Source organism: Salmo salar, chromosome 11 (assembly GCF_965601325.2).
Source record: "Salmo salar chromosome 11, fSalSal1, whole genome shotgun sequence".
In the NCBI taxonomy this organism is placed as follows: Eukaryota; Metazoa; Chordata; class Actinopteri; order Salmoniformes; family Salmonidae; genus Salmo; species Salmo salar.
In genome coordinates this window covers 77,697,830-77,769,918 of record NC_138301.1, presented here as the reverse complement: position 1 = coordinate 77,769,918, position 72,089 = coordinate 77,697,830, and the positions used below count along the sequence as shown (strand labels likewise).

Genomic DNA, 72,089 nt, shown 5'->3' with positions numbered 1-72,089 from the left:
AGAGGGGTTGGTGGGTGGTGGGACACAATTCAGATAGCCCGGTTAGCCAATGTGCGGGAGCACTGGTTGGTTGGGCCAATTGAGGTAGAATGTACATGAATGTATAGTTAAAGTGACTATGCATATATGATAAACAGAGAGTAGCAGCAGTGTAAAAGAGGGGTGGGGGGGGGGGGCACGCAGTGCAAATCGTCCGGGTAGCCATTTGATTACCTGTTCAGGAGTCTTATGGCTTGGGGGTAAAAACTGTTGAGAAGCCTTTTTGTCCTAAACTTGGCACTCCGGTACCGCTTGCCATGACTGGGGTGGCTGGGGTCTTTGACAATTTTTAGGGCCTTCCTCTGACACCGCCTGGTGTAGAGGTCCTGGATGGCAGGCAGCTTAGTCCCAGTGATGTACAGGGCCGTACGCACTACCCTCTGTAGTGCCTTGCGGTTGGAGGCCGAGCAATTGCCGTACCAGGCAGTGATGCAACCAGTCAGGATGCTCTCAATGTTGAAGCTGTAGAACCTTTTGAGGATCTCAGGACCCATGCCAAATCTTCTTAGTTTCCTGAGGAGGAATAGGCTTTGTCGTGCCCTCTTCACGACTGTCTTGGTGTGTTTGGACCATTCTAGTTTGGTGATGTGGACACCAAGGAATTTGAAGCTCTCAAACTGCTCCACTACAGCCCCGTCGATGAGAATGGGGGCGTGCTCGGTCCTCCTTTTCCTGTAGTCCTCAATCATCTCCTTTGTCTTGTTACGTTGAGGGATAGGTTGTTATTCTGGCACCACGCGGCCAGGTCCCTGACCTCCTCCCTATAGGCTGCCTCGTCATTGTCGGTGATCAGGCCTACCACTGTTGTGCCGTTTGCAAACTTAATGATGGTGTTGGAGTCGTGCCTGGCCATGCAGTTGTGGGTGAACAGGGAGTACAGGAGGGGACTGAGCATGCACCCCTGGGGGGCTCCAGTGTTGAGGATCAGCGTGGCATATGTGTTGCTACCTACCCTCACCACCTGGGGGCGGCCCATCAGGAAGTCCAGGATCCAGTTGCAGAGGGACTTCCAGTCACAACTTGCAGACTTGTTTACGTGCTGCTGTGCGTTTTGTTGCCAATCTTACTTTGCTACCTGACTACTTCACGGTTTTTACTTTTTCATTACTGTATAATTTTAGTTTTTCCCTCACTCAACTTTTTTCCTTCAACTTTTTCACCCCGGAGGTTTTATCTGGACATGGTTCGTCAGGACTTCAAACAGCCGAAGCTAAGTAACATTTACATGATGCCTTCTAATTGCAGTCGTTATACTTATAATATACAGGAGAACGATCGCCTTACGGCGAGGATAGCTGTGCTGCAAGCCCAGCTTCAGACGCAATCGTTAGGCAAGGGTAATTTAAGTGTAGGAAAGGATGAAACAGCGTCTGTGCCACCAGTAAGTACAGATAGTAACGTTAGTATAAACCCCCTTGCACGGTCCCCACAGCCGGACAACTTTCTCATGGCTTCTGGAGGGAAACGCTGTAGGAATGCTCAACCGGTGTCGCTTATTCAGCCGACAGAAACTTTCAACCGGTTCTCCCCATTAAGCGAGTCGGAGTCGGAGGCCGAGACTTCTCTGGACTCTGCTCCTCCCGTTGTGGGGTCTGAGACGCCGAAGCCTCCCACCATTAGCTCTGACAAATTGAAAACCCTAGTCATTGGCGACTCCATTACCCGCAGTATTAGACTAAAAACGAATCATCCAGCGATCATACACTGTTTACCAGGGGGCAGGGCTACCGACGTTAAGGCTAATCTAAAGAAGATGCTGGCTAAAGCTAAAACTGGCGAGTGTAGAGAGTATAGAGATATTGTTATCCACGTCGGCACCAACGATGTTAGGATGAAACAGTCAGAGGTTACCAAGCGCAACATAGCTTCAGCGTGTAAATCAGCTAGAAAGATGTGTCGGCATCGATTAATTGTCTCTGGCCCCCTCCCAGTTAGGGGGAGTGATGAGCCTCACAACTCAATCGCTGGTTGAAAACTGTTTTCTGCCCCTCCCAAAAGATAGAATTTGTAGATAATTGGCCCTCTTTCTGGGACTCACCCACAAACAGGACCAAGCCTGGCCTGTTGAGGAGTGACGGACTCCATCCTAGCTGGAGGGGTGCTCTCATCTTATCTACGAACATAGACATGGCTCTAACTCCTCTAGCCCCACAATGAAATAGGGTGCAGGCCAGGCAGCAGGCTGTTAGCCAGCCTGCCAGCTTAGTGGAGTCTGCCACTAGCAGTCAGTGTAGTCAGCACAGCTATCCCCATTGAGACCGTGTCTGTGCCTCGACCTAGGTTGGGCAAAATTAAAGATGGCGGTGTTCGCTTTAGCAATCTCACTAGTATAAAGACCTCCTCCATCCCTGCCATTATTGAAAGAGATTGTGATACCTCACATCTCAACATAGGACTACTTAATGTTAGATCCCTCACTTCAAAGGCAGTTATAGTCAATGAACTAATCACTGATCATAATCTTGACGTGATTGGCCTGACTGAAACATGGCTTAAGCCTGATGAATATACTGTGTTAAATGAGGCCTCACCCCCTGTTTACATTAGTGACCATATCCCCCCGCGCATCCCGCAAAGGCGGAGGTGATGCTAACATTTATGATTGCAAATTTAAATTTACCAACAAAAAAAAACAACTACGACGTTTTCGTCTTTTGAGCTTCTAGTCATGAAATCTATGCAGCCTACTCAATCACTTTTTATAGCTACTGTCTACAGGCCTCCTGGGCCATATGCAGCGTTCCTCACTGAGTTCCCTGAATTCCTATCGGACCTTGTAGTCATCACAGATAATATTCTACTTTTTGGTGACTTTAATATTCACATGGAAAAGTCCACAGACCCACTCCAAAAGGCTTTCGGAGCCATCATCGACTCAGTCGGTTTTGTCCAACATGTCTCTGGACCTACTCACTGCCACAGTCATACTCTGGACCTAGTTTTGTCCCATGGAATAAATGTTGTGGATCTTAATGTTTTTCCTCATAATCCTGGACTATCGGACCACCATTTTATTACGTTCGCAATCGCAACAAATAATCTGCTCAGACCCCAACCAAGAAATATTAAAAGTCGTGCTATAAATTCTCAGACAACCCAAAGATTCCTTGATGCCCTTCCAGACTCCCTCTGCCTACCCAAGGACGTCAGAGGACAAAAATCAGTTAACCACCTAACCGAGGAACTCAATTTAACCTTGCACAATACCCTAGATGCAGTTGCACTCCTAAAAACATTTGTCATAAGAAACTAGCTCCCTGGTATACAGAAAATACACGAGCTCTGAAGCAAGCTTCCAGAAAATTGGAACGGAAAGGGCGCCACACCAAACTGGAAGTCTTCCGACTAGCTTGGAAAGACAGTACGGTGCAGTATCGAAGAGCCCTCACTGCTGCTCGATCATCCTATTTTTCCAACTTAATTGAGGAAAATAAGAACATTCCAAAATTTATTTTTGATACTGACGCAAAGTTAACTAAAAAGCAGCATTCCCCATGAGAGGATGGCTCTCACTTCAGCAGTAATGAATTCATGAACTTCTTTGAGGAAAAGATCATGATCATTAGAAAGCAAATTACAGACTCCTCTTTAAATCTGCGTATTCCTCCAAAGCTCCGTTGCCCTGAGTCTGCACAACCCTGCCAGGATCTAGGATCAAGGGAGACACTGAAGTGTTTTAGTACTATATCTCTTGACACAATAATGAAAATAATCATGGCCTCTAAACCTTCAAGCTGCATACTGGACCCTATTCCAACTAAACTACTGAATGAGTTGCTTTCTGTGCTTGGCCCTCCTATGTTGAACATAATAAACGGCTCTCTATCCACCGGATGTGTACCAAACTCACTAAAAGTGGCAGTAATAAAGCCTCTCTTGAAAAAGCCAAATCTTGACGCAGAAATTATAAAAAACTATCGGCCTATATCGAATCTTCCATTCCTCTCAAAAAAAATTGAAAAAGTTGTTGCGCAGGAACTCACTGCCTTCCTGAAGACAAACAATATATACGAAACGCTTCAGTCTGGTTTTAGACCCCATCATAGCACTGAGACTGCACTTGTGAAGGTGGTAAATGACCTTTTAATGACATCAGACCGAGGCTCTGCGTCTGTCCTCGTGCTCCTAGATCTTAGTGCTGCTTTTGATACCATCGATCACCACATTCTTTTGGAGAGATTGGAAACCCAAATTGGTCTACATGGACAAGTTCTGGCCTGGTTTAGGTCTTATCTGTCGGAAAGATATCAGTTTGTCTCTGTGAATGGTTTGTCCTCTGACAAATCAACTGTACATTTCGGTGTTCCTCAAGGTTCCGTTTTAGGACCACTATTGTTTTCATTATATATTTTACCTCTTGGGGATGTCATTCGAAAACATAATGTTAAATTTCACTGCTATGCGGATGACACACAGCTGTACATTTCAATGAAACATGGTGAAGCCCCAAAATTGCCCTCGCTAGAAGCCTGTGTATCAGACATAAGGAAGTGGATGGCTCCAAACTTTCTACTCTTAAACTCGGACAAAACAGAGATGCTTGTTCTAGGTCCCAAGAAACAAAGAGATCTTCTGTTGAATCTGACAATTAATCTGGATGGTTGTACAGCCGTCTCAAATAAAACTGTGAAGGACCTCGGCGTTACTCTGATCTCTCTTTTGAAGAACATATCAAGACTGTTTCAAGGACAGCTTTTTTCGATCTACGTAACATTGCAAAAATCAGAAACCTTCTGTCCAAAAATGACGCAGAAAATTAATCCATGCCTTTGTTACTTCTAGGTTGGACTACTGCAATGCTCTACTTTCTGGCTACCCGGATAAAGCACTAAATAAACTTTAGTTAGTGCTAAATACGGCTGCTAGAATCCTGACTAGAACCAAAAAATTTGATCATATTACTCCAGTGCTAGCCTCCCTACACTGGCTTCCTGTTAAGGCAAGGGCTGATTTCAAGGTTTTACTGCTAACCTACAAAGCATTACATGGGCTTGCTCCTACCTATCTTTCCGATTTGGTCCTGCCGTACATACCTACACGTACGCTACGGTCACAAGACGCGGGCCTCCTTATTGTTCCTAGATTTTGTAAGCAAACAGCTGGAGGCAGGGCTTTCTCCTATAGAGCTCCATTTTTATGGAATAGTCTGCCTACCCATGTGAGAGACGCAGACTCAGTCTCAACCTTTAAGTCTTTACTGAAGACATATCTCTTCAGTAGGTCCTATGATTAAGTGTAGTCTGGCCCAGGGGTGTGAAGGTGAACGGAAAGGCTGGAGCAACAAACCGCCCTTGCTGTCTCTGCCTGGCCGGTTTCCCCTCTTTCCACTGGGATTCTCTGCCTCTACCCCTATTACGGGGGCTGAGTCACTGGCTTGCTGGTGTTCTTCCATGCCGTCCCTGGGAGGGGTGCGTGACTTGAGTGGGTCGACTCACTGACGTGGTCTTCCTGTATGGGTTGGCGCCCCCCCTTGGGCTGTGCCGTGGCGGAGATCTTTGTGGGCTATACTCGGCCTTGTCCCGGGATGGTAGGTTGGTGGTTGGAGATATCCCTCCAGTGGTGTGGAGGCTGTGCTTTGGCAAAGTGGGTGGGGTTATATCCTACCTGTTTGGTCCTGTCCGGGGGTTTCATCGGATGGGGCCACAGTGTCTCCTGACCCCTCCTGTCTCAGCCTCCAGTATTTATGCTGCAGTAGTTTATGTGTCGGGGGGCTAGGGTCAGTCTGTCACATCTGGAGTATTTCTCTTGTCTTTTCCGGTGTCCTGTGTGAATTTAAATATGCTCTCTCTAATTCTCTCTTTCCTTCTTTCTCTCTCTCGGAGGACCTGGGCCCTAGGACCATGCCTCAGGACTACCTGGCTTGATGACTCCTTGCTGTCCCATGTTCACCAGGCCGTGCTGCTGCTCCAGTTCCAACTGTTCTGCCTGCAGCTATGGAACCCTGACCTGTTCACCGGACGCGTGCTACCTGTCCCAGACCTGCTGTCCCACCACCTGCTGGAACCCTGACCTATTCACCGGACGTGCTACCTGTCCCAGACCTGCTGTTTTCAACTCTCTAGAGACAGCAGGAGTGGTAGAGATACTCTCAAAGATCGGCTATGAAAAAGTCAACTAACACTTACTCTTGTGTTACTGACTTGTTGCACCCTCGACAACTACTATGATTATTATTATTTGACCATGCTGGTCATTTATGAACATTTGAACATCTAGGCCATGTGCTGTTATAAATCTCCACCCGGCACAGCCAGAAGAGGACTGGCCACCCCTCACAGCCTGGTTCCTCTCTAGGTTTCTTCCTAGGTTTTGGCCTTTCTAGGGAGTTTTTCCTAGCCACCGTGCTTCTACACCTGCATTGCTTGCTGTTTGGGGTTTTAGGCTGGGTTTCTGTACAGCACTTTGAGATATCAGCTGATGTAAGAAGGGCTATATAAATACATTTGATTTGATTTTTATGATCTGATATGCAAAACGACGCCTGATTCAAAAAGTATAATTTTTTCATTTAAATTATTATTCAAAATTTTTGCAACCGGGCTCCCTGAGTGGCTCAGCAGTCTGAGTCGAGGCGACACTGCAGACCCAGGTTCGATCCCGGGTTTTATTACAACCAGCTGTGATCGGCAGTCCAATAGGGGGAGCACAATTTTTCCAGCGATGGCAGTGGTGGAAAAGTTCCCAATTGTCATACTTGAGTAAAAGTAAAGATACAGTTGAAGTCGGAGGTTTACATACACTTATGTTGGAGTCATTAAAACTTGTTTTTCAACCACTCCACAAATTTCTTGTTAACAAACTATAGTTGTGGGAAGTCGGTTAGGACATCTGCTTTGTGCATGACACAAGTAATTTTTCCAACAATTGTTTACAGACAGATTATTTCACTTATAATTCACTGTATCACAATTCCAGTGGGTCAGAAGTTTACATACACTAAGTTGACTGTGCCTTTAAACAACTTGGAAAATTCCAGAAAATGATGTCATGGCTTTAGAAGCTTCTGATAGACTAATTGACATCATTTGAGTCCATTGGAGGTGTACCTGTGGATATATTTCAATGCCTACCTTCAAACTCAGTGCCTCTTTGCTTGACATCATGGGAAAATAAAAAGAAATCAGCCAAGACCTCAGAAAAGAAATTGTTGACCTCCACAAGTCTGGGTCATCCTTTGGAGCAATTTCCAAACACCTGAAGGTACAATGTTCATCTGTACAAACAGTACGAAAGTATAAACACCATGGGACCACGCAGCCGTCATACCGCTCAGGAAGGAGACGCGTTCTGCCTCCTAGAGATGAACATACTTTGGTGTGAAAAGTGCAAATCAATCCCAGAACAACAGCAAAGGACCGTGTGAAGATGCTGGAGGAAACGGGTACAAAAGTATCAATATACACAGTAAAACAAATCCTATATCGACATAACCTGAAAGGCTGCTCAGCAAGGAAGAAGCCAATGCTCCAAAACTGCCATAAAAAAGCCAGACTACGGTTTGCCACTGTACATGGGGACAAAGACCGTACTTTTTGGAGAAATGTCCTCTGGTCTGATGAAACAAAATAGAATTGTTTGGCCATAATGACCATCGTTATGTTTGGAGGAAAAAGGGGAGGCTTGCAAGCCGAAGAACACCATCCCAACCTTGAAGCACGGCAGCATCATGTTGTTGGGGTGCTTTGCTGCAGGAGGGACTGGTGCACTTCACAAAATAGATGGCATCATGAGGAAAGAAAATGATGTGGATATATTGAAGTATATTGAAGCAGCATCTCAAGACATCAGTCAGGAAGTTAAAGCCTTGTCGAAAATGAGTCTTCCAAATGGACAATGACCCCAAGCATGCTTCCAAAGTTGTGGCTAAATGGCTTAAGGACAACAAAAACAAGGTATTGGTGTGGCCATCACAAAGCCCTGACCTCAATCCTATAGAAAATGTCTGGGCAGAACTGAAAAAGTGTGTGCGAGCAAGGAGGCCTACAAACCTGATTCAGTTACACCAGCTCTGTCAGGAGGAATTGGCCAACAATCACCCAATTTATTGTGGTAAGCTTGTGGAAGGCTACCCGAGATGTTTGACCCAAGTTAAACAATTTATTGGCAATGCTACCAAATACTAATTGAGTGTATGTAAACTTCAGACCTACTGGGAATGTGATGAAATAAATAAAAACTGAAATAAATCATTCTCTCGACTATTATTCTGACATTTCACATTCTTAATAAAGTGGTGATCCTAACTGACCTAAGACTAGGATTAAATGTCAGGAATTGTTAAAAACTGAGTTTAAATGTATTTGGCTAAGGTGTATGTAATCTTCCGACTTCAACTGTAGCTTAATAGAAAATGACTCAAGTAAAAGTGAAAGTCACCCAGTAAAATTCTACTTGAGTAAAAGTCTAAAAGTATTTGGTTTTAAATATACTTAAGTATCTAAAGTAAATGTAATTGCTAAAATATACTTAAGAGTCAAAAGTAAAAATAATATGAAAAAATCCTTATATTAATCAAACCAGAAAGCACAATGTTCTTGTTTTTTTAATTATGGATAGCCAGTGGCACACTCCAACACTCAGATAATTTACAGTGGCAGTAGGTCATCCCTACTGCCAGATCAAAGGCAGTAGGGATGACCAGGGATGCTCTCTTGATTAATGTGTGAATTGAACCATTTTTTGTTCTGCTAAGCATCCAAAATGTAACAAGTACTTTTGGGTGTCAGGGAAAATATATGGAGTAAAATGTACATTATTTTCTTGAAGAATGCACTGGAAAGTTGTCTAAAATATAAATAGTAAAGTAAAGTACAAATACCCCAAAAATTAGTACTTTAAAGTATTTTTATTAAGTAGTTTACACCACTGGCCGGGGGGGCTTTACTTGACTCATAGCGCTCTAGGGACTCCTTGTGGTGGGCCGGGCACCTGAAGGCTGACCTCGTCGTCAGGTGAACTGTGTTTCCTCCACATATTGGTGCCACTGGCTTTTAGGTTAAGCGGCGGGTGTTAAGAAGCGCACTTTGGCGGGTCATGTTTCGGAGGACGCATGACTCGACCTTTGCCTCCCGAGCCTGCTGGAGAGTTGCAGTGATGGGACAAGATCAAAATTGGGGAAAAAAGGGGGTATGAAATGTATAAATCTTGCCACCAATAGAATGTTATATATATGGCTGATACAATCTTCCTAGCTCTGCAGATTTTGCTGTGAGGAGGCAGAATCATTAGATCATTTATTTTGGTACTGTCCATATGTAGCTCGTTTTTGGTCACATGTCCAGGAACGGCTGAAGAATTGCAACATATACCTAGAACTAATGCTGAAGATAGCAATACTGGGTGATTTGAAAAGCCATAGTCAATCTATCAAAAATGTAATAATACTTTTAGCTAAATATTTATCTTTCATTTACAATCTGTAGAAACTATGAGAATAGAAAGGTTCAGTACTTTTGTCAAGCATCACAGCACAGTTTAAAAATATATGGCAAATAGAAATCCAATATGGATGGTGTTAAGAGATAGGTGGGAGTGGTTGAATGGAGCTAAAGGGTGGGACCAATAACAACAAGATAACAAATGTATCTGTATCTGTAAAATGTATGTCAGAACTTATATCAGTGAAACAGTACAGTATATCAATGAAACAGCACAGTTAAAAATATATGGCAAATAGAAATCAAACTGGATGGACATCAGAAATAGATGGGAGAGGTTAAATAGATTGTGTCCATAAAATGTATATAGTATGTATCAGCTGGAAGTAGGAAGCCTAAGTGTTGTTGTTCATTAGTTTACTCCAATTAGGGGGAGGGGTGGTAGGGTTTGCGGGAAATAATAACGATATTTTTGATGATAATAAAATATATATATATATATATATATATATATATATATATATTATTTAAGTGTGTAGAATGGCAGGAAATTAGCTTTAAATCTGCAAAAATGTCTCTCTGCCCCATGGCACAATATATACAATTGCAGAGAACTTGCTTTAAAACTGCAACATTTTCTCTACGCCCCATAGCAAAATGAGTAGAATTGCAGGGAATAAACCTCAAGACAGGGGCTACTAAAAGGTTTTACAGTGAGGTGCCCCCCCCCCCACTAGCGGTTCTGGGGGGGGGGGGGGGGGGCAGGTGGGGCCAGCGCCCCTGTGGCAACCATTTTGGACCCCCTTGTGGCCTCACTAAATGTGGAGTATGAAATAATTTTTACATAACACATTTTTGCTATCGTTCTTTTTTTACATCCGTTATTAGACAGTGGCAACGATGATGATTATGAACATGGTCTTTTGCCTGCTAATGCAAGTGAAGAAAACGATATGACAACAATAACGTCTAAATGTAACTGGCCCCTCTAACAGTACAACTGGCCCCAGCTTGGCCCCCCCAGTTGAAATGGTCTAGAACCGCCACTGGCCCTCCCCCCCAAAACAAATCTTGCTCCAGGCCCCCAAAAGGCTAGAACTGGCCCTGTGTTTGTCAGTCTGTGTGTGTGTGTGTGTTTTAAGCATTTCGTGCATGTATGTGCAGTGCACTTGTCTTTCTAGTTTGTGTGTCTGTGTTTCAGATGGCTTGATTTAACCAATCATAGAAAATACAAAACTCAAATATACATCTATTTAAACCACAAAGACAGGTGAAGTTTTCCAGTGCCTAGCAAAGAACGGCACTTTTTGGTAGATTCAAATTAAAGTATCTGTCAGTGGTAAAGGGTGTCACGCGCCAATGGTGGACTTTCGGGAACAGCACTCTTGTCTTTTGACATGTGTCTTTACACGTCACGTCAGTCGACTACTGACAACAACGACAGACATGTTTTTTTCAGGTGTGTCTTTCATGCATGACATCCGTCGTGCAACAAATGTAATCTTCAACATTTTTATAGATACATAATATTAGGCCTACTCCAATATAACAACGTAACGTTTTTATGCACAAAAGTAAAATGGTAATTAAATACCCTATCAGGACATTGCAATTATATTATATTTGAATATATAACAACAAGTTGTTAAAACTGTTTGGAGGTAACATTAAGCTAAATAATGTCCATCGCTTTCATAATGAAATATTATTCAATGCTTTTAAATTGATTCATAGAATTCCTGCTTCATATTCATTCTTGATTTTTAACCACAACTCAAGACATAAATGCGCAGAAATAACATACCGCGTGTGAATTCAAACTCTTGCAAGTGATGCAACATGGAATATTATTGTGATATAATATGCCTCCATAAAAAGTCCCTCAAATTAAGTCAGAAAAGTAGGCTAAAAGACCTCACATGAATGCATTGTGCGAATTGTGATTTTTGTTACCCAGACACTTGTAGGCAGTCCAGTGGCAGGAGGGATTTGAAGGTAAAATATCAGGGGCGGAGCTTTCGGTGCTTGGTAGAACGATGCCTTCTGAACTTAAAGGCAAAGTAATAAACTTAACATAAATCGCCAGTTGATGCTTCAGAGAGCCGCTCGCCTACGTTATTTCTGGTAATTTTGGACAGAAAACTCTTCACGGGGTGCACAGGATTTGCTGAGAAGATGCTTATTTTCCCACGACTTGCCTCGTATCTGATATCTATGTGACTGATTTTTGATAGATCAGACAAAAATCACGTTATTGACCAAAATAGCACAGTTCTTTGGTTGTTTTTGGCAAGATGTGTAGCCTTTAGCCGATGCGTTGCAGCCTATGACGATGATGTGTTGTAACGGTATGGTAAAGTTCTATCCTCTATATTAATCAACTCATGTTTTATGGAAAGTGCCGTCTAGATAAATACATATATAATGCGCAATGTATATCCTCTTGTGATGTCTGAATCGAAAAAGATTTCAACAAGCTCTTTTGGTCTATAAATATATCATGCTTTGTGCTAGTTGATAGATAATGCTTTGATAAGGTTATGCCCTGTACCATCCCAGCTGTGACTAATGCTGGGTTTGTAATTATGTTGGAGGAAGGAATTTACCGGTTGTGAAGTTGTAAATACCATTTGGATGCATTCACATGCTTTGAACTCTGTTGAGAAACGCTGATAAGCTGTATAAACTATAAATATAGCTATCATGTGTGTAAACAAATGATTGTGTTCAAAAACCAAATTAATAGATTACTTTTTATAAATAAAATGTTGTTGCAATTAACTGCCGAAAATGCTGTTATGGAGAGCATTAGTAGGGGATGTCAGATGTCAGCATGTGGGAGCTCAAATCAAATGTTATTGGTCACATACACATGGTTAGCAGATGTTAATGAAAGTGTAGCGAAATTCTTGTGCTTCTAGTTCTGACCGTGCAGTAATATCTAACAAGTAATCTAACAAATTCACAACAACTACCTTATACACACAAATGTAAAGGGATGAATTAGTATATGTACATATAAATATATGGATGAGCGATGGCCGTGCGGCATCGGCAAGATGCAGTAGATGGTATAGAATACAGTATATACCTATCAGATGAGTATTGTAGGATATGTAAACATTATTAAAGTGGCGTTATTTAAAGTGACTAGTGATATCTTTATTAAGTCCATTTATTAAAGTGGCCAGAGATTTGAGTCTGAGTGTTGGCAGCAACCTTTCTATGTTAGTGATGGCTGTTTAATAGTCTGATGGCCTTGAGATAGAAGCTGTTTTTCAGTCTCACGGTCCCAGCTTTGATGCACCGGTACTGACCTCGCCTTCTGGATGATCGCAGGGGAACAGGCAGTGGCTCGGGTGGTTGTTGTCCTTGATGATCTTTTTGGCCTTCCTGTGACAATGGGTGCTGTAGGTGTCCTGGAGGGCAGGTAGTTTGCACCCGGTGATGCATTGTGCAGACCACACTACCCTCTGGAGAGCCTTACGGTTGAGGGTGGTGCAGTTGCCATACCAGGCGGTGATACAGCCCGAAAGGATGCTCTCGATTATGCATCTGTAAAAGTTTGAGTGTTTTAGGTGACAAGCCAAATTTCTTTAGCCTCCTGAGGTTGAAGAGGCGTTGTTACGCCTTCTTCGCCACGCTGTCTGTGTGGGTGGACCATTTCAGTTTGTCCGTGATATGTACGCCGAGGAACTTAAAACAGAATTCAAATAGAATTCTCTTGGAAGATAATGCAGTCGGCATTTGATTGTAAGGAATTCTAGGTCAGGTGAACAAAAGGACTTGAGTTCCTGCTCAGGATGATAGATGAATTAGTTTCCCACTAGCAATTACCAGTTGGAGGGCCGTTCAAGTGGATTTTTCCCAGTCTTTTGTGGTAAATTTACACTTGGTTACGAACACAGCGATATTCCCTATATATTACCTGTTGTGCTTTTTATATTCTACTGCCTATGATTAAGTAAATACAGACAACATGATCAAAAAACAATAATAACTTTATTTTCCTTTGTTATTAATTATAGGGAATATTGTTTGTATTGGGCACTAGATACTTTGTATTAGGCTTAATAGGTTGAAATGGGTTTATGCCTCCATTTATTTTAGCCCAGGCTAACTTCATATAACATTAGCAACCAATTAAAGGAATGAAACCCACATTAATATTTGTGTGGAACAGTGGTGCACACATAGAGATCCTATTAAATTACTAGAGGGGCAATGTCATAAACCCTTAAAGTTCCAGAATGGGGTAGAAATGGCAGCCATATTGGTCAGGGAGAAATCCAAACCTGTCTAACAGGTCGTTATCAATAAAACGTCACAATAAGGTGCAGAATGTTTGATTTGCCTGCTGGGGGCCAAGGAGACCCCCATCACTGCTAAAACCATTGACAACTGCATGCCGTTTTCAAGGGATTGTTAAATAAATGTTATAACTAGTTGGTTGTAATATCATCACATCTTGAAGAGCATAGTCAGAACTACAGATTTCAGATTATTCCATTCAAAACAATTGCGCACATTTAGCTCTATAAATCAGTTATACAGCAAGTATTATTTTCATGATCAAATGATTATGTAATTTCAGATAGGGTAGCCTCATAGTATCTCTCAATATTGGCCACCATTAATTGGATATTTGAGTGATATAAAATAAAAGTTAACTATACCTGACAAGTATTAGTGCTTTAGGTTAAATTACACGCTCTGCCTGTCAAGCAGTAGAAGAGCGCATTTGCCGATGTACTGTTAGCTGATAATGTTTACTTTGCAAGGCAAGCGACCGGTAAAAGCTTTGTAGCTACAGTTGGCTAAACATAGTGGTAACTAGACTTAATGTACTTTTTTCTCAAACCAACATAGGCCTACCTAGGGAAGTTAGCCAACATTATCCTCTTTTCAACCTTGTTTTGAAGTGTTTAGTCACGATTTGCTGCTGACATGAAATACTACATTGATTGATGGACCACGTCAAATTGGCTAGCTAATAACAGATCACCTCAATATGGCTAGTTAACCAGAGAACTTTCATGGGATAACTAGATCAGGGGTAGGCAACCCTGTTCCTGGAGTGCTGCAGGTTGTGGAGGATTTTGTTCCAACTAGGCGCTAGACCTGACCAACTGAGCCAATTGATCAATTCAGTGATTGCCTACATTCAAAACACCTGGTTACTTCGAAAACATGAAGAGCCTGCGGCACTGCAGGACCAGGGTTGCCTACCCCTGAACTGGATGGCTATATCCAAATATTGTTTGATTTCCTTGCCATCTGTAGTGGTGATGACAGTAGTCTTTATGGCAACTTTACCAGGATGAGGACTTGCCGATGTCAAGCTCGTTCCAAATGCCTCATCTCGGATGAAGCAAGCTAAATACATGTTGTTTGCCAAATGGATAGGAGAAACACTCTAAATATCTGAAATTACATGATCAATTAATGTTTACTGATAATGAAAAGCATGCAGTTTCTTGCTGTACAACTCTGATGATAGAACACAATGTGAAATAATTGGAAATGTGTAGTTCTGACTATGCTCTTCAAAAGGTGATGATAATAAAACCAAATAGTTATAACATTTATTTAACAATTCCTTGAAAAAGGCACGTAGTTGGTCAATGGTTTTAGCAGGGGGTTCCTTGGCCCCCAAATGCCAAATCGAACGCTATGCACCGTATTGTGACATTTTATTGACAATGACCTATTGGAATGAATGGCAGTAGAGGCATAATCCTGATTTTATTTATGCAGGAAAATGAAAGTATGGCTTGTGATATATCAGAAATTGAGTAATAGAATATTGTCAACCTAAAATATTGTCATACAATTTTAAATACAGCTTCTAAAATATACAGTACCAGTCAAAAGTTTGGACACACCTACTCATTCAAGGATTTTTCTTTATTTGTACTGTTTTCTACATTGTATAATAAAATGATGAAATTCCACATATGGAATCATGTAGTAACCAAAAAAGTGCAAAACAAATCAAAATATATTTTAGATTTTAGATTCTTCAAAGTAGCCACCAGCTTCACCTGGAATCCTTTCCCAACAGTCTTGAAGGAGTTCCCACTTATGCTGAGCACTTGTTGGCTGCTTTTCCTTCACTCTGCGATCCAACTCATCCAAACCATCTCAATTGGGTTGAGGTCGGGTGATTGTGAAGGCCAGGTAATCTGATGCAGCACTCCATCACTCACATTCTTGGTCAAATAGCCTGGAAGTGTGTTGGGTCATTGTCCTGTTGAAAACAAATTATAGTCCCACTAAGCGCAAACCAGATGCGATGGCTTATCACTGCAGAATGCTGTGGTAGCCATGCTGGTTAAGTGTTCCCTGAATTCTAAATAAATCACTGGCAGTGAAACTAGCAAACCACCCCCACACCATCACAGCTCCTCCTCCATGCTTCACAGAGGGAACCACACATGCAGAGATAATCCGTTCACCTATTCTGCGTCTCACAAAGACACGGTGGTTGGAACCAAAAATCTCAAATTTGGATGCGTCAGAACAAAGGACAGATTTCCACCGGTCTAATGTCCATTGCTTGTGTTTCTTGGCCTAAGCAAGTCTCTCCTTCTTATTGGTGTCCTTTAGTAGTGGTTTCTTTGCAGCAATTTGACCATGAAGGCCTGATTCATGCAGTCTCCTCTGAACAGTTGATGTTGAGATGTGTCTGTTACTTCTGAGGTGCAGTTCTGAGGTGCAGTTAATTGCCGATTTCTGAGGCTGGTAACTCTAATGAACTTATCCTCGGCAGTAGAGGTAACTCTGGGTCTTAATTTCCTGTGGCGGTCCTCATGGGAGCCAGTTTCATCATGGCGCTTGATGGTTTTTGCGACTGCACTTGAAGAAACTTTCAAAGTTCTTGTAATTTTCCAGATTGACTGATCTTCTTGTCTTGAAGTAATGATGGACTGTCTTTTCTCTGATTATTTGAGCTTGTTCTTGCCATAATATTTACTTGGTATTTTACTAAATAGGTTTATCTTCTGTATACCACCCCTACCTTGGCACAACACAACTGATTGTCTTAAACACATTAAGAAGGAAAGAGATTCCACAAATTAACTTTTAACAAGGCACACCTGTTAATTGAAATGCATTCCAGGTGACTACTTAATGAAGCTGGTTGAGAGAATACCAAGAGTGTGCAAAGCTGTTATCAAGTCAAAGGGTGGCAACTTTGAAGTGTCTCAAATATAAAATATAATTTGCCTACTGCAGATGTGGCCAGGGCAATAAATTGCAATGTCTGTACTGTGAGACGCCTAAGACAGCACTACAGGGAGACAGGACGGACAGCTGATCGTCCTCACAGTGGCAGACCAGTGCTCAGACTGTCCACAATAGTCTGAGAGAGGCTGGCCTGAGGGTTTGTAGGCCTGTTGTAAGGCAGGTCCTAACCAGACATCACCGGCAACAACATCGCCTATGGGCACAAACCCACCATCGCTGGACCAGACAGGACTGGCAAAAAGTGCTCTTCACTGACGAGTCGCGGTTTTGTCTCACCAGGGGTGATGGTCGGATTTTAATTTATCGTCAAAGGAATAAGCGTTACACCGAGGCCCGTACTCTGGAGCGGGATCGATTTGGAGGTGGATGGTCCTTCATGGTCTGGGGCGGTATGTCACAACATCATCAGACTGAGCTTGTTGTCATTGCAGGCAATCTCAATGCTGTGCGTTACAGGGAACACATCCTCGTTCCTCATGTGGTACCCTTCCTGCAGGCTCATCCTGACATGACCCTCCAGCATGACAATGCCACCAGCTACACTGCTCGTTCTGTGCATGATTTCGAGACAGGAATGTCAGTGTTCTGCCATGGCCAGCGAAGAGCCCGGATCTGGGCACATCTGGGACATGTTTGATCTGAGGGTGAGGGCCATTCCCCCCAGAAATGTACGGGAACTTGCAGGTGCCTTGGAGGAAGAGTGGGGTAACATCTCACAGAAAGAACTGGCAAATCTGGTGCAGTCCATGAGGAGGAGATGCACTGCAGTACTTAATGCAGCTGGTGGCCACACCAGATACTGACTCTTACTTTTGATGTTGACCACCCCTTTGTTCAGGGACACATTATTCAATTTCTGTTACTCACATGTCTGTGGAACTTGTTCAGTTTGTCTCAGTTGTTGAATCTTGTTATGTTCTTACAAATATTTACACACGTTAAGTTTGCTGAAAATTAACACTGTTTTTTTGCTGAGTTAATATATTTTTCCTTTATTATTTTGCCCTAACCCTTCCACCCCTCCCTTAATTGGAGTAAACTAATGGACAACAACACTTAGGCTTCTACTTCCAGCTTATTCAAACTATATACATTTTATGGACACAATATATTTTACAATAGTTATCTTCTGTTTGTTTTCAATCCCGTCATTCAGCTACCCTCAATCCCTCCCATCTATGTCTGAAGAACATCCAGTTACATTTCTATTTGCCATATCTTTTTAACTTTGCTGTTTCACAAAAGGTCTGAACATATACATTTTATGGCCACAGTATATTTGACTTGAGCTATCTTGTTGTTTTTAGTCCCACCCTTCAGCTCCACTCAACCCCACACCATCCATTTTTTAAATTTCTATTTCCCATATATTTATTTTTTATATTATTGATCGATTGACTTGACACAAATTTAATGAACGGTATAGAATTGCCTTTCCCTTCACCTTTAAGAGCTTGAGACTGTCACGGAGGAGGTGTCAAGCATAGAGACAAAATTTCAGCCAATTAAAAAACCCTGACCCCCTTGCGAGCGCCAGTCGGAGAAAGGGAGGGCACAAGGCCAGAGCAATGTGCGCAGTTTCCAAGGAAACTGCATGTTATGACCTCTTCATAGCCCTCCACATCCCATCCACCCTCAGCCAATGGATTCGTTTCCATGGAAATGTCTCTAGCTGGGTATGGAAACATTTAGCTGCTGAAACTCAATTGGAAAGGTACATGGGCAAATTATAAATCAATATCAAATAAAATAAAATTGTATTTGTCACATGTGCTGAAAACAACAGGTGTAGACCTTACAATGCTTACTTACTAGCCCTTAACCAACAATGCAGTTTTAAGAAAAATACGTGATAAGTAAAAGAAATGGATAAGTAAGAAATAAAAGTAACAAATAATTTAAGAGCAGCAGTAAAATAACAATAGCGAGGCTATATACAGGGGGTACCGGTACAGAATCAATGTTCAGGGGCACCGGTTAGTTGAGGTAATGGAGGTAATATGTACAGGTAGGTAGAGTTAAAGTGACTATGCATAGATAATAATCAGAGAATAGCAGCAGTGTAAAAGAGGGGGGTGGGGAAAATACAAATAGTCTGGGTAGCCATTTGATTAGCTGTTCATGAGTCTTATGGCTTGGGGTAGAAGCTGTTGAGAAGCCTTTTGGACCTAGACTTGCATTCCGGTACCGCTTGCCGTGCTGTAGCAGAGAGAACAGTCATGACTAGAGTGGCTGGACTTAGGGTTAGTTAGTTAGGCTTAGGGACAGTTTTTATGGCCTTTCTCTGATCACCTGGTATAGAGGTCTTGGATGGCAGGAAGCTTGGCCTCAGTGATGTACTGGGTCGTTACGCACATCCCTCTGTAGTGCCTTGCGGTCAGAGGCCAAGCAGTTGCCATACCAGGCAGTGATGCAACCAGTCAGGATGCTGTCGATGGTGCAGCTGTAGAACTTTTTGAGGGCCCATGCCAAATCTTTTCAGTCTCCTGAGGGGGAATAGGTTTTGTTGTGCCCTCCTCATGACTGTATGTGGACACCAACGAACTTGAAGCTCTCAACCTGCTCCACTACAGCCCCGTCGATGAGAATGGGGGCGTGGTCGGGCCTCCTTTTTCTGTATTCCACAATCATGTCCTTTGTCTTGATTACATTGAAGGAGAGGTTGTGGCACCACATGGCCAGGTCTCTGACCTCCTCCCTATAGCCTGTCTCATCGTTGTCTGTGATCAGGCCTACCACTGTTGTGTCATCAGCAAACTTAATGATGGTGTTGGAGTCATGCCTGCCATGCAGTAATGAGTGAACAGGGAGTACAGGAGGGGACTGAGCACGCACCCCTGATGGGCCCCCGTGTTGAGGATCAGCATAGAGGATGAGTTGTTACCTACCCTTACCACCTGGGGGTGGCCCGTCAGGATGTCCAGGATCCAGTTGCAGAGGGAGGTGTTTTGTCCCAGGGTCCTTAGCTTAGTGATGAGCTTTGAGGGCACTATGGTGTTGAACGCCGAGCTGTCGTTAATGAATAGCATTCTCACGTAGGTGTTCCTTTTGTCCAGGTGGGAAACGGCAGTGTGGAGTGCAATAGAGATGGCATCAACTGTGGATATTTTGGGGCGGTATGCAAATCCGAGTGTGTCTAGGGTTTTGGGGATAATGGTGTTGATAGGGCCATGACCAGCCTTTCAAAGCACTTTATGGTTGCAGGTGTGAGTGCTACTGGTCGGTAGTTATTTAGGCAGGTTACCTTAGTCCCTTTGCCCAAGAACACTATGTTGGTTTGCTTGAAACATGTTGGTATTACAGATTCAGACAGGGAGAGGTTGAAAATGTCAGTCAAGTCACTTGTCATTTGGTCAGCGCATGCATGGAGTACACGTCCTGGTAATCTGTCTGGCCCTGCGGCCTTGTAAATGTTGACCTGTTTAAAGGTCTTACTTACATCGGCTACGGAGAGCGGGATCACACAGTCGTCCGGAACAGCTGATGCTCTCATGCATGTTTCAGTGTTACTTGCCTCGAAGCAAGCATAGAAGCAATTTAGGTCGTCTTTTAAGCTCGTGTCACTGGGCAGCACGCGGCTCTGCTTCCCTTTGTAGTCTGTAATAGTTTTCAAGCCCTGCCACATCCGATGAGTGTCGGAGCTGGTGTAGTACGATTCGATCTTATTCCTGTATTGACGCTTTGCCTGTTTGATGGTTCGTCAGAGGGCATAGCGGGATTTCTTATAAGCATCCGGGTTAGAGTCCCCCTCCTTGAAAGCAACAGCTCTACCCTTTAGCTCAGTGCGGATGTTGCCTGTAATCCATGGCTTCTGTTTGGGGTATGTACGTATGGTCACTGTGTGGACGACGTCATCGATGCACTTATTGATGAAGCCAGTGACTGATGTGGTGTACTCATCAATGCCCTCGGAAGAATCCCAGAACATATTCCAGTCTATGCTAGCAAAACTGTCCTGTAGCTTAGCATTATCTGACCACTTATTGACCAAGTCACTGGTGCTTCCTGGTTTAGTTTTTTCTTGTAAACAGGAATATGGTCAGATTTGCCAAATGGAGGGCGAGGGAGAGCTTTTATGCATCTCTGTGTGTGGAGTAAAGGTGGTCTAGAGATTTTTTTCCCTCTGGTTGCACATTTAACATGCTGGTAGAAATGAGGTAAAACGGATTTAAGTTTCCCAACATTAAAATCCCTAGAAACTAGGAGCGCCACCTCTGGATGAGTGTTTTCCTGTTTGCTTATGGCCGTATATAGTTCATTGAGTGCGGTCTTAGTGCCAGCATCAGTTTGTGGTGGTAAATAGATATCTATGAAAAATATAGATGAAAACTCTCTTGATAAATAGTGTGGTCTACAGCTTATCATGAGATACTCTACCTCAGGTGAGCAAAACCTCAAGACTTCCTTAGATATTGTGCACCAGCTGTTGTTTGCAAATATGCAGTTGAAGTCTGAAGTTTACATACACCTTAGCCAAATACATTTAAACTCAGTTTTTCACAATTCCTGACATTTAATCCACGTAAAAATTCCCTGTCTTAGGTCAGTTAGGATCACCACTTTATTTTAAGTATGTGAAATGTCAGAATAATAGCAGAGAGAGTCATTTATTTCAGCTTTTATTTCTTTCATCACATTCCCAGTAGGTCAGAAGTTTACATACACTCAATTAGTATTTGGTAGCATTGCCTTTAAATTGTTTAACTTGGGTCAAACGTTTCGGGTAGCCTTCCACAACCTTCCCACAATAAGTTGGGTGAATCTTGGCCCATTCCTCCTGACAAAGCTGGTGTAACTGAATCAGGTTTATAGACCTCCTTGCTCGCACACACTTTTTTCAGTTCTGCCAACAAATTTTCTATAAGATTGAGGTCAGGGCTTTGTGATGGCCACTCCAATAGCTTGACTTTGTTGCCCTTAACCTCTTGGGGCTAGGTGGGACGCTAGCGTGCCACCCGTGGTGCACTCCATCAACAGCAGGTGCATTTCAAGAGCGGCAAATTTGAATCCAAATAAATGTCAAAATTCAAATTTTTCAAAAATACAACTATGTTACACCATTTGAAAGATAAACATCTCCTTAATCTAACCACGTTTTACGATTTCAAAAAGGTTTTACGGCGAAAGCATAAATTTAGAGTATGTTAGGACAGTACATTTACAAGAGTTGTGTGTAATGTTTTGTCAAGTCAAAGACAGGGTCACCAAAACCATAAAACCAGCTAAAATGATACACTAACCTTTTACAATCTCCATCAGATGACACTCCTAGGACATTATGTTAGACAATGCATGCATTTTTAGTTCTATCAAGTTCATATTTATATACAAAAACAGCGTTTTACTATGGCATTGATGTTGAGGAAATCGTTTCCCTCCAATAACCGGCAGTCAAGTCAGCGTCACAAATTAAATAATTAAAATTAGAAAACATTGGTAAAATATTATATTGTCATTTAAAGAATTATAGATTTACATCTTTTGAACGCAATCAACTTGCCAGATTTAAAAATAACCTTACTGGGAAATCACACTTTGCAATAATCTGAGCACTGTGCCCAGAAAAATACGCGTTGCGATACAGACTAGACGTCATGTTGGGGAGATCTAAAATCGAAAATACTATGTAAATAATCCATTACCTTTGATTCTCTTCATCAGATGTCACTTCCAGGTATCACAGGTCCATAACGAATGTAGTTTTGTTCAAAAAAGCTCATCATTTATGTCCAAAAATCTCCGTCTCGTTAGCACATGATGTAAGCCAGCCGGACTTCTCGTCATGAACGAGGGGAAAAAATATATTTCCGTTCGTTCAAACATGTCAAACGTTGTATAGCATAAATCATTAGGGCCTTTTTTAACCAGAACATGAATAATATTCAAGGTGGACGAATGCATAGCCTTTTATAACGTATTGGAACGAGGGTACCCAACATGAAGTAGCGCGCCAGGTGTCTAATGGGACATCACCGTTCCATGGCTCTTGTTCGGTCAGATCTCCCTCCAGAAGACTCAAAACACTTTGTAAAGGCTGGTGACATCTAGTGGAAGCAATAGGAAGTGCCAAAATATTCCTAAACCCCTGTGTTTTTCAATGGGATAGGTTTGAAGTCAATACAACACATCAGGTATCCACTTCCTGTCAGAAAATGTCTCAGGGTTTTGCCTGCCAAATGAGTTCTGTTATACTCACAGACACCATTCAAACAGTTTTGGAAACTTTAGAGTGTTTTCTATCCATATATAATAAGTATATGCATATTCTAGTTACTGGGTAGGATTAGTAACCAGATTAAATCGGGTACATTTTTTTTATCCAGACGTGCAAATGCTGCCCCCTAGACCCAACAGGTTAAGCCATTTTGCCACAACTTTGGAAGCATGCTTGGGGTCAATGTCCATTTGGAAGATCCATTTGTGACCAAGCTTTAACTTCCTGATTGATGTCATGAGATGTTGCTTCAATATATCCACATAATTTTCCTACCTCATGATGCCATCTATTTTGTGAAGTGCACCAGTCCCTCCTGCAGCAAATCCCCCCACAACATGATGCTGCCCCCCCCCGTGCTTCACGGTTGGGATGGTGTTTTTTGGCTTGCAAGCCTCCCCCTTTTTCCTCCAAACATAATGATGGTCATTATGGCCAAACAGTTCTATTTTTGTTTCATCAGACCAGAGGACATTTCTCCAAAAAGTACAATCTTTATCCCCATGTGCAGTTGCAAACTGTAGTCTGGCTTTTTTATGGCAGTTTTGGAGCAGTGCCTTCTTCCTTGCTGAGCAGCCTTTCAGGTTATGTCGATTTAGGACTCGTTTTACTGTGGATATAGATACTTTTGTACCTGTTTCCTCCAGCAACTTCACAAGGTCCTTTGCTGTTGTTCTGGGATTGATTTGCACTTTTCGCATCAAAGTACGTTCATCTCTAGGAGACAGAACGCGTCTCCTTCCTGAGTGGTATGACGGCTGCGTGGTCCCATGGTGTTTATACTTGCGTACTATTGTTTGTACAGTTGAACATGGTACCTTCAGGCCTTTGGAAATTGCTCTCAAGGATGAACCAGACTTGTGGAGGTGTACCATTTTTTGGCTTATTTCTTTTGATTTTCCCATGATGTCAAGCAAAGAGGCACTGAGCTTGAAGGTAGGCCTTGAAATACATCCACAGGTACATCTCCAATTGACTCAAATTATGTCAATTAGCCAATCAAAAGCTTCTAAAGCCATGACATTATTTTCTGGAATTTTCCAAGCTGTTTAAAGGCACAGTCAACTTAGTGTATGTAAACTTCTGACCCACTGGAATTGTGATACAGTGAATTATAAGTGAAATAATCTGTCTGTAAACAATTGTTGGAAAAATTACTTGTGTCATGCACAAAGTAGATGTCCTAACCGACTTGCCAAAACTATAGTTTGTTAACAAGAAATTTGTGGAGTGGTTGAAAAACGAGTTTTAATGACTCCAACCTAAGTGTTTGTAAACCTCCGACTTCAACTGTACATAGATGCCACCCCTTGTTTTACCAGAGGCTACTGTTCTATCCTGCCATTACAGTGTATGTTATTCATGTCGTCGTTCATCCAAGACTCGGTGAAACATAAGATATTACCGTCCCGTTGGTAGGATATACATGCTTGTTGTTAGTCTGTTTTATTTTCGAATGATTGTACGTTGGCTAATAGTACCGATGGTAAATGCAAATTACTCACTCACCACCTGTGATGGCAGAAACATTACGTGCAAAATAAGTTACAAATAACCCAAAAAAACACACAGAATAGCACAATTGGTTAGGAGACTGTAAAACATGTTTGCAATTCCTTTTCCTAAATGAGTATGCATTTTTTTGTGACAATTCTAATTGAAATGCAAAAAAAGATATTGCATTATCATTTTCATGATTGAGTATGCATAATATCTGACAATTTGAAAAAGAAATAGCAAATTGTGTTTGATATTTCATTTCCATGGTGCTATCCAGTACAACACTGATGCATCACTAAATGCTTAAATGACAAATCATTTATTATGTTTGCCATTTCATTTGCTTGTTGTGATAGCATGAATTGTGACAAATATAAAAATAATTCTCAATTTGCAATTCACCATTTTTTTACATACTCTGTGTGGTTTAAGACTGTCAAAATTGTAATGGTCAATCAAATTCCATAAATCAATTGCAATGCTTCATTTTGCTATTTACTTTCCTATATTTCGTTATCGTTTTTGACTTGGGTGTCAATCAAACACTGTGGGCGGGGTTCCGGTAATCTGAGGCAGAAGACTTTGCCTGTGCTTGCTGTCAACAGTCGCTTTCGGTTGTAGCTGTATTGATATGGCATGTGTTTAGGCTATCCCGGCAACAGCCAGTGAGAAACCCCACAGAAGAAGAACATCCAGTGTGTGCGAGGAGTTTGTGAGTGGGGACTATAAAGCCTAGCTAATATGGCTAATTGGCTATGTAATGTAGCTAGCTACCAGTAGGTAACATAGCTAGCTAGTAGCTTTAGAAAGCTTTTGGCAGCTTTCTGCCGTCTCCCTAGAGTTCTCAACCATTAGATTCGCCAACGACTGCCTCATGTGAACTACAATCCCAACGCTGTGTTTTAATGTTTAGAAACTTCAGTAATCATATCTTGTGATACAGCTTTCAAAACATATGGCCCTTATCTTTCACCAGCGAGAACGAATCCTTCAAATAAAAAAGACACACTTACTGTAGCAGTATTGCCCAAATCAATACAGGTACGCTTACTCACAGGTGTTTGAAGCATTCTAGATAGCTAATTAGCACAGGTGGTCACCTCTTGAGCATGGAGATAGGGCCGTGTGGGAACCCTAACCCTATCAAGGTGTGTATCAATTTAACCTTTTTATTTTATTTTAGGCCTGATATGAAAGATTAGGTCCTCACGCTTCCAAAACTATACCACAAGCGATGCATGTAATGTTCAGACCATGTTTCGTTGATCTTAACAAAACTCCCCCCTACAGAAGCACCTATGTCCAATGTGTAATGTAATGGAACTGAGAGTCATGATCAAAGGCTAGCTTGCTAGTACCTAATTGGCTATGAAGAGGCGTTACTGGCTAGCCCACTGGCACTGGCTAGCGTAGCTAGCTAGTTACCTTCACAACAAGACATTGTGGAAGTAGGTATCCCATATTAGGTACTATTACTTGGATAGATCAGAGGCAGAGGTTGCAAGCATAGAGGTAGATACCAGCAGCATACCACCCTGCATCTCACTGCAGGCTTGCTTCTGAAGCTAAGCAGGGTTGGTCCTGATTGGTCCTGGTCGGTCCCTGGACATTGCCCTGTGTAGGGTGCCGTCTTTCGGATGGGACGTTAAACGGGTGTCCTGACTCTGTGGTCACTAAATATCCCATGGAACTTATCGTAACAGTAGGGGTGTTAACCCCGGTGTCCTGGCTAAATTCTCAATCTGGCCCTCATACCATCAAGGTCACCTAATCATCCCCAGCTTACAATTGGCTCATTCATCCCCTCTCCTCTCCCCTGTGACTATTCCCCAGGTTGTTGCTGTAAATGAGAATGTGTTCTCAGTCAGCTTACCTGGTAAAAACCGTTTTAAAACCGTTTGCAAGTCATTACAAGTCATTATTTGGCAGTGATTGTGCAACCCAAAGACACATTGTGTCACTCTGTGAACAGACCATGTGTGGAGCCCCCTTTCTCCTCATAGGCAGTACTCAATGAGTTGGATTTTTGTCCTGATTGTCCTCCCTTTTACCAAAGTGTGCACTTTCAAACTTCCATGATGAGGAGTTTGCAAGTGCACACCATAAGACAAGGGTGGAGAATTGGGATGTAACCCCCATGCACTCTCTCAACCACCTATACGCCTATTCCTGTAGCTGAGGGTTACAGCGATATTACAATGAGGGGATTCAATTAAGCTGGCCTGGGTGGGCAGAGATTGCACCAGGTGAAAGTGATTGTTTTGAAAATCGGGCTGCCTCCCAGGTGTGAGCCGGGTGCCCTGGTGAAGCCGGCTCAAAACAAAGTGACGTTTGTCAAGAATGTGGAGTAATGATTTAGGATTCAGAGTGTTGTTTGCTCTTGGTAAAAAAAACTCATATTTACCTTTATTTGCCTTCCCAAGTAAAACTAGTAAAATTCTATCATATACTTTATGGAAAATACATTTTGCATGTTTCTGAACAATGAACCATGATGTCTTGTTGACGATATGACTTGGCGGCGCAGATTACTGTTCGTGTTGAGCAGGGCGCTCCTCCCTCACCGCTTTCGGCCATTCATGTCACGAGCCATAGCCCGGTGCACCCCGTTCCAGTTGAATTAAACTCCCTCAATATAACTCTAGTCTATGACATGGAAGTGTACACAGTATAATAAAAATATAATTCTATTCCTATTGTAGTCCCATGATCCTCCCCCACTGAGTTATTGTCTGTTACATTTCGTTTATTGTAAGTCAAGCTTTCGTTTGCATGCCAGTAAACGTCAACCTTACAGTATTTAATTATTATATCGCAGGGGACAGTAACAGAGACTTTGTAAGGGGCAGATAATCTATGATAGAAATTGATTATGAGTTCCTGTTGTCTGATTTGAAGGCTACAAAAGGTATTTTTGGAAGAAAAGCCTTTTCTATATTAGCTCATTTTCCCCAGACCTGACAGTGTGCCTTTCAATTAATCTATTTTGTGTTCCAACCCTAAGGAAACTATGATGACATTTCTGTGTACGGGCAACCCCAACAGCTCCTCCAGCAGAAGCTGCTTCCTCCTGTCTTCCAGATGCTGTTGACCAAGTTGTCCACCATCTGACGGGTAAGGATGTTCTCCCATAGGAAGCAAGGCCTGAAGGGGTACCAACATGGCTGAAAGATGTATTGATACCCTGATTCCCCCCCCCCTTCCAGTGGTCTGCACTGGCTACTCCCCTTCATAGAATGGACTAAAGAGCAATGGAATTGTACATTTGGTTAATCTAGTTCAGTGTTCCTATTTCTTGCCTAATGGACAACAGTGTGGACATTGTCATCCCTATCTGTGCTGCAACACCTAATTGAACTACTCAATAAGACCACACTTGGGTAAATGGAGTGAATGAGTGATTGGTTACGACAACATGCACTAAACCGGAGCATACAGTTAGTGTGAACAATAAAAAACAGAAGTGAATTGAATTGTGACTAGTTTACTTATGAGTTGTACATTGATCATCTGTATTTTAGGTTTCCATCCATGCTGTCCATTTTGCATAATTTGTGCTCCTTTTTCACAGGCGGTTCTGGCTGATGACCTGTCTCCATAGCTGATAGAAACCGAAAAGGAATATCATCCCCAATGATACTGCTAATATTAGTAACTGTACTGATGAGGAACAGGAGGGCAGGCTTATCCATTGTCCCTGAACTGCTTGAAGTGTTCAGTCAAAATTACAGTGCCACTTTGTTACCGCTAGTCACATGTTCAAGAAGATGTTCTGCAAAAATAATAACAATACAGAGATGTTCTTGCTCTTCAATGAGGTTCTGACAATCATATGTTGGAATCCATTATAAAGGAAACCTACAGTAGTTGAACACTTTGTGTAGATAGTAACCTGTTTGTTGAACGCCAGTGATTTTAAGAACAAGAATAACTATTACCTGTAGGACAATGTCTCTATCACAGGTCACCAAGGGTAAATTAACCTGTTAGGGCTAGGGGGCAGTATTGACACGGCTGGATAAAAAACATACCCGATTTAATCTGGTTACCACTCCTACCCAGTAACTAGAATATGCATATACTTATTACATATGGATAGAAAACACCCTAAATTTTCTAAAACTGTTTGAATGGTGTCTGTGAGTATAACAGAACTCATATGGCAGGTCAAAACCTGAGAGATTCCTTTACAGGAAGTGGCCTGTCTGACCATTTCTTGAACTTCTTTTCCATCTCTATCATTTACTAAGGATCTCTGCTCTAACGTGACACTTCCCACGTCGTCCATTGGCGCTCAGAGCCCGGGAAAAAACAGAATGTCGTCATTCCAGCCCCAGGCTGAAACACATTATCGCCTTTCTCAAGTGGCCGATCAAGGGACACTGGCCTTATGCGCGTGACCCCGACCGCCCCCGCCTTTGGGATTTTTTCCTCTGTTTGCCGAAAAGGAGATTCCCTGTCGGAATATTATCGCTTTTCTACGAGAAAAGTGTCGTAAAAATTGATTTTAAACAGCGGTTGACATGCTTCGAAGTACGGTAATGGAATATTTAGAATTTTATTGTCACGAATTGCGCCATGCCCGCGACACTTCTTTACTATTTCGGATAGTGTCTGGAACGCACGAACAAAACGCCGCTATTCGGATATAACGATGGATTATTTTGGACCAAACCAACATTTGTTATTGAAGTAGCAGTCCTGGGTGTGCATTCTGACGAAGACAACAAAAGGTAATCAAACTTTTATAATAGTAAATATGATTATGGTGAGTGCTAAACTTGCCGGGTGTCTAAATAGCGAGCCCGTGATGCCTGGGCTATGTACTTAGAATATTGCAAAATGTGCTTTCACCAAAAAGCTATTTTAAAATCGGACATATCGAGTGCATAGAGGAGGTCTGTATCTATAATTCTTAAAATAATTGTTATGCTTTTTGTGAACGTTTATCGTGAGTAATTTAGTAAAATGTTAGCGAATTCCCCGGAAGTTTGCGGGGGGTATGCTAGTTCTGAACGTCACATGCTAATGTAAAAAGCTGGTTTTTGATATAAATATGAACTTGATTGAACAAAACATGCATGTATTGTATAACATAATGTCCTAGGGTTGTCATCTGATGAAGATCATCAAAGGTGAGTGCTGCATTTAGCTGTCTTCTGGGTTTTGGTGACATTATATGCTGGCTTGAAAAATGGGTGTCTGATTATTTCTGGCTTGGTACTCTGCTGACATAATCTAATGTTTTGCTTTCGTTGTAAAGCCTTTTTGAAATCGGACAGTGTGGTTAGATTAACGAGAGTCTTGTCTTTAAATAGCTGTAAAATAGTCATATGTTTGAGAAATTGAAGTAATAGGATTTTTAAGGTTTTGAAAATCGCGCCACAGGCTGGCAGTGGCTGTTACGTAGGTGGGACGCAAGCGTCCCACCTAGCCCATAGAGGATAAGGCATATCCTTAATAAAATATATTTTCATGGCTAATTGTGCATGCCTCTCATTTTCCACTTAATATGCAATATAGTTATACCTATGGCTTGCATAACCAACTCAGTGCCCTTGTTGTTAGTGTCCTACCTAAGAGTTGAAGGTTGGACAGTTCGATCACTGGTTGGCACTCAAGATAGATTGAGATTGATTGGGGGTAAGGTCCTGTGATAGACTAGCGTCCTATTCAGGGGGTGTACTTGTACATCAAGCTGCCTCACATTACAGAAACAGGAGATATGCTCCTGCTCCTATGAGCCGTTGTGGCTCACACAAGCTAAGGCTCATGCAAAGCTACCCTCTTACTTACTTTGGCTTACAGCTTTAACAGTATTGAGTCAAGGAATAGCTTTACTGCTCAATAAAATCTGGTGTCACTGTACTGAAGAGGCAGAGCAAGCATGTGGGGTTCTTATCTCCTGTTGGGATAACCTATGGTGCCATGACATATGTAATAAACCAGCAGTTTTTGTAAATACTCTCCCACCAAGGACGCACTCAAAGACTAATGGCCAAAGGGGTCCTTTTCACTCTCACATACAGTCACTGTATCAACAAATATATATGTGTATATATATATCTACAGTGCCTTGCAAAAGTATTCATCCCCCTTGGCATTTTTCCTATTTTGTTGCATTACAACCTGTAATTTAAATTGATTTCTATTTGGATTTTATGTAATGGAAATAGTCCAAATTGGTGAAGGGAAATGAATAAAATAACTTGTTTAAAAAAAATAGAAAAATAGAAAACAGAAAAGTGGTGCATGCATATGTATTCACCCCCTTTGCTATGAAGCCCCTAAATAAGATCTGGTGCAACCAATTACCTTCAGAGGTCACATAATTAGTTAAATGAAGTCCACCTGTGCAATCTAAGCGTCACATGATCTGTCACATGATCTCAGTATGTATACACCTGTTCTGAAAGGCCCCAGAGTCTGCAACAACACTAAGCAAGGTGCACCACCAAGCAAGCGGCACCATGAAGACCAAGGAGCTCTCCAAACAGGTCAGGGACAAAGTTGTGGAGAAGTACAGATCAGGGTTGGGTTATGAAAAATATCAGAAACTTTGAACATCCCTCGGAGCACCATTAAATCCATTATTAAATAATGGAAAGAATATGGCACCACAACAAACCTGCCAAGAGAGGGCCGCCCACCAAAACTCATGGACCAGGCAAGGAGGGCATTAATCAGAGAGGAAACAAAGAGACCAAAGATAACCCTGAAGATGCTGCAATGCTCCACAGCGGAGATTGGAGTATCTGTCCATAGGACCACTTAGGCCACAGAGCTGGGCTTTATGGAAGAGTTGCCAGAAAAGTCCATTGGTTAAAGAAAAAAAGAAGCAAACACGTTTGGTGTTCGCCAAATGGTATGTGGGAGTCTCCTCAAACATATGGAAGAAGGTACTCTGGTCAGATGAGACTAAAATTGCGCTTTTTTGCCATCAAGGAAAATGCTATGTCTGGCGCAAACCCAACACCTCTCATCACTCCGAGAATACCATCCTCACAGTGAAGCATGGTGATGGCAGCATCATGCTGTGGGGATGTTTTTCATCGGCAGGGACTGGGAAACTGGTCAGAATGGAAGGAATGATGGATTGGGCTAAATACAGGGAAATTCTTGAGGGAAACCTGTTTCAGTCTTCCAGACATTTGAGACTGGGACGGAGGTTCACCTTCCAGCAGGACAATGAACCTAAGCATACTGCTAAAGCAACACTTGAGTGGTTTAAGGGGAAACATTTAAATGTCTTGGAATGGCCTAGTCAAAGCCCAGACCTCAATCCAATTGAGAATCTGTGGTGTGACTTAAAGATTGCTGTTCACCAGTGGAACCCATCCAACTTGAAGGAGCTGGAGCAGTTTTGCCTTGAAGAATGGGCAAAAATCCCAGTGGCTAGATGTGCCACGCTTATAGAGACATACCCCAAGATACTTGCAGCTGTAATTGCTGCAAAAGGTGGCTCTACAAAGTATTGACTTTGGGGGGGTGAATAGTTATGCACGCTCAAGTTTTCAGGTTTATTGTCTTATTTCTTGTTTCACAAAAAAAAAACATTTTGCATCTTCAAAGTGATAGGCATGCTGTGTAAATCAAATGATACAAACCCCCCAAAAAATCTATTTTAATTCCAGGTTGTAAGGCAACAAAATAGGACCACTTGGGACTGGTTACTTGAAAAAAATTAAAACATTTTTATCAGGTTTTCAAGTTTTTCTTTAAGAAGATTAGTCTATCCACATTATCTGCAGTGAGCAGAGCTCGGCTTGCTGTGACAATGTCAGCTGCTGTGGAGAATAGCCTCTCGCTAGGGACAGAGGTCCCAGGCACAGCACCTTGCTAACATGGCAACATGAGGGTATATTAACTCTTTGGTCTTCCACCATGTAAGTTGATCAGCATCCAGGAGAATACAGTCCACTTCCCTGTATGAGGTCACTTCCTCCTCTATGACCTTGACCATTGACTTGGTTCCCTGCTCCTGGGTCATGAACAACTCCCCTAAAAGCTCAGCCATGGCAGACTTATTTTCTGGAGGAGAACCCTTGTCGTTTGCCGTCTCTGGAGAGAGGTTTGGCTCTTGTGGTAGCTGTGGCTTGACCCTGCAGAATTCAATTAGATGAAAATGACTATCTCTGAAGTGGCTTTAAAAATATGATTTGTTGTTAGAAATATATATCAGACACTATTATAACAATTACAATTATTACTTTATAATTAATTGTTAAATCACTAAGTAATAAAATAATAAATGCCACATTGACAAAATAAATACAATACCTGTTGTATATTGGTCACAATCTCTGCTGTGTAGACTCAGACGAGCAGCAGCATCCAGGTGGAGCAGGGACTTGAACTGGGGGTCCAAAGCGGTGCTCTTGTGTAAGAAGTATTGGACACCAGGGTCAGCATATCTAGGCTCCAGGTTAACTCTGATAGCAGTCTTGACATCCCTTACTGTGGATTCATCTTCATCAGATGCCACCATTGCTTTCAGGATCATTGTTTTCATAGGCAGGACCATGGAAACTGATGCTGAATGCTCTCAATGCATATCAGTGTTGTGACCGTTTTGAGAGGTTTGAACACTGCTAGTCTTATGTCATTTTCAGACAAAGTCACTATCTTTGACATTCTTCCTCACAGCTTGATCAGTCAGTGTAGAATACACCGCAACTTTCTGCTCAAGGTATCGCTCAACCATGTCATGGCTTGAATTCCATCTAGTAGGGACATCTTGGATTAGTTTGTGGTTTGGCAGCTCCAGCATCTCCTGTTTTGTCTTGAAAACATGTGCAGCAGTTGTGCTTTTATGAAAGAAGGATACCACCTTCCTGATCTTTGCTAGGAGGCAAGAGATTGGATTCACTGACATTGCTTTTTGAGATGCTAGATTAATAACGTGAGCAAAGTAACCTATCTGTGATCCAATCCAACGAGTGCAACTGCATTTACAATATTTCTAGCGTTGTCAGTGGTCACAGGAATCGTTACATTATCCCAACCTCCACACTGCAACTATTTCCCGTAGCTCTTCCCCCAAGTTTGCAATGGTGTGACTACTCTCAAGGGGACGTGTTTGAAGGACATGGCTTTTTATCTCCCACTCTGCCGTAATGAAATGAGCCGTTACAGTAAGGTAGCTCTCTGTAGCTCTAGACGTCCAACTGTCTGTTAGAGCAACAGACCCCATTTCTGACAACTCGCTCTCAAGTTGTTCTTTTGTTTTTTGTTTAATTAAGGCAGGTATCAATGTCTGGGGAAAAATGTGTACAGGAAGGAATAATGAAGCGCGGCTTGACCACTTTAAACATGTTTCTGAACCCCACATTCTCTACCACAGAGAAGGGTCTCATATCTTCCGCTATTAATTTTTCTGTCACTGCATTGATTTATTTTGCCCTATCGGAGTCAGCTGCATATTGTTGCCTGAAGGCTGTGGGGAGTAGTGGTTGCCGATTGGTTGCCGTTTAATTTTTTTGCCTAGTCCCACCGATTGGCACTTTGGGTTGATGTCGGCGCAAATGAGTAGTCATGTTACTCATATTGCCACTCGAATAGGCTATCGGCAATGAACAGAGCCTACATGTTGACGTTTTATCCACCACTCGTTGGCAATCCCCGTTATAGTTCACAGGGAAACCGAAATGTTCCCAGACGGCAGACCTCAATGATACTGGGGCGTCTTCCAGTTCTGGCTCGCCAATGCTTGCCATGTTGCTTCTTTGCATTTAGCTAACTGATAATTCCTTCATAAGCTAATTGCTGCTACGACTAACTAATGAGCGGAGCTGCATACAGCTACGAGACAAAACAACTTTTTTTTAAGACAAGTTTATTACTATGTGGATATTTTTCCCACGTAAAGTTATATGCCATTGTTTTATTCAATAATATTTTTTTACAATGAGATATATAAACCCAGCAAACAAAGAAAAGCCCTCTCACTGTCAACTGCGTTTATTTTCAGCAAACTTAACATGTGTAAATATTTGTATGAACATAACAAGATTCAACAACTGAGACATAAACTGAACAAGTTCCACAGAAATGTGACTAACATAAATGGAATAATGTGTCCCTGAACAAAGGGGGGTCAAAATCAAAAGTAACAGTCAGTATCTGGTGTGGCCACCAGCTGCATTAAGTACTGCAGTGCATCTCCTCTTCATAGACTGCACCAGATTTGCCTGTTCTTGCTGTGAGATGTTACCCCACTCTTCCACCAAGGCACCTGCAAGTTCCCGGACATTTCTGGGGGAAATGGCCCTAGCCCTCACCCTCCGATCGAACAGGTCCCAGACATGGTCAATGGGATTGAGATCCGGGCTCTTCGCTGGCCATGGCAGAACACTGACATTTCTGTCTTGCACGAAATCATGCACAGAACGAGCAGTATGGCTGGTGGCATTGTCATGCTGGAGGGTCATGTTAGGATGAGCCTGCAGGAAGGATACCCCATGAGGGAGGAGGAAGTCTTCCCTGTAACGCACAGTGTTGAGATTGCCTGCAATGACAACAAGCTCAGTCCGATGATGCTGTGACACACCGCCCCAGACCATGATGGACCATCCAGCTCCAAATCGATCCCGCTCCAAAGCACAGGCCTCGGTGTAATGCTTATTCCTTTGACGATAAACTAAAATCCGCCCATCACCCCTGGTGAGACAAAACCGTGACTCTTCAGTGAAAAGCCCTTTCTGCCCGTCCTGTCTGGTCCAGTGACGGTGGGTTTGTGCCCATAGGCGATGTTGTTGCCGGTGATGTCTGGTGAGGACCTGCCTTACAACAGGCCTACAAGTCCTCAGTCCAACATCTCTTAGCCTATTGTGGACAGTCTGAGCACTGATGGAGGGATTGTGGGTTCCTGGTGTAACTCGGGCAGTTGTTGTTGCCATCCTGTACCTGTCCCGCAGGTGTGATGTTCGGATGTACTGATCCTGTGCAGGTGTTGTTACACGTGGTCTGCCACTGGTAGGACAATCAGCTGTCTGTCCTGTCTACCTGTAGCGCTGTCTTAGGTGTCTCACAGTACAGACATTGCAATTTATTACACTGGCCACATCTATAGTCCTCATGCCTCCTTGCAGCATGACTAAAGCATGTTCACGCAGAGGAGCAAGGACCCTGGGCATCTTTCTTTTGGTGTTTTTCAGAGTCAGTATAAAGGTCTCTTTAGTGTCCTAAGTTTTAATAACTGTGACCTTAATTGCCTACCGTCTGTAAGCTGTTAGTGTCTTAATGACCGTACCACAGGTGCATGTTTATTAATTGTTCATGGTTCATTGAAAAAGCTTGGGAAACAGTGTTTAAACCCTTTACAATGAAGATCTGTGAAGTTTTGGGGATTTTTACGAATTATCTTTGAAAGACAGGGTCCTGAAAAAGGGACGTTTCCTTTTTTGCTGAGTTTATGTGTATATATTTTCCTAGCTATAATATATGATGAATGTATTCTTCAGTGCGCAGTGCGTACCAAACTGTGCACCGTGGACCCTGTATCGAACGGTTCAATACGAATACATGTACCGCTTCACTGCTAATATATATATATATAATTTGTTACACCAGAATGATTTTAGTTGGTTATTTCCATCTACTCATCTCTTAAAATGTGTTGACTTGCCTCTCAGCATAGCCAGCTAGCAAGTTAGTTAACATGTCTCAGCTAGCTAGCTAGCTAGCTAGCTAGCTACATATACTAGCCATCATTGCTAGTAGTTTGCAGCAAGCACCTTGCCCGATCTGTCTCCCCGTGTCTTCCCCCGTGAACTTCTTGCTCACTGGCTTGCCTAGCCAGCATAGCAAAGATGATCTGAGTGATTCAGTATATAGTACAGCTTCACCAATTTCTCTCTGATAGTGATGTGCAATTCGCGAAAGCGTCATTATTTTTGAACGACTCTTTTTACCAACTCGAGAGTCGTGAATAGTTTTTCTGAGTGACTCATTCATTTTAGTTGTTTGTTTGACCTCCTACAGCAGGATTAATACACGCTCTTCCGGCTCAACGGCTCCAGAGACATGCTCTGACCATCAAGTGTCTGTAATATGCACGCAGGGAAATAGATCATGAGCATAGAGAAGAAAAAACATGTTTAGAACTGATAATTGATCGCATGGTGCAAGAGTGAATGCAAACAATTGATTATTGAATGTTATCGATGAACACAGCTTTGTAGAACCAAAACATACACAGCCTCTGCTCAACACACCTGAACTCGAGAACGAATTGTTTGGGGGGCTGCAGTTCGCGATAAGCCCGCTATGGTGAACGATATGTTAACGAGAGGCTTGTAGAATCATGACTCTTTCGAGTTTTCAGTTCATTGTTCACCGGTAGAAGGTCATGCGTGTTCTGGGCATTACTGACTCATTACTGACATTTAATTTTTAAATGTGTCAGTGTTGTACTGGATAGTACCATGGAAATGCAATATTAAACACACTGCTATTTCTTTTGAAATTGGCAGGCATTATGCATAGTCAATGATGAAAATGATACTTTGAATTTTGTCACAAAAAATGCATACCCACTTAGCAAAAGCAATTGCAAACATATTATTGATTTATCATCTGCCCATAAGAAATTTAAGATTGAATTAAGTCACTCATAGATTTCCATAGCTGGAAGCATTTTCCAGTTCCCGTAAAGTGTGCCTAGGCAATGGTTGTAAATAAGTTGAGTTTCTCCTAACACTGTCCATATGAGAAGGAAATAGACAACGAGACAGCAGAATCTAGCCAATTTTGTTTGGTTAAACCCGGACGACACTGGGACAATTGTGTGCCGCCTCATGGGTCTCGCGGTCGCAGCCGGCAGCGTCACAGCCCGGGATCGAACCTGGGTCTGTAGTGACTCCTCAAGCACTGAGATACAGTGCCTTAGACCGTGGCACCACTCAGGAGGCCCACCATAAGGATTTTTATTGAATTAACACCACTGCACTGATTTAGCATAGGCTACATTTTCTATTAATTTGACATTGTGCCACAAACATGCATAATGCTGGTGTAACCCATTTGGATGTGCATAATACTGCTACAATATAGATGTCATCATTACGCCTTATCTAGCTCAGCTCATATAATCTAGGTAGTACTTGTGTAGTAGTCAACAACAGAAATAAACACAGATTTTTCAACCATTTGTGGGTGTGTGTCTGTGTGTTTGCACATTTACATTTACGTCATTTAGCAGACGCTCTTATCCAGAGCGACTTACAAATTGGTGCATTCACCTTATGATATAAAGTGGAACAACCACTTTACAATAGTACATCTATATCTTTTTTTGGGGGGGTAGAAGGATTACTTTATCCTATCCCAAGTATTCCTTAAATAGGTGGGGTTTCAGGTGTCTCCGGAAGGTGGTGATTGACTCCGATCTCCTGGCGTCGTGAGGGAGCTTGTTCTACCATTGGGGTGCCAGAGCAGCGAACAGTTTTGATTGAGCTGAGCGGGAACTGTGCTTCCGCAGAGGTAGGGAGGCGAGCAGGCGAGAAGTGGATAAACGCAGTGCCCTTCTTTGGGTGTAGGGACTGATCAGAGCCTGAAGGTACGGAGGTGCCGTTCCCCTCACAGCTCCGTAGGCAAGCACCATGGTCTTGTAGCAGATGCGAGCTTCAACTGGAAGCCAGTGGAGTGTGCGGAGGAGCGGCGTGATGTGCGAGAACTTGGGAAGGTTGAACACCAGATGGGCTGCGGCATTCTGGATGAGTTGTAAGGGTTTAATGGCACAGGCAGGGAGCCCCGCCAGCAGCGAGTTGCAATAATCCAGACGGGAGATGACAAGTGCCTGGATTAGGACCTGCGCCGCTTCCTGTGTAAGGCAGGGTCGTACTCTGCGAATGTTGTAGAGCATGAACATACAGGATCGGGTCACCGCCTTGATGTTAGCTGAGAATGACAGGGTGTTGTCCAGGGTCACGCCAAGGATCTTAGCACTCTGTGAGGAGGACACAATGGAGTTGTCAACCATGATGGCGAGATCATGGATCGGGCAGTCCTTCCCCGGGAGGAAGAGCAGCTCCGTCTTGCCGAGGTTCAGCTTGAGGTGGTGATCCGTCATCCACACTGATATGTCTGCCAGACATGCAGAGATGCGATTCGCCACCTGGTTATCAGAAGGGGGAAAGGAGAAGATTAATTGTGTGTTGTCTGCGTAGCAATGATAGGAGAGACCATGTGAGGATATGACAGAGCCAAGTGACTTGGTGTATAGCGAGAATAGGAGAGGGCCTAGAACTGAGCCCTGGGGGACACCAGTGGTGAGAGCACGTGGTGCGGAGACGGATTCCCGCCACGCCACCTGGTAGGAGCAACCTGTCAGGTAGGACGCAATCCAAGAGTGAGCCGCGCCGGAGATGCCCAACTCGGAGAGGGTGGAGAGGAGGATCTGATGGTTCACAGTATCAAAGGCAGCAGATAGGTCTAGAAGGATGAGAGCAGAGGAGAGAGAGTTAGCTTTAGCAGTGCGGAGAGCCTCCGTGACACAGAAAAGAGCGGTCTCAGTTGAATGGCCAGTCTTGAAACCTGACTGATTTGGATCAAGAAGCACAATGTTGCACACTGCATGATAGTTCATATGAATTAAAAGAAAAACATTAACCTGTAATGTTTTGTCATTTATGGAATGAAGTAAAGTGCAAATGATGGCACAGGCAGACCACACTATTCAGCACTATACCAGTGTAATATAATTGTTTTATTGTTATTACAATCTTATTGTGAACCAGTAGTGTAGCCAGAAATTTGTTGGTGGGTGGGCCTGCAGAAATGTGTGTGGACCCCAACCTCATGCTATTCCACACATTGAGGCTGAGAGAAAATATTGCATTTTTAAAGCTAATTAAAGCGAAACTATACATTTGAAGTTGGAAGTTGTCACGAGTGTCGTAGGGATTGGACCAAAACGCAGCGGAAACGTGTAAACTCATCTTCTTATTTTATTAACCTCTCTAGGGTAGGTGGCACCAAATTGTCCCACCTACGTAACAGCCAGTGTAATCCCGTGGCTCGTTATTCAAAAACCTCAAAAATGCAAAAACTTCAATTTTTCAAACATATGACTATTTTACACCATTTTAAAGACAAGACTCTCGTTAATCTAACCACACTGTCCGATTTCAAAAAGGCTTTACAACGAAAGCAAAACATTAGATTATGTCAGCAGAGTACCCAGCCAGAAATAATTAGACACCCATTTTTCAAGCTAGCATATAATGTCACATAAACCCAAACCACAGCTAAATGCAGCACTAACCTTTGATGATCTTCATCAGATGACAATCCTAGGACATTATGTTATACAATACATGCATGTTTTGTTCAATCAAGTTCATATTTATACCAAAAACCAGCTTTTTACATTAGCATGTGACTAGCATGTGACTAGCATTCCCACCGAACACTGCCAGTGAATTTACTAAATTACTCACGATAAACGTTCACAAAAAGCATAACAATTATTTTAAGAATTATAGATACAGAACTCCTCTATGCACTCGATATGTCCGATTTTAAAATAGCTTTTCAGTGAAAGCACATTTTGCAATATTCTCAGTAGATAGCCCGGCATCACAGGGCTAGCTATTTAGACACCCAGCAAATGTAGCACTCACCAAAGTCAGATTTACTATAAGAAAAATGTTATTACCTTTGCTGTCTTCGTCAGAATTCACTCCCAGGACTTCTACTTCAATAACAAATGTTGGTTTGGTTCAAAATAATCCATAGTTATATCCAAACAGTGGCGTTTTGTTCGTGCGTTCAAGACACTATCCGAAAGGGTAAATAAGGGTGACGAGCATGGCTCAATTCGTGACAAAAAAATTCTAAATATTCCATTACCGTACTTCGAAGCATGTCAACCGCTGTTTAAAATCAATTTTTATGCAATTTTTCTGATATAAAAGCGATAATATTCCGACCGGGAATCTGCGTTTAGGTAAACAGACGAAAGAAAATAAAGCATTCGGTCGCCTCGGGCACACGCCTAAGCCCATAGTACTCTGATCGGCCACTTGCCAAAAGCGATAATGTGTTTCAGCCAGAGGCTGCCTCGATATCGTTCAGCTTTTTCCCGGGCTCTGAGAGCCTATGGGAGCCGTAGGAAGTGTCACGTTAGAGCAAAGATCCTCAGTCTTCAATAAAAAGAGCCAAGATGAAACACAACTTCTCAGACAGGCCACTACCTGCATGGAATCTTCTCAGGTTTGGGCCTGCCATTTGAGTTCTGTTATACTCACAGACACCATTCAAACAGTTTTAGAAACTTTAGGGTGTTTTCTATCCAAAGACAATAATTATATGCATATTCTAGTTACTGGGCAGGAGTAGTAACCAGATTAAATCGGGTATGTTTTTTTATCCGGCCGTGTCAATACTGCCCGCTAGCCCTAACAGGTTAAAGAAGGAAAACAAAAGAAACACGTATACAAAAACAACAAACGACAGTCAGGTGCACGAACACAAAACAGGAAATAACTACCCACAAATCCCATAGAAAAAACACCCCTCTTAAATAGGACCTTCAATTAGAAGCAGCTGCTTCCAATTGAAGGTCAACCCAATAAACACCACATAGAAATAGACATACTAGAACTAACATAGAAATAGACTAACAAAGAACATGGCCCAACAAACCCTGAAAAACTCTAAACAAACACCCCCTGCCACGCACTGACCAAACTACAATAACAAACAACCTATTTTACTGGTCAGGACATGACAGTACCCCCCCCCCCCCCCCCCCCCCCCAAAGGTGCAGACCCCGGAAGCACCTCCCACAAAAAATAAACACAAAAAATAAACCCAAAAACAAAAAATAATCCTAACTAAAGGGAGGGAAGGGAGGGTGGCCACTGTCACCGACGGTTCTTGTGCTACACCCCCCCCTCCCCAACCTCTTACTACGGAGGTGGCTCAGGCTCCGGCCTTACTCTCCAACCTAACCTGTCCACCCCCACTAAATGCTTATTATATTTTACCCCTCCCGAAGTCTCTGGGCTATGGCGCATCGCTGAAGACCTCGGGCTGGAGGCCGACTCTGGGAGCTCTGGACTGGAGGGTGACTCTGGGACCTCCAGACTGGAGGGCAACTCTGGGACCTCCGGACTGGAGGGCAACTCTGGGAGCTCTGGTTCCGGACTGGAGGGCGACTCTGGGAGCTCCGGTTCCGGACTGGAGGGCGACTCTGGGAGCTCCGGTTCCAGACTTTGGGCCGTCTCTGCCAGCTCCGGACTGTGGGCCTTCTCTGCCGGCTCCGGACTGTGGGCCGTCTCTGCCGGCTCCGGACTGTGGGCCGTCTCCGCCGGCTCCGGACTGTGGGCCGTCTCCGCCGGCTCCGGACTGTGGGCCGTCGCCGCCGGCTCCGGACTGTGGGCCGTCGCCGCCGGCTCCGGACTGTGGGCCGTCGCCGCCGGCTCCGGACTGTGGGCCGTCGCCGCCGGCTCCGGACTGTGGGCCGTCGCCGCCGGCTCCGGACTGTGGGCCGTCTCCGCCGGCTCCGGACTGTGGGCCGTCTCCGCCGGCTCCGGACTGTGGGCCGTCTCTGCAGGCTTCGAACTGTGGGCCATCTCTAGATGGGGCACTGTCGCCGGAAGCTCTGGACGGGGCAATGTTGCCGAACACTCTGGACGGGGCACTGTTGCCAGACACTCTGGACGGGGCACTGTTGCCGGACACTCTGGACGGGGCACTGTTGCTGGACACTCTGAACAGGGCACTGTTGCCGGAAGCTCTGGACGGGGACTGCGCACTGAAGGCCTAATGCGTGGGGCTGGCTTAGGAGGCGCCAGACTAGGGACACGCACCACAGGGCTAGTGCGAGGAGCAGGAGCAGGACGAGCTGGACTGGGCTGACGCACTGGAGGCCTGGTGCGTGGGGCTGGCTTTGGAGGCGCCAGACTAGAAAGACGCACCTCAAGGCTAGTGCGAGGAGCAGGAACTGGATACACCGGCCATGATTAGGCACTGGAGGTCTGGAGCGCACCTCCTGCACAACCCGTCCTGGCTGGATGGTAATAGTAACCCTGCACGAGCGGAGTGCTGGCACAGGGCGAACTGGGCTGTGCAGAGGCCTGATGGCTGCCGTGCGTAGAGCAGGCGTAGGGTAACCTGGGCCTAGGAGGCGCACTGGTGGCCAGATGTGCTGCGCAGGCATCCTCCTTCCAGGCTGGATGCCCACTCTAGCACAGCACTTGCGAGGGGCTGGGATCGCTCGCACCGGACTGTGCGTGCGCATGGGCGAGATCGTGCTCACTTCCACACACACCGACGCTCTCCTCTCCACACGCTCCCCATAATAAGCACGGGGAGTTGGCTTAGGGCTCACCCTTGGCCCAGCCAAACTACCCGTGTTCCCCCACCAAAACAATTATTGGGGGTGCCTCTCAGGCTTCCTTGCCAGCCGTGTTCCCGCATAGCGTCCCCGGTCTTCTTCGCCTTCCTCCATGGTCCTTCTCCCGCTAGTATCTGCTCCCAAGTCCAAAACTCCTTATAGCTCTGCTGCTGCTCCTTCCTCCGCTGCTTGGTCCGTTGGTGGTGGATAGTTCTGTCACGGGTGTCGTAGGGATTGGACCAAAATGCAGTGAGAACGTGTAAACTCATATTCTTATTTTATTAAAGAAGGAAAACAAAAGAAACACGTATACAAAAACAACACTAAACAGTCCCGTCAGGTGCACGAACACAAAACAGGAAATAACTACCCACAAATCCCATAGAAAAAACACCCCTCTTAAATAGGACCTTCAATTAGAAACAACGAGGAGCAGCTGCTTCCAATTGAAGGTCAACCCAATAAACACCACATAGAAATAGACATACTAGAACTAACATAGAAATAGACTAACAAAGAACATAGCCCAACAAACCCCGAAACACTCTAAACAAACACCCCCTGCCACGCACTGACCAAACTACAATAACAAACAACCTCTTTTACTGGTCAGGACGTGACAGAAGTTTACATACACCTTAGCCAAATACATTTAAAATCAGTTTTTCACAATTCCTGACATTTAATCCATGTAAAAATGCCCTGTCTTAGGTCAGTTAGGATCACCACTTTATTTTAAGAATGTGAAATGTCAGAATAATAGTAGAGAGAATGATTTATTTCAGCTTTTATTTATTTCATCACATTCCCAGTGGGTCTGAAGTTTACATACACTCAATTAGTATTTGTTAGCATTGCCTTTAAATTGTTTAACTTGGGTCAAACGTTTCAGGTAGCCTTCCACAAGCTTCCCACAATAAGTTTGGTGAATTTTGGCCCATTCCTCCTGACAGAGCTGGTGTAACTGAATCAGGTTTGTAGGCCTCCTTGATCGCACACACTTTTTCAGTTCTGCCCACAAATGTTCTATAGGATTGAGGTCAGGGCTTTGTGATGGCCACTTCAACGCCTTGACTTTGTGGCTCAGTTGGTAAGAGCATGGTGTTTGCAACGCCAGCATGGTGTGTGCAACGCCAGGGTTGTGGATTCAATTCCCACGGGGGGCCAGTACAAACAAAAAAATTTAATTAAAATGCATGAAATGAAATGTATTTATTCACTACTGTAAGTCGCTCTGGATAAGAGCGTCTGCTAAATGACTAAAATGTAAATGTAAAATGTTGTCCTTAAGCCATTTTGCCACAACTTTGGAAGCATGCTTGGGGTCATTGTCCATTTGGAAGACCCATTTGCGACCAAGCTAAAGCTTCCTGACTGATGTCTTGAGATGTTGCTTCAATATCCACATACTTTTCCTCCCTCATGATACGATCTATTTTGTGAAGTGCACCAGTCCCTCCTGCAGCAAAGCACCCCCACAACATGATGCTGCCACCCCCATGCTTCACGGTTGGGATGGTGTTCTTTACTATTGTTTGTACAGATGAACATGGTACCTTCAGGCATTTGGAAATTGCTCCCAAGGATGAACCACACTTGTGGAGGTGTACAATTTTTTTTCTGAGGTCTTGGCTGATTTCTTTTGATTTTCCCATGATGTCAAGCAAAGAGGCACTGAGTTTGAAGGTAGGCCTTGAAATACATCCACAGGTACACCTCCAATTGACTCAAATTATGTCACTCAGCTGATCAGAAGCTTCTAAAGCCATGACATAATTTTCAGGATTTTTCCAAGCTGTTTAAAGGCACAGTCAACTGTATGTAATCTTCTGACCAACTGGAATTGTGATACAGTGAAATAAGTGAAATAATCTGTCTGTAAACAATTGTTGGAAAAAGTACTTGTGTCATGCACAAAGTAGATGTGCTAACCGACTTGCCAAAACTATAGTTTATTAACAAGAAATTTCTGGAGTGGTTGAAAAACAAGTTTTGATGACTCCAACCTAAGTGTATGTAAACTTCCAACTTCAACTGTAGGTGTGTTGACTGTGATAAAGTGAATGGATTATGAGCTGCTAAATGAACAAATTAATGATATGTTTAGCCATAGAAGCACAGTGAGTTACCTCAATGCGGTCATATTTGTGGCTTATTGGGGGTGTGACTTTCAGTTTGTTATTTTTGGCCACCCATCTTGTAGGAGTGAATGTAATTTCAAGTAATCTGAATGTCATTCCAGTGCACTGCTTGCTATTTTTTCTATCTGATGGTGTTTGCAGGTAAAATACAAATGATGCCCCAGTTGTAACAGTGACAAGTAGAGAGCATAAGACAATCTGACTGGGTGGGCCTGGCTTCCCAGTGGGTGCACCCAGGCCCACATGTGTCTACGGGGCTGTTGTGAGTACTCAACCTGCATTTTTGCTAGCCTTACTAATGAAATATTACTTATGGCAATAAAATGTAAGTATTTGGTATTTTCAGATTTTTAATAGCAATATGCTTTTTGCAGGGCAGTGCAAACCTTTTTTGGTTTTGTTTTACCTGCAATGATCGTGAAGGTTCACCTTTCGACAGGACAAAGCACACAGCCAAGACAATGCAGAAGTGGCTTCGGGACAAGTCTCTGAATGTCCTTGAGTGGCCCAGTCAGAGCCCGGACTTGAACCTGATCCAACATCTCTGGAGAGACCTGAAAATAGCTATGCAGCGATGCTCCCCATCCAACCTGACAGAGCTAGAGAGGATCTGCAGAGAAGAATGGGAGAAACTCCCCAAATACAGATGTGCCAAGCTTGTAGCATCATACCCAAGAAGAATCGAGGTTGTAATCGCTGCCAAAGGTGTTTCAACAAAGTACTTAGTAAAGGGTTTGAATACTTATGTAAATGCACTATTTCAGTTATTTTTTTTATACATTTGCAGAAATGTCTAAAAACCTGTTTTTGATTTGTCGTTATGTGTAGATTGATGAGGAAACATTTTTATTTAACCTTTTCACACGTACCAACAAACCGGTGTGATCATTCTAGTGTTCCCTGCAGCCAAACCGGTGTGATTAGAACACTTATTTAGAACGTCCAGTTTCGATTGACGCAAAAGTCAGCATTTGAGCTAGCCACACTGTTTTTTTCACAGAAACATTTTGCACAAACACAGTCCTTACAAAGTTGTCCTGAATGTGACCAGTTTATGTTTGGATGCAATGTTCAGACATTCACAGAAGCAACCACAGCATACACAATCATCCAAACTGGAAAATCTAGGCTACATTACTCCTAGAGCTAACTGAGGAAAGATTGACATAACACAGCCGTCATATTTAAATAAATAACTCTCGGCTGACAGAAACAACAATATTAGTTATCTAATAGCATTTACTATTTATAATTCATCACATTATGGGTGAGGTCCTCATTGATCTAAATAATTGAGTAAAATACTTTCTATAAAACGAAAGTAATCCGACGATGGGTAGTTTTTGCGCACCGCCATATTTTTTGTTTTGTTGTTGTGTCAACCAAAGATAATAAAGAGGAGACAAGATGAATTTGGTCTGTTTGATGTTTGCATGTTGAAGGGGGTGTGTCGTCTTCGATCATTCACATCCGTTCATTCACTTCTGTAAGTTTACTTGAAAGATGAGTGAAAAAGTGAATCCATTTTAGAATAAGGCTGTAACGTAACAAAATGTGAGAAAAAAATCAAGGGCTCTGAATACGTTTCCGAATGCGCTGTACATGTGACTTCTGCTATCAGAATATGAAGATCGCATTGAAAATCTGTCTGACCACTTCAGGAGGTGTTCAGGGATGCATTGTATGCTGGTCTCCTCAGTCTGGATGCAATCAGGCTACCGAAAGCGCATACAGTGGGCGACATCATCAGCACTCCTCCCACACAGCACTCCTCCCACACAGCACTCCTTTCACTATAACGTTGGCGGAAGTAATTCCTAGCGTTTGACGAATGTGTTTGCTGGCCTCATAAATGCTAGTCAGCCAGCTAATGTTTAGAATTTTTTTTTTTTTTGGCTAGAGTTATGCTAACCTGTTTGCAATCCCTTTAGTGTTGCTTGCTAGCTTTCAGGCTAACTACAGAGGTTAGCTGTCTAGTTAGCTAGGGGGCAGTATTGACACGGCTGGATAAAAAACATACCCGATTTAATCTGGTTACCACTCCTACCCAGTAACTAGAATATGCATATACGTATTACATATGGATAGAAAACACCCTAAAGTTTCCAAAACTGTTTGAATGGTGTCTGTGAGTATAACAGAACTCAAATGGCAGGTCAAAACCTGAGAGATTCCTTTACAGGAAGTGGCCTGTCTGACCATTTCTTGAACTTCTTTTCCATCTCTATCTTTTACTAAGGATCTCTGCTCTAACGTGACACTTCCCACGTCGTCCATAGGCGCTCAGAGCCCGGGAAAAAACAGAATGTCGTCATTCCAGCCCCAGGCTGAAACACATTATCGCCTTTCTCAAGTGGCCGATGCGCGTGACCCGACCGCCCCCGCCTTTGTTATTTTTTCCTCTGTTTGCCGAAAAGGAGATTCCCTGTCGGAATATTATCGCTTTTCTACGAGAAAAATGGCATAAAAATTGATTTTAAACAGCGGTTGACATGCTTCGAAGTACGGTAATGGAATATTTAGAATTTTATTGTCACGAATTGCGCTATGCGCGCGACACTTCTTTAGCATTTCGGATAGTGTCTGGGACGCACGAACAAAACGCCGCTATTCGGATATAACGATGGATTATTTTGGACCAAACCAACATTTGTTATTGAAGTAGCAGTCCTGGGTGTGTATTCTGACGAAGACAACAAAAGGTAATGAAACTTTTATAATAGTAAATATGATTATGGTGAGTGCTAAACTTGCCGGGTGTCTAAATAGCGAGCCCGTGATGCCTGGGCTATGTACTTAGAATATTGCAAAATGTGCTTTCACCAAAAAGCTATTTTAAAATCGGACATATCGAGTGCATAGAGGAGGTCTGTATCTATAATTCTTAAAATAATTGTTATGCTTTTTGTGAACGTTTATCGTGAGTAATTTTGTAAAATGTTAGCGAATTCCCCGGAAGTTTGCTAGTTCCCCGGGGTATGCTAGTTCTGAACGTCACATGCTAATGTAAAAAGCTGGTTTTTGATATAAATATGAACTTGATTGAACAAAACATGCATGTATTGTATAACATAATGTCCTAGGGTTGTCATCTGATGAAGATCATCAAAGGTGAGTGCTGCATTTAGCTGTCTTCTGGGTTTTGGTGACATTATATGCTGGCTTGAAAAATGGGTGTCTGATTATTTCTGGCTTGGTACTCTGCTGACATAATCTAATGTTTTGCTTTCGTTGTAAAGCCTTTTTGAAATCGGACAGTGTGGTTAGATTAACGAGAGTCTTGTCTTTAAATAGCTGTAAAATAGTCATATGTTTGAGAAATTGAAGTAATAGGATTTTTAAGGTTTTGAAAATCGCGCCACAGGCTGCAAGTGGCTGTTACATAGTTGGGACGAATTCGTCCCGCCTAGCCCAGAGAGGCTACAGTAGTTAGCTACTGCCGTCAGTTGTTGTTGTGTTATCATATTTTGCATATTCCACCGTTTGTAGAATGCATAATGGTATTTGAATGTAGCGTGGGAAAAGGGAATCCTGACACTGTGGACATGGTAGACACATTTAAATGTAGGTTTAGAATTCCATGATCAGAAAAGAAAAGCTGCATGAACTGTCAAGTCTAGACATGGCCAGAGTAGACACTTTGGCCTAACCTCCTCAGCTTCTGCCACACAAGAAGAGAAGGATAGAAAAGAGCTGTAAGTTCTGAGCTATACTTAAAAGCCCAAAGTCTCTTTTGTCTTTAGTCTTAGTAGACGTGCTGTGCTGATGTCGACATGCTTTTCCAAACGCAAAATGCAGTGTTGCCCATATTTACTATGTAATACTATTTTTACTATTTTACTATTTAATAACTACTATTTCTTCCACTCTTATGAGGTATGTGTGAAAAACATGTATTTGACTGAAGGTTTTGTGAATAAATGTATATTTTCAAATATACTGTGAGTGTGAATTTCTAAAACTTAAATCAAACTGCATGTCTCATGCTTCTGTACTTGATCTATCCCCTAAAATGAATGGGTCATTTTTGTTTTATATAGCCACATTTCTGCAGTGATCTTGGTTTGGTTCAGATTTTTGACAAATACTACATGTGTTACACCTGCGTTGAAATCCCCAGATATGAGGTCCATATCACTTTGTCTAATTAAGAACATATGTAAGACCACTCTACAGTGCAAGACCGATGGCACTTAGCCACAGAAGGTTCTGATCTTTGCCTAAAGTGACGAAAGCCCCCTCATTCGCTACATTTTGGTAGTTAGTGTCTCTTCCTCAATTCATCTTTCTTTCCTTGATTCCTTGCATGCTCTCTTCTTGTCTCCTATGAAAAAATAATTGAAGAAGAAGGTCCAAGAGGAGGGACCTTGGACCGTCTCCTCCAATACAGTTCAGAAGGAGGCAAGGAGATAAGAGGCAAGGAATCGCAGAAAAACGTAATGAAATTGAGCCAGTGTCTCACGGTCTGACATCATGCTTAGGCCTGGGATTTCGAGACTGTCAGTGCCAGCTGATGACACGTGAGAGACAGCCTAAGCATTTCAGCTTGATTAGTGGGTTGGTGCGTTTTCATCCCTCCAAAATTGTGGCATTGTTACACCTAATTAAAGCAGCGGAGAAAAACAATTTCCCAACAAACATGGTCAATAATCTTCTTAACAATACTCTGAACAATTGTTTGTTGCAGTTCTTATGGAAGCTCATTTTTGTTGATACTGTTAAAGATTCATTATTTCAAATCAGTTCAGAGATGGCCACGCTCTTGATTGTATGGTCATATTAAGCCGAAATGATTTCACACATCTTGATGTACCTCAGTATTACTCTATAATCTTATAACTACTGAGGTACCTAGAATGACAATCAACTGTCTATGGTAACTGCAGATACGATACATAGAACCAGGGGTGCAACTTAGGTTTTAGAAGTGGGGGGGACATAATATTATCGTCTGCATGGTCCTAAAGCACAACGTTGCCTCGTATCACATTCCAATGATAAAACTGGGGGGGGGGGGCAAAAATGCTATTTCAGAATGTGGGGGGACATATCCCCCCCGTCCCCAGTGAAAGTTGCACCCCTGCATAGAACAATGATTGAATAGTAATGATTTGCAATTTCAAATTACTTACTGTGTATAGTATATTACTGCGTTATTACTACTGCTTTATTACACTGGTATAAGTGCAACAATGTACAGTTGTAAAACACACATTGAGAATATTAATATATCCTGATTAGAATTGCAGGGATCACACTTCCAATAATATAGCAAATACATTCTGAATGTAAGGCATTGTCTGTCACACATTATATCACTCACACAGTCAACAACAGGGTGAACAAGGCTAAAACCAGTTCAGCAACATTCAGGGACTTACCAACCAACATGATGTCATCCTTTCTGCTACTGGGTCTAAAGTCAGTACCATACTCATTGTGAAACAACTTCTCATACAGTGCAGTACAGTGCAGTACAGACATAGTCCATATACACTGCTATATTTTATACAAATAATCTGTCTACATCACCGAAGCGATTGAGGGGGAACACTGTCTATCATCAGATCAGTTACACATTGGTCTCACTTTACATGAGTGTTCTTATACTGTGTAATTTTTCCTGTAAGTACATTGTAATAACTATTGTAAGAACTCATGGTTTTAATGTATTAACAGCAGTAACACTATCCCTAGTCTAGCCCTAACCTAAAGTAGGCCTGTAATTATATTAACATTGTTATTACAATACACTGTACTTGCATGAATAATAACACAGTCATTTGGGCACTGTAATGTAAAGTGTGATTCATGTTTCTCTACAAGATTGTTACAAATATTCTAAGAGTATGTGTTCATTGGGGAACTTCATCTAAGAAAGTAATCCAGCAAATCAAACATATTTATAAAGCCCTTTTTACATCAGCAGTGTCTCTGTGTCTCTCACAAAGTGCTTATACAGAAACCCAGCCTAAAACCCCAAAGAGCAAGCAATGCAGATGTATAAAAAAATAGGAAAATCTCCCTAAAAGGCAGGAACCTGGGAAGAAACCTAGAGAGGAACCAGGCTCTGAGGAGTGGCCAGTTCTCTTCTGGCTGTGCCGGGTGGAGATTATAAGAGTACATGGCCATTAAGGCATGATCGTTATTCAAGATGTTGAAACGTTCGTAGATGACCAGTAGGGTCAAATAATAAATAGTTATAGAGGGTGCAATAGGTCAGCACCTCAGGAGTAAATGTCAGTTGGCTTTTCATAGCCGAGCACTCAGATCTAGAGAGCAGGTGAGAGAGAGCGAGAGAGCGAGAGAGCGAGAGACGAAACAGCAGGTAGCATGACCGTGGAACAGGTCAATGTTCGATAGCCGCAGACAGAACAGCAGAAACTGGATCAGCAGCATGGCAAGGTAGCACGTCTGGTGAACAGGTCAGGGTTCCATAGCCGCAGGCAGGACAGCAGAAACCGAATCAGCAGTACAGCCAGGTGGACTGGGGACAGGGACAGCAAGGAGTCATCAGGCCAGGTAGTCCTGAGGCATGGTCCTATGGCTCACATCCTTCGGGAGAAGATAGAGAGAGATGGGAGAATTAGAGGGTGCATACCTAACCTGTTAGGGCTAGGGGGCAGTATTGACACGGCTGGATAAAAAAACGTACCCGATTTAATCTGGTTACCACTCCTACCCAGTAACTAGAATATGCATATACTTATTACATATGGATAGAAAACACCCTAAAGTTTCTAAAACTGTTTGAATGGTGTCTGTGAGTATAACAGAACTCAAATGGCAGGTCAAAACCTGAGAGATTCCTTTACAGGAAGTGGCCTGTCTGACCATTTCTGGAACTTCTTTGCCATCTCTATCTTTTACTAAGGATCTCTGCTCTAATGTGACACTTCCTACGTCGTCCATAGGCGCTCAGAGCCCGGGAAAAACCTGAATGTCGTCATCCCAGCCCCAGGCTGAAACACATTATCGCCTTTCTCAAGTGGCCGATCAAGGGACTCTGGGCTTAGGCGCGTGACCTGACCGCCCCCGTCTTTGTGATTTTTTTCCTCTGTTTGCCGAAAAGGAGATTCCCGGTCGGAATATTATCGCTTTTCTACGAGAAAAATGGCATAAAAATTGATTTTAAACAGCGGTTGACATGCTTCAAAGTACGGTAATGGAATATTTAGAATTTTTTTGTCACGAATTGCGCCATGCGCACGACCCTTCTTTACCATTTCGGATAGTGTCTGGAACGCACTAACAAAACGCCGCTATTCGGATATAACGATGGATTATTTTGGACCAAACCAACATTTGTTATTGAAGTAGCAGTCCTGGGAGTGCATTCTGACAAAGACAACAAAAGGTAATCAAACTTTTATAATAGTAAATATGATTATGGTGAGTGCTAAACTTGCCGGGTGTCTAAATAGCTAGCCCGTGATGCCTGGGCTATGTACTTAGAATATTGCAAAATGTGCTTTCACCAAAAAGCTATTTTAAAATCGGACATATCGAGTGCATAGAGGAGGTCTGTATCTATAATTCTTAAAATAATTGTTATGCTTTTTGTGAACGTTTATCGTGAGTAATTTAGTAAAATGTTAGCGAATTCCCCGGAAGTTTGCGGGGGGTATGCTAGTTCTGAATGTCACATGCTAATGTAAAAAGCTGGTTTTTGATATAAATATGAACTTGATTGAACAAAACATGCATGTATTGTATAACATAATGTCCTAGGGTTGTCATCTGATGAAGATCATCAAAGGTTAGTGTTGCATTTAGCTGTCTTCTGTGTTTTTGTGACATTATATGCTAGCTTGAAAAATGGGTGTCTGATTATTTCTGGCTTGGTACTCTGCTGACATAATCTAATGTTTTGCTTTCGTTGTAAAGCCTTTTTGAAATCGGACAGTGTGGTTAGATTAACGAGAGTCTTGTCTTTAAATAGCTGTGAAATAGTCATATGTTTGAAAAATTGAAGTTTTTGTATTTTTGAGGAATTTGTAATTCGCGCCACGCCTATCATTGGATATTGGAGCAGGTGTTCCGCTAGCGGAACGTCTAGATCTAAGAGGTTATTAAGCACTAACCTTTGACAATCTTCATCAGATGACACTCCTAGGACATCATGTTACACAATACATGTATGTTTTGTTCGATCAAGTTCATATTTATATCCAAAAACAGCATTTTACATTGGCGCATGATGTTCAGAAAATGTTTAGCCTCCAAAACCACCGGTGAATGAGCACAATGAGCACACATATTACAGAAATACTCATCATAAACGTTGACAAATTATATAACAATTATTTAAGGAATTATAGATATACTACTTTTTAATGCAACTGCTGTGTCAGATTTCAAAATGACTTTACAGAGAAAGCACATTGTTCAATATTCTGAGTACATAGCTCAACCATCAATGCAAGCTATACAGTTAGCCACGAAGTCACGACGTCAACAAAACTCTAAAATAATGTTATAAATCTTTTCTTACCTTTGCTGATCTTCGGCGGAATGCACTCGCAGGATTCCCACTTCCACAAGAAATGTTCATTTGTTCGATAAACTCCATCATTTCTGTCCAAATACCTCAGTTTTGTTGGCGCGTCCAGAACACTATGCCAAAGGCACAAGGCGGGGGCGCAAATAAATAGACGAAAAGCTCAAAAGTTCCATTACCGTTTGTAGAAACATGTCAAACGCTGTTTACAATAAATTTTTACGGTATTTTTAACGTAAAAATGCGGTAAATTTCCAACCGGACAATGGCGTATTCATTCCAGAAGAAAAATAAGGAATGGCATGCTCGCGGGATCGCGCATCACCAAGTCCCATGTCCTCAGATGGGCCACTGATTGACTGAGCTCCTATTTTCTGCACAGCAACAGGAGAAGACTGAAAGAACTTTCTGAAGGCTGTTGACAGCCAATGGAAGCCTTAGGAAGTGCAACGGGACCCCTTAGACACTGTAGTTTCGATAGTGATTCAAAAGAAGAACTACAATTCTCAGATCTTCCACTTCCTGGTTGGATTTTTCTCAGGTTTTTGCCTGCCATATGAGTTCTGTTATACTCACAGACATCATTCAAACAGTTTTAGAAACTTCAGAGTGTTCTATCCAAATATCCTAATAATATGCATATCCTACCTTCTGAGTCTGAGTAGGAGGCAGTTTAATTTGGGCACGTTTTTCATCCGAACGTGAAAACATTCTAAAAAACAGTTTTTTCTTTGTCGCTCCTGAGAGAAAAGGCATGAGAGAAAAGGCAGTTGATGGCTTCGACTGGATGCTGTGCACTGGTTGCTGGCTGACTCAGGTCTCACGGTAGAAGTGGTGAAGGACAGGGCCATATTGAATGCCATTGGCACCATTACTTCAGCCGGTTAGAGGGGAAGAGGCTCACACTGTCCTCAGCCGAATTATCCCTTCCATGCATCTAGACACCATCTGTGGTCACCTTTTCCTTAACCTTGAGAAAGGACAGACCAGTACAGTTTAGTGAATTGCTGATTTAGGAAATCCAGACAAATTATGTATGACAAATTACTACTACCAATATTCTTAATACCGATTTCTAAGACAAATGTCAAAGAGAATAATACACAGTTGAAACCATTTTTCCCCCAAAATTGGCTTATACTCCTCTATCATCTTGGCAATCTCACTTTAGAGTTACAGGTCAGGGAGGTCTCATACCATCCAGCAGACACAATCTGGTGACATTTGTATTGAAGCAAGCCAAAAACAAAACAGTAATACACTTCTTCATATAATCACTCGAGGTGGGGAAAACTTTAATCAATTTGGAGTAACTGTCAACCATTACCAACATATATTTTTCCCTTTTACAGGCAGGCATGTGAAAAAAATGTGTTAGCATATTTACCAAAGGGCCCCAGGGGACTAGTAATTCCCCCTTTGGACACATGACTCACATCGTGAAGGAAGGTTTTAACTTCCTGACTGATGTCTTGAGATGTTGCTTTAATATTTCCACATAATTTACCTACCTCATGATGCCATCTATTTTGTGAAGTGCACCAGATTTCTTTTGATTTTCCCATCATGTCAAGCAAAGAGGCACTGAGTTTGAAGGTAGGCATTGAAATACATTCACAGCTACACCTCCAATTGACTCAAATGACATCAATTAGCCTATCAGCAGCTTCTAAAGCCATGACATCATTTTCTGGAATTTTCCAAGCTGTTTAAAGGCACAGTCAACTTAGTGTATGTAAACTTCTGACCCACTGGAAATGTGATACCGTGAATTATAAGTGAAATAATCTGTCTGTAAACAATTGTTAGAAAAATAACTTGTGTCATGCACAAAGTATGTCCTAACCGACTTGCCAAAACTATAGTTTGTTAACAAGAAATTTGTGGAGTGGTTGAAAAACAAGTTTTAATGACTCCGACCTAAGTGTATGTAAACCTCCGACTTCAACTGATAGGTATATTTTCTGGGTGATTTAAATATTGACTGGCTTTCATCAAGCTGCCCACTCAAGAAAACGCTTCAAACTGGAACCAGTGCCTTTAACCTGGTTCAGGTTATCAGTCATTTTACCAGGGTAGTTACAAATAGCACAGGAATGAACTCATCAACATGTATTGATCACATCTTTACTAATGCTGCTTGAAAGCAGTATCTAGAACCATGTGCTGCAGTAATCACAATATAGTAGCCATATATTAGACTGGGCCTAATATAGTATATAAGAGGTTATACAATACGTTTTGTAGTGATTTCTATGTTGTTGGTGTGAAGAATATTTGTTGGTCCGTGGTGAGGAGCAAACAGACGTTGCACTTGACACATTTATGAAATTGCTTATCCCAGTTACTAATAAGCATAAACCCATTAAGGAAATTACTGGAAAAACTGTTAAATCCCCGTGGATTGATGAGGAATTGAAAAATGGTTTGGTTGAGAGGGATGAGTCAAAAGGAATGGCAAATAAGTCTAGTTGTACAATCGATTGGCAAATGTACTGCAAATTAAGAAATGATATGACTAAAATTAAAAAAAGAAGAAACTACACTATTAAACAAAGGTAAATTACATAAAGAATGATTGTAGAAAGCTTTGTTGCACCTTCATTCATTAAATCAGATGGTTCAATCATCATAAAACGATTGATATTGCGAACTACTTTTATGATTTTTTTCATTGGCAAGATTAGCAAATTTAGGCATGACATGCCAGCAACAAACGATGACACTATACATCCAAGTATATCTGACCAAATTACGAAAGACAAGAATTGTAATTTTGAATTCCGTAAAGTTACTGTGGAAGAGGTGAAAAAATGAGTTGTCTATCAACAACGACAAGCCACCGGGGTCTGACAACTTGGATTGAAAATGACTGAGGATAATAGCAGAAAATATTGACACTCCTATTTGCCTACTGGAAAGTGTGTGCCCTCAGCCCTGGAGGGAAGCAAAAGCGATTCCACTACCTAAGTAAAGCCCTCTTTACTGGCTCAAATAGCTGACCAATCAGCCTATTACCAACCCTTAATAAAGTTTTTAGATATAATCCTATTTTAGAGTGAACAAATTGACAACAGACTTTCAGCATGCTTATAGGGAAGGACATTCAACAAGCACAGCACTTACACAAATGACTGATGATTGGCTGAGAGAAATTGATGATAAAAAGATTGTGGGGGCTGTTTTGTCAGACTTCAGTGCGGCTTTTGACGTTATTGTTCATAGTCTGCTGCTGGAAAAACGTATGTGTTATGGCTTTACACCCCCTGCTATATTGTGGATAAAGAGTTACCTGTCTAACAGAACACAGAGAGAGTTCTTTAATGGAAGCCTCTAACATAATCCAGGTAGAATCAGGAATTCCCCAGGGCAGCTGTCTAGGCCACTTATTTACTAACGACATGCCACTGGCTTTGAGTAAAGCCAGTGTGTCTGTGTATGTGGATGACTCAACACTATACACGCCAGCTACTACAGCGACTGAAATGACTGCAACACTTAACAAAGAGCTGCAGTGAGTTTCAGAATGGGTGGCAAGGAATAAGTTGGTCAGACACATTTAAAAAACTAAAAGCATTGTATTTGGGACATGATTCACTAAACCCTAAACCTCAAATAAATCTTGTAATAAATCATGAGCAAGTTGAGGTGACTAAACTGCTTGGAGTAACCCTGAATTGTAAACTGTCATGGTCAAAACATATTGATACAACAGTAGCTAAGATGGGGAGAAGTCTGTCCATAATAAAGCACTGTTCTACCTTCTTAACAGCACTATCAAAAAGGCAGGTCCTACAGACTCAAGTTTTGATGCAGCTGGACTACTGTTCAGTCGTGTGGTCAGGTGCCAAAAAGAGGGAATTGCAAAAATTGCAATTGTCTCAGAACAGGGCTGCACAGCTGTCTCTTGGATGAACAAACAATAATATGCATGTCAATCTCTCCTGGCTCAAAGTGGAGGAGAGATTGACTTCATCACTACTTGTATTTGTGAGAGGTATTGACATGTTGAAAGCTCCAAGCTGTCTGTTTAACTTCTCTAGGCTAGGGGGCGGTATTTTACATTTTACATTTACGTCATTTAGCAGACGCTCTTATCCAGAGCGACTTACAAATTGATGCATTCACCTTATGATATCCAGTGGGACAACCACTTTACAATAGTACATCTATATATTTTTTGGGGGGAGGGTAGAGGGGGGGTTAGAAGGATTACTTTATCCTATCCCAGGTATTCCTTAAAGAGGTGGGGTTTCAGGTGTCTCCGGAAGGTGGTGATTGACTCCGCTGTCCTGGCTTCGTGACGTGAGGGAGCTTGTTCCACAATTGGGGTAACAGAGCAGCCAACAGTTTTGACTGGGCTGAGCGGGAACTGTGCTTCCACAGAGGTAGGGAGGCGAGCAGGCCAGAGGTGGATGAACGCAGTGCCCTTCTTTGGGTGTAGGGACTGATCAGAGCCTGAAGGTACGGAGGTGCAGTTCCCCTCACAGCTCCGTAGGCAAGCACCATGGTCTTGTAGCAGATGCGAGCTTCAACTGGAAGCCAGTGGAGTGTGCGGAAGAGCGGGGTGACGTGAGAGAACTTGGGAAGGTTGAACACCAGACGGGCTGCGGCGTTCTGGATGAGTTGTAGGGGTTTAATGGCACAGGCAGGGAGCCCCGCCAACAGCGAGTTGCAATAATCCAGACGGGAGATGACAAGTGCCTGGATTATGACCTGCGCCGCTTCCTGTGTGAGGCAGGGTTGTACTCTGCGAATGTTGTAGAGCATGAACCTACAGGATCGGGTCACCGCCTTGATGTTAGCGGAGAACGACAGGGTGTTGTCCAGGGTCACGCCAAGGCTCTTAGCACTCTGGGAGGAGGACACAATGGAGTTGTCAACCGTAATGGCGAGATCATGGAACGGGCAGTCCTTCCCCGGGAGGAAGAGCAGCTCCGTCTTGCCGAGGTTCTGCTTGAGGTTGTGATCTGTCATCCACACTGATATGTCTGCCAGACATGCAGAGATGCGATTCGCCACCTGGTTATTAGAAGGGGGAAAGGAGAAGATTAATTGTGTGTCGTCTGCGTAGCAATGATAGGAGAGACCATGTGAGGATATGACAGAGCCAAGTGACTTGGTGTATAGCGAGAATAGGAGAGGGCCTAGAACTGAGCCCTGGGGGACACCAGTGGTGAGAGCTCGTGGTGCGGAGACGGATTCTCGCCATGCCACCTGGTAGGAGCGACCTGTCAGGTAGGACGCAATCCAAGAGTGAGCCGCGCCGGAGATGCCCAACTCGGAGAGGGTGGAGAGGAGGATCTGATGGTTCACAGTATCAAAGGCAGCAGATAGGTCTAGAAGGATGAGAGCAGAGGAGAGAGAGTTAGCTTTAGCAGTGCGGAGAGCCTCCGTGACACAGAGAAGAGCAGTCTCAGTTGAATGACCTGTCTTGAAACGTGACTGATTTGGATCAAGAAGGTCATTCTGAGAGAGATAGCAAGAGAGCTGGCCAAGGACGGCACGCTCAAGAGTTTTGGAGAGGAAAGAAAGAAGGGATACTGGTCTGTAGTTGTTGACGTCGAAGGGATCGAGTGTAGGTTTTTTGAGAAGGGGTGCAACTCTCGCTCTCTTGAAGACGGAAGGGACGTAGCCAGCGGTCAAGGATGAGTTGATGAGCGAGGTGAGGTAAGGGAGAAGGTCTCAGGAAATGGTCTGGAGAAGAGGAGGGGATAGGGTCAAGCGGGCATGTTGTTGGGCGGCCGGCCGTCAAAAGTTTATGATCGGACATATCGAGTGCATAGAGGAGTTCTGTATCTATAATTCTTAAAATAATTGTTATGCTTTTTGTGAACGTTTATCGTGAGTAATTTAGTAAATTCACCGGCAGTGTTCGGTGGGAATGCTAGTCACATGCTAGTCACATGCTAATGTAAAAAGCTGGTTTTTGATATAAATATGAACTTGATTGAACAAAACATGCATGTATTGTATAACATAATGTCCTAGGGTTGTCATCTGATGAAGATCATCAAAGGTTAGTGCTACATTTAGCTGTGGTTTGGGTTTATGTGACATTATATGCTAGCTTGAAAAATGGGTGTCTGATTATTTCTGGCTGGGTACTCTGCTGACATAATCTAATGTTTTGCTTTCGTTGTAAAGCCTTTTTGAAATCGGACAGTGTGGTTAGATTAAGGAGAGTCTTGTCTTTAAAATGGTGTAAAATAGTCATATGTTTGAGAAATAGCTATTTAGACACCCAGCAAGTTTAGCACTCATCAAAGTCAGATTTACTATAAGAAAAATGTTATTACCTTTGCTGTCTTCGTCAGAATGCACTCCCAGGACTTCTACTTCAATAACAAATGTTGGTTTGGTCCAAAATAATCCATCGTTATATCCAAACAGCGGCGTTTTGTTCGTGCGTTCAAGACACTATCCGAAAGGGTAAATAAGGGTTACGAGCATGGCGCAATTCGTGACAAAAAAATTCTAAATATTCCATTACCGTACTTCGAAGCATGTCAACCGCTGTTTAAAATCCATTTTTATGCAATTTTTCTCGTAAAAAAGCGATAATATTCCGACCGGGAATCTGCATTTATGTAAACAGACGGAAAAAAATAAAGCATTCGGTCGACTCGGGCACGCGCCTAAGCCCACAGTACTCTGAGCGGCCACTTGCCAAACGTGATAAAGTGTTTCAGCCAGAGCCTGCCTCGATATCGTTCAGCTTTTTCCCGGGCTCTGAGAGCCTATGGGAGCCGTAGGAAGTGTCACGTTAGAGGAAAGATCCTAAATCTTCAATAAAAACAGCCTAGATGAAACACATCTTGTCAGACAGGCCACTTCCTGCATGGAATCTTCTCAGGTTTTGGCCTGCCATATGAGTTCTGTTATACTCACAGACAGCATTCAAACAGTTTTAGAAACTTTAGGGTATTTTCTATCCAAAGCCAATAATTATATGCATATTCTAGTTACTGGGCAGGAGTCGTAACCAGATTAAATCGGGTACGTTTTTTATCCGGCTGTGTCAATACTGCCCCCTAGCACTAACAGGTTAAAGTCACCCAGAATTGTGAGGGGTTAGCCATCCTCAGGAAAGGAACTTATCAAGGCGTCGAGCTCATTGATGAACTCTCCAAGGGAACCTGGAGGGCGATAAATGATAATGATGTTAAGCTTGAATGGGCTACAGATTGTGACAGCATGGAATTCAAAGGAGGAGATAGACAGATGGGTCAGGGGAGAAAGAGAGAATGTCCCCTTGGGAGAGATGAGGATTCCAGTCCCACCACCCCGCTGACCAGATGCTCTCGGGGAATGCGAGAACACGTGGTCAGACGAGGAGAGAGCAGTAGGAGTAGCAGTGTTTTCTGTGGTAATCCATGTTTCCGTCAGGGCCAAGAAGTCGAGGGACTGGAGGGTAACATAGGCTGAGATGAACTCCGCCTTGTTGGCAGCAGACCGGCAGTTCCAGAGGCTGCCGGAGACCTGGAACTCCACGTGGGTCGTGCGCGCTGGGACCACCAGGTTAGAGTGGCAGCGGCCATGCGGTGTGAAGCGTTTGTGTGGCCGGTGCAGAGAGGAGAGAACAGGGATAGACAGACACATAGTTGACAGGCTACAGGAGAGGCTACGCTAATGCAAAGGAGATTGAAATGAAAATTAACTAAACAACTGGGGAAGCGAGAGAGCAGGGTCTCCCTCACTAACCATTCACTGAAACACTCAAATATAACTAATCCAACTTCCACTTAGAAATTATAATTGCTGTAAACTAGAGTGGTTCAATGTTTCCAGGAATAGGCTCAAACTTAGTTTATTCAGCTAGATAACTTGGTACAGTATTCCTCCGTGAAACCCACCCAGTGCACCGTATCCTATGACGCCGTAGCTAACTAGCATGCTAGCATCCAATAACACACGGTTAGCAACAATACTTGGTTACAACAAACTATCAATGGATCCTTCGTGTCCGTGTCTAGTTCCTTTCATAACACAGAAGTAATTAAACGTTGGCTAGCTAACACAAAGTCGGTCCTGCTAGCTACACAAGTGGACTACACAACTCGAAAGCTTACATTGCAAAAATCTTATTGACTAAAAATGATACAGTACTGCTAGCTGGTAGCGTTGGCTAGCTAGCAGTGGCTGCGTTTACCTTTATCTTTGATACAAAGACAACTATGTAGCTAGCTAACGTTACACTAATCAAATCATTCCGTTGTAATGTATTTAGTTTCTACAGTACTGCTAGTTGGTAAAGTTGACTAGCTAGCAGTGGCTGTGGTGTTGTGATGTTGACGCCGTTTGGAAAACGGCGCGAACGAACGAATACAGCTGGCTAGCTGGCTAGCTAACCTTGTTAGTTTCTCAAAGTTAGTTTCTCAAAGCAACACCTACACCTTTAGCTACACCTTTATCCTTGATGCAAAGACAACTATGTTGCTTGCTAGCTAACATTACACTAATCAGATCGTTCCGTTGTAATGTAATGAAATGAAATGTGATATTACCCGCAGAGCGAAGAACAGCACGACTACTCACTCCATCATCCGGACGTTGGTTCGGACGTCCAGATGAAAAGCGTATCCCAAAGTAAACTGCCTGCTACTCAGGTCCAGAAGCTAGGATATGCATATTATTAGTAGATTTGGATAGAAAACACTCTGAAGTTTCTAAAACTGTTTTAATGATGTCTGTGTATAACAGAACCTATTTGGCAGGCGAAACCCAGAGGACAAACCATCCAGGAAAAATAGAATTGAGGTCATTCTCTTTTCAATGATTTTTCAATGGGAATCTAGAATTCTAAGGCAGTTGCTTGCAGTTCCTTTCGCTTCCACTGGATGTCAATAGTCTTTAGAAATTGGTTGATGTTTGTTCTTTGTGTAATGAAGAACTAGCCGTGTTCAGAACTAGGGTCGAGTGAAGTGTACTGTTGTGGTTGAGGCGCATGACCTGAAAGCACGCTCCACCTTGTTTTCCTCCGGTATTGAACACAGTTTATCCCGTCTTAAATTTTGTTGATTATTTACGTTAAAAGATACCTAAAGTTATATTAGGAAAGTTGTTTGAAATGTTTGGACAAAGATTACAGGTAACTTATGAGATATTTTGTAGTCTGTGGCGTGAGTTAGAACCGGTGTTTTTCTGGATCAAACGCGCCAAATAAATGGACATTTTGGATATATAACGACGGACCTAATCGAACAAAAGGACCATTTGTGATGTTTATGGGACATATTGATGTGCCAACAGAATAAGCTTGTCAAAGGTAAGGCAGGAATTATATCTTTATTTCTGAGTTTCGTGTCGCGTCTGGCGGGTTGAATTATGATTGTCTATGTTTGTTTGGTGGGGTGCTATCCTCAGATAATCGCATGGTTTGCATTCGCTGTAAAGCCTTTTTGAAATCTGACACATTGGCTGTATTAACAAAAAGTGTAGCTTTAACCTCTCTAGGGTATGTGGGACGAAATCGACCCACCTACTCAACAGCCAGTGGAATCCCGTGGCGCGTTATTCAAATACCTTAGAAATGCTATTACTTCAATTTCTCAAACATATGACTATTTTACACCATTTTAAAGACAAGACTCTCGTTAATCTAACCACACTGTCCGATTTCAAAAAGGCTTTACAACGAAAGCAAAACATTAGATTATGTCAGCAGAGTACCCAGCCAGAAATAATCAGACACCCATTTTTCAAGCTAGCATATAATGTCACATAAACCCAAACCACAGCTAAATGCAGCACTAACCTTTGATGATCTTCATCAGATGACAATCCTAGGACATTATGTTATACAATACATGCATGTTTTGTTCAATCAAGTTCATATTTATATCAAAAACCAGCTTTTTACATTAGCATGTGACATTCAGAACTAGCATACCCACCGCAATCTTCCGGTGAATTTACTAAATTACTCACGATAAACGTTCACAAAAAACATAATTATTTTAAGAATTATAGATACAGAACTCCTTTATGCAATCGCTATGTCCGATTTTAAAATAGCTTTTCGGCAAAAGCACATTTTGCAATATTCTGAGTAGATAGCCCAGCCATCACGGGCTAGCTATTTAGACACCCACCAAGTTTGGCCCTCACCAAACTCCGATTTACTATTAGAAAAATGTCATTGCCTTTGCTGTTCTTCGTCAGAATGCACTCCCAGGACTACTTCAATAACAAATGTTGGTTTGGTTCAAAATAATCCATAGTTATGTTCAAATATCCTCTGTTTTGTTCGTGCGTTCAAGACACCCTCCCAAGGGTGACGAAGGGTGATGCGCCCGATGCGTTTCGTGACAAAAAATGTCAAAATATTCCATTACCGTACTTCGAAGCATGTCAACCACTGTTTAAAATCAATTTTTATGCGATTTTCTCGTAAAAAAGCGATAATATTCCGACCGGGAAACCCTGTTTTAGTTCAAAGACGAAAAAATAAAAACATGGTGTCGCCTCGTGCACGCGCCTCAGTCTCATTGTTCTCTGATCGACCATTATCCAAATGCGCTAGTGTTTTTCTGCCAGGGCCTGCAAAGACATCATTCACCGGATTGCCGCCTTCTGAGAGCCTATGGGAGCCGTAGGAAGTGTCACGTTACAGCAGAGATCCTCAGTTTTCAATAAAGAGACTGTAGAAGCCCAAGAAATGGTCAGACAGGCCACTTCCTGTAAGGAATCTTCTCAGGTTTTTGCCTGCCATATGAGTTCTGTTATACTCACAGACACCATTCAAACAGTTTTAGAAACTTTAGGGTGTTTTCTATCCAAAGCCAATAATTATATGCAGATTCTAGTTTCTGGGCAGTAGTACTAACCAGATTAAATCGGGTACGTTTTTTATCCGGCCATGCAAATACTGCCCCCTACCCTAGAGAGGTTAATTTGGTGTATTGCTTGTGTGATTTCATGAAAGTCTAATATTTATAGTAATTTAATTTGAATTTGGCACTCTGCCATTTCACCGGATGTTGTCAAATCGATCCCGTTAACGGGATTTGAGCCATAACAATTAAACGACTAGCACACAGCTCAGACACCAATGCATGTCACAGTTTCTGTTTCATTTTTGTGTGCTCCCTTAGGTTACAGCTGGAGGGCACCCTTACTTTGTTTCTGGTGTCCAGGTTACCCTGATTGTTAACCTGTTAGGGCTAGGGGGCAGCATTTGCACGTCTGGATAAATTTTTTTTACCCGATTTAATCTGGTTACTAATCCTACCCAGTAACTAGAATATGCATATACTTATTATATATGGATAGAAAACACTCTAAAGTTTCTAAAACTGTTTGAATGGTGTCTGTGAGTATAACAGAACTCATTTGGCAGGCAAAACCCTGAGACATTTTCTGACAGGAAGTGGATACCTGATGTGTTGTATTACCTTTAAACCTATCCCTTTGAAAAACACAGGGGCTGAGGAATATTTTGGCACTTCCTATTGCTTCCACTAGATGTCACCAGCCTTTACAAAGTGTTTTGAGTCTTCTGGAGGGAGATCTGACCGAACAAGAGCCATGGAACGATGATGTCCCATTAGACACCTGGCGCGCGAGTTCATGTTGGGTACCCTCGTTCCAATACGTTATAAAAGAGTATGCATTCGTCCACCTTGAATATTATTCATGTTCTGGTTAAAAAAGGCCCTAATGATTTATGCTATACAACGTTTGACATGTTTGAACGAACGTAAATATATTTTTTCCCCTCGTTCATGACGAGAAGTCCGGCTGGCTTAGATCATGTGCTAACAAGACGGAGATTTTTGGACATAAATGATGAGCTTTTTTGAACAAAACTACATTCGTTATGGACCTGTGATACCTGGAAGTGACATCTGATGAAGAGAATCAAAGGTAATGGATTATTTACATAGTATTTTCGATTTTAGATCTCCCCAACATGACGTCTAGTCTGTATCGCAACGCTTTTTTTTCTGGGCGCAGTGCTCAGATTATTGCAAAGTGTGATTTCCCAGTAAGGTTATTTTTAAATCTGGCAAGTTGATTGCGTTCAAGAGATGTAAATCTATAATTCTTTAAATGACAATATAATATTTTACCAATGTTTTCTAATTTTAATTATTTAATTTGTGACGCTGACTTGACTGCCGGTTATTGGAGGGAAACGATTTCCTCAACATCAATGCCATAGTAAAACGCTGTTTTTGGATATAAATATGAACTTGATAGAACTAAAAATGCATGCATTGTCTAACATAATGTCCTAGGAGTGTCATCTGATGGAGATTGTAAAAGGTTAGTGCATCATTTTAGCTGGTTTTATGGTTTTGGTGACCCTGTCTTTGAATTGACAAAACATTACACACAACTCTTGTAAATGTACTGTCCTAACATACTCTAAATTTATGCTTTCGCCGTAAAACCTTTTTGAAATCGTAAAACGTGGTTAGATTAAGGAGATGTTTATCTTTCAAAGGGTGTAAAATAGTTGTATGTTTGAAAAATTTGAATTTTGACATTTATTTGGATTCAAATTTGCCGCTCTTGAAATGCACCTGCTGTTGATGGAGTGCACCACGGGTGGCACGCTAGCGTCCCACCTAGCCCATAGAGGTTATTATTGGTTTCACCTATGGTTGTTTGCCCTCTCATTTCACCTTTTGCCTCGCTATTTAGGTTCTTCTGTGGGCAGGGGTCTTTGCTTAGGTCTCATGTTTTGAATAGTGTGCTCATGTGCTATTGCTTTGTTTTTTCTGTGAAAACCTTAGTAAATGTTCTGGATTTACCCTTACCTCTGCCTGCTGTGTTTCTCTGCGCCTGGGTCCGAGTTCGTACTAGCATTATTGTCACAGTAGACCTAAGCCACAATTGACCCAGCAGAGATTTCTCCGTCATCCAAGGGACACTCCGAGCTCCACCATTTACGGTCGTCTCTCACCCACCATGGAACTGTGATTGGTCGCCATGAGGCGCGGCTGAAGACATTGTCGGAGGAATTAAGAACTCTTGTGTCTGCTCTGCAGACAGGACAGACGGGAGTAACGGCTGCTACACCTGTGGCGGCGCCTAACCCTCCACTCCTACCAGCTCATTGTCTTCCTCCCTTCAGGAGCCTCATCTCCCAGCACCAGAGCGCTATGAGGGTCATCCTATGAGGTGTCGTGGGTTCCTGCTCCAATGTTCGCTGGTCTTCAAGCTGCAGGCATCAACGTTTCCCACTGAGCGTTCCAGTGTGGCATAGGTCATCTCCTTGCTCTCAGGATGGGCTCTGGCCTGGGCCACGGCCATATGGGAGCAACAATCAGACATTTGTTTCAATTGGCAAAGCTTCAGGCAGGAGATGAACAGGGTTTTTGACAGGGTCATTGACTTTTGGATGCTCGCCATTGAGAGCGTTTGGAATACAGAGGCACTTCACTCAGCCTTTCTGAACGGACTCAGCGAGGTTCTCAAGGATGAATTGGCTTCCCGGGACAACCCTGACACTCTGGATGAACTTATCGTTCTGGCCATTTGGCTTGACAACCGGCTTCGGGAGCGTCGTCGGGAGAGGACGGAGGAGTTCCGTATTGGTTCTAGTGTTTCGGGTTCTGCTGAGCGAGTCAATTCTTTGTTGGTTCCACTGCCTTATGCTGCATATGCTTGTTCTGTATGCCATTGGGGTTCTCAATTCGTCTCTGGGCCTCCTTCATATCCTTCAGAGGAGTCGATGCAATTAGGATGCACCAGACTGTCCCCTCTGGAAATAAGGCGCAGGATTAATGCGCAACGTTGTCTTTACTGTGGACAGTCTGGACATTTCTGTGCCTCCTGTCCCGAGCTGACGGAAATGGGATGACTCGTCAGTATATGAGAGAATACTGGCAAGTCAGACACAGTCTCCAGCTGCCGACACGGTACGCACCTTGCTTCTGGCCAACCTGTGGTGGGACAATCGTCAGTTGGACATTCCTGCTTTCATAGACTGGGGCTACCGGCTGTTTTCTAGATCGCACATTAGCTCGCCAACAGGGGCTGCCTCTCACTAAGCTGGACATTCCATTGTTGGTCACTGTGCTGGATGGTCAACCCCTAGGGTCTGGGAAGGTGAAGCAACTCACCATGCCTATTCAGCTATGAGTTCTGGATTACCATGTGGAACCTATCCAGTTACATCTGGTGGAATCCCCTGAGCTTCCCCTGGTTCTTGGACATCCGTGGCTTTCCACTCATAATCCTCAAATTGTCTGGCCCTCGGTAAGAGTTCTAGGATGGAGTCCTTTATGCCAGTTCACCTGCCAGCAACTGTCTCCACCCCTTTCCGGCCCTGCTCATCTGGAGGCTTCCAACTCTCCTGTTCCCCCGACTGGGGATGACAAGCCTGATCTTTCTTGCGTACCTTGGGATTACTGGGATCTTGGTCAGGTCTTCAGCAAACGAAGGGCCAGCGAACTACCTCCTCACAGGCCCTACGATTGTGCAATCGACCTCCTGCCCGCCACCACTCCCCCGAGAGGAGGGCTGTATTCTCTCTCAGGTCCAGAGACTGCAGCCATGAACAGTTATCTTAAGGAGGCGCTGGCGGCTGATTTTATTCGGCCGTCCACTTCACCTGCAGGAGCGGGTTTTTTCTTTGTTGGGAAGAAGGATGGGGGATTACGTCCCTGTATCGCTTACCGGGGTTTAAATAACATTACCATTAAGAACCGTTACCCTCTTCCTCTTATGTCGTCAGCTTTTGAGAAACTTCAGGGAGCTACGGTTTTCTCAAAATTGGATTTACGGAACGCGTACAATCTGGTGCGCAACATACAGGGAGACGAGTGGAAGACAGCATTCAACACCCCTAATGGACATTATGAGTACCTGGTCATGCCGTTTGGACTTATTAATGCTCCCGCCATTTTCCAGGCCCTGGTTAATTATGTGCTGCGTGACTTCCTTCACCAGTTCGTGTTTGTGTACCTGGATGACATCCTCATCTTCTCCAGGTCCATTGTTAAACACGACCAACATGTTTGCCAGATCCTTCAAAGACTCCTCTCTCATCACTTGTTCGTGAAGGCCGAAAAGTGTGAGTTTCACGTTCCTCAGATATCCTTCCTGCGGTACATCGTGTGTCAAGGATGTGTAAGGATGGACTCCCAAAAGGTAGGAGTGGTGGTCCCAAGAAACAAAGAGATCTTCTGTTGAATATGACAATTAATCTGGATGGTTGTACAGTCGTCTCAAATAAAACTGTGAAGGACCTCGGCGTTACTCTGGACCCTGATCTCTCTTTTGAAGAACATATCAAGACTGTTTCAAGGACAGCTTTTTTCCATCTACATAACATTGCAAAAATCAGAAACTTTCTGTCCAAAAATGACGCAGAAAAATGTATCCATGCTTTTGTTACTTCTAGGCTGGACTACTGCAATGCTCTACTTTCCGGCTACCCGGATAAAGCACTAAACAAACTTCAGTTAGTGCTAAATACGGCTGCTAGAATCCTGACTAGAACCCAAAAATTTGATCATATTACTCCAGTGCTAGCCTCCCTACACTGGCTTCCTGTTAAGGCAAGGGCTGATTTCAAGGTTTTACTGCTAACCTACAAAGCATTACATGGGCTTGCTCCTACCTATCTTTCCGATTTGGTCCTGCCGTACATACCTACACGTACGCTACGGTCACAAGACGCAGGCCTCCTAATTGTCCCTAGAATTTCTAAGCAAACGGCTGGAGGTAGGGCTTTCTCCTATAGAGCTCCATTTTTATGGAATGGTCTGCCTACCAATGTGAGAGACGCAGACTCAGTCTGAACCTTTAAATCTTTACTGAAGACTTATCTCTTCAGTAGGTCCTATGATTAAGTATAGTCTGGCCCAGGAGTGTGAAGGTGAACGGAACGGCTGGAGCAACGAACCGCCCTTGCTGTCTCTGCCTTGCCGGTTCCCCTCTTTCCACTGGGATTCTCTGCCTCTAACCCTTTTACAGGGGCTGAGTCACTGGCTTGCTGGTGTTCTTCCATGCCGTCCATGGGAGGGGTGCGTCACTTGAGTGGGTTGAGTCACTGACGTGGTCTTCCTGTCTGGGTTGGCGCCCCCCCTTGGGTTGTGCCATGGCAGAGATCGTTGTGGGCTATACTCGGCCTTGTCTTAGGACGGTAAGTTGGTGGTTGGAGACATCCCTCTAGTGGTGTGGGGGCTGTGCTTTGGCAAAGTGGGTGGGGTTATATCCTGCCTGTTTGGCCCTGTCCGGGGGTATCATCGGATGGGGCCACAGTGTCTTCTGATCCCTCCTGTCTCAGCCTCCAGTATTTATGCTGCAGTAGTTTATGTGTCGGGGGGCTAGGGTCAGTCTGTTACATCTGGAGTATTTCTCTTGTCTTATCCGGTGTCCTGTGTGAATTTAAATATGCTCTCTCTAATTCTCTCTTTCTGTCTTTCTCTCGGAGGACCTGAGCCCTAGGACCATGCCTCAGGACTACCTGGTATGATGACTCCTTGCTGTCCCCAGTCCACCTGGCCGTGCTGCTGCTGCTCCAGTTTCAACTGTTCTGCCTGCGGCTATGGAACCCTGACCTGTTCACCGGACGTGCTTGTTGCACCCTCGACAACTACTATGATTATTATTATTTGACCAAGCGCAAGCGTCCCACCCGTGGTGCACTCCATCAACAGCAGGTGCATTTCAAGAGCGGCAAATTTGAATCCAAATAAATGTCAAAATTCAAATTTTTCAAACATACAACTATTTTACACCCTTTGAAAGATAAACATCTCCTTAATCTAACCACGTTTTACGATTTCAAAAAGGTTTTACAGCGAAAGCATAAATTTAGAGTATGTTAGGACAGTACATTTACAAGAGTTGTGTGTAATGTTTTGTCAATTCAAAGACAGGGTCACCAAAACCATAAAACCAGCTAAAATGATGCACTAACCTTTTACAATCTCCATCAGATGACACTCCTAGGACATTATGTTAGACAATGCATGCATTTTTAGTTCTATCAAGTTCATATTTATATCCAAAAACAGCGTTTTACTATGGCATTGATGTTGAGGAAATCGTTTCCCTCCAATAACCGGCAGTCAAGTCAGCACTACAAATTAAATAATTAAAATGAGAAAACGTTGGTAAAATATTATATTGTCATTTAAAGAATTATAGATTTACATCTCTTGAACGCAATCAACTTGCCAGATTTAAAAATAACCTTACTGGGAAATCACACTTTGCAATAATCTGAGCACTGCGCCCAGAAAAAAAAGCGTTGCGATACAGACTAGCCGTCATGTTGGGGAGATCTAAAATCGAAAATACTATGTAAATAATCCATTACCTTTGATTCTCTTCATCAGATGTCACTTCCAGGTATCACAGGTCCATAACGAATGTAGTTTTGTTCAAAAAAGCTCATCATTTATGTCCAAAAATCTCTGTCTTGTTAGCACATGATCTAAGCCAGCCGGACTTCTCGTCATGAACGAGGGGAAAAAATATATTTACGTTCGTTCAAACATGTCAAACGTTGTATAGCATAAATCATTAGGGCCTTTTTTAACCAGAACATGAATAATATTCAAGGTGGACGAATGCATTCTCTTTTATAACGTATTGGAACGAGGGTACCCAACATGAACTCGCGCGCCAGGTGTCTAATGGGCCATCATCGTTCCATGGCTCTTGTTCGGTCAGATCTCCCTCCAGAAGACTCAAAACACTTTGTAAAGGCTGGTGACATCTAGTGGAAGCAATAGGAAGTGCCAAAATATTCCTCAGCCCCTGTGTTTTTCAATGGCATAGGTTTAAAGGTAATACAACACATCAGGTATCCACTTCCTGTCAGAAAATGTCTCAGGGTTTTGCCTGCCAAATGAGTTCTGTTATACTCACAGACACCATTCAAACAGTTTTAGAAACTTTAGAGTGTTTTCTATCCATATATAATAAGTATATGCATATTCTAGTTACTGGGTAGGATTAGTAACCAGATTAAATCGGGTACATTTTTTTATCCAGCCGTGCAAATACTGCCCCCTAGCCCTAACAGGTTAATGGGGAGAACCGGTTGAAAGTTTCTGTCGGCTGAATAAGCGACACCGGTTGAGCATTCCTACAGCGTTTCCCTCCAGAAGCCATGAGAAAGTTGTCCGGCTGCGGGGACCGTGCGAGGGGGTTTATACTAACGTTACTATCTGTACTTACTGGTGGCACAGACGCTGTTTCATCCTTTCCTACACTGAAATTACCCTTGCCTAACGATTGCCTATCCTTGCCGTAAGGCGATCGTTCTCCTGTATATTATAAGTACAACGACTGCAATTAGAAGGCATCATGTTAATGTTACTTAGCTTCGGCTGTTTGAAGTCCTGACGAACCATGTCCAGATAAAACCTCCGGGGTGAAAAAGTTGAGTGAGGGAAAAAGTAAAAATATGAATGAAAAAAGTTGAGTGAGGGAAAAAGTAAAAATATACGGTAATGAAAAAGTAAAAAACCGTCAGGTAGCAAAGTAAGATCGGCAACAAAACGCACAGCAGCGTAAACAAGTCTGCAAGTTGTTTACGCTGCTGTACGAAGGGCTATATAAATACATTTGATTTGATTTGATTTGGTCAACTGGCCGCGGCCCAGCACTGTCAAGCAAGTCCAGTGTTTTTGGGGTTTTGCTAATTTCTACCGGAGATTTGTGAGAGACTTTAGTTCTGTGGCTGCGCCATTGACAGCGCTCACCAAGGGCTTGACTGGGCATGTAGGCTGGTCCTCTGCTGCTGAGAAGG

General features: G+C 42.9%; 1 protein-coding gene across 1 annotated transcript; it reads left to right on the top strand.

Annotated features, from left to right (window-relative positions):
* Nucleotides 1-32,233: 32,233 nt before the first annotated feature.
* LOC145858890 (uncharacterized) lies at nucleotides 32,234-46,927 on the top strand. Its single transcript, XM_082957557.1, has 4 exons — nucleotides 32,234-32,239; nucleotides 32,696-32,763; nucleotides 41,226-45,127; nucleotides 45,240-46,927. The coding sequence occupies exons 1-3, from the start codon at nucleotides 32,234-32,236 to the stop codon at nucleotides 42,244-42,246; spliced, it is 1,095 nt and encodes a 364-aa protein (XP_082813683.1). The 3' UTR covers nucleotides 42,247-45,127; nucleotides 45,240-46,927.
* The last annotated feature ends 25,162 nt before the right edge of the window (nucleotides 46,928-72,089 follow it).

Excerpts from the sequence above, each read along its gene's own strand:
- LOC145858890 (XM_082957557.1), top strand. Across the intron at positions 32,764-41,225 it reads GTCCAAAGCGGTGCTCTTGT|GGAGGGAAGGGAGGGTGGCC; the intron begins GTAAGAAGTATT and ends TCCTAACTAAAG.